This window comes from Scyliorhinus torazame, chromosome 18 (assembly GCF_047496885.1).
Source record: "Scyliorhinus torazame isolate Kashiwa2021f chromosome 18, sScyTor2.1, whole genome shotgun sequence".
Lineage (NCBI taxonomy): Eukaryota > Metazoa > Chordata > Chondrichthyes > Carcharhiniformes > Scyliorhinidae > Scyliorhinus > Scyliorhinus torazame.
The window spans coordinates 93,625,877-93,697,965 of NC_092724.1; the positions used below are offsets into that span (position 1 = coordinate 93,625,877).

Genomic DNA, 72,089 nt, shown 5'->3' on the forward strand with positions numbered 1-72,089 from the left:
CCATTGGCCAGCTGCCAGAACAGAAAATCCCGCTGCCGGCAGGGGCGTGCCGCACCAGAGAACAGGGCTGGCGGGATGTAGAATCCCGAACAGGGTCTTCTGATTTGGCCAGCAGTCATGGACAGAATTGTGTGATGACGAGTGAGGCAGGAATGGGGACCCAGAAGGTAGAAGTGGAGGAGTCTCAGCCTTTGTAATTATCCAACAAGTTCAAAGTTCTTGCAGCTGGCATGGACGAAAGAAGTGGCTGCAGGGTGGATCAATGTAGTGGTAGTTGGGGACAATAAAGTCAGGGGGATAAACACAGTTCTCTGCAACAGAGAGTGGGTATCCAGGCTATGTTGCTTGCCCTAAGCCAGGTTTTGGGAATACCTGCCCTGGGCTGGAGAGGAACTTGCAGTGAGAGGGGATCCAATGGCAGTGGTCCATGTAGGTAAAAACGACAGAGATAGAATGAGAATACAGGTTCTGCAGAGGGAGTATTAGCAGCTGGGGGATAAATTAAAAAGCAGAACCTCAAAGGTAATAATCTCTGGATTACTATCTGAGCCATGAAAAAAAACCTGTGTCGGATAAATCAGATCAGACAGTTCAATGCTTGACTCAAAGTTTGGTGGGAGATTGAAGTCGACAAGGAGGATAATCTTATCCTCTTTTAAAATGTTGGAGAGTATGGTGTTCAGAGTAGAGTAGGAGCCTTCTTTGCACTCATCATTGGCATCAAGGATCAAGGGTTGGGGCAGAGGCACTCGAGACCTTTCCCTGCTGGTTTTTGGCAAATTGTAGATGAAGAGTCATGAGGCGCTTGTTGATGCCTCGAGGGAGCTTGGAGAGTTGGTTGACTAGTTTGTTCTTGATGCGCGGCGATGACCTCAGCAGCCGCTGACGCTCCCGCGCATGCGCAGGGGGAGGTTCACCTACGCGTCGGCCATGGCAGAGGCTGATGGTCGGCGTGTCGGAAAAGAGTGCTCCCACGGCACAGGCCCACCCGCGGATCGGTGAGCCCAGATCGCGGGCCAGGCCACCGTGGAGGCACCCCCCCGGGGCCAGATCGCCCGCGCCCCCCCCCCCCCCCAGGACCCCGGAGCCCGCCCGCGCTGCCAGGTCCCGCCAGTAAGGGACCAGGTTCAATATACACCGGCGGGACTGGCAGGAGCAGCAGGACTTCAGCCCACAGCAAAACTATGTGCAGCTGTACGCCTGTTTACATTGTATGACCTTCTGACTGTTTTATACAGAACTTCTTGATTAAAAATAAGGCTAAATATCCATCATGCTTTGCCAAGTGCCTATTTCCATGAAATATAGTCAAGAAGCTGGTTAAAATGAATACAGAGTATTAAGGCAACTAATCTGCCAACTAAGTCCCTTCTACAATTTCCTCCTTGTTGATCTTATGATCAATGCATTGTTAGTACATCACAGTGTCTTCAGCAGCAACGGGTGGGTTATAATGTAAGGGAATGGACGTATGATAGGCACCTGATTGTTAAGTGGCTGGGACCACGGAGGCAAAGCTGACATACTCACTCCCATGCCCTGACAACATCCCGAGCAACATTTAAACAGTAACCATACGACAATCAGGATTACAACGATGTTCATAATCCAAATCACAATCCTCTGTCCTGATGTTCCCAACCAGCCAAAGCCAAAGTCCCATCCCCCATCCTCATGCAAACGTGCTACCTCTCTACGAATGTGATCCACCAGGTTAGCAATTTTCTCTGAGTTATCAGGGATGTATGTGCAGCAGTCACGGCCAATCAGGGCACAAGCACCTCCTTTTTCAGCAAACAAGAAATCAAGGGCCATCCTATTCTGCAGGGCAACCGCTCTTATAGCAACCATCTCAGTTTCTATCTGGTTAACAGCTTCTGCAGTATCATTAGCTACCTGCTCAAGGATGTCGCGTAATTTGCGTAGTTCGTATGCATTAGTGGCTATTCCTAATGGTGCTATCATTATTCCCAGCATTTGTAACCATGTCATAATACTTCGTGTTGTCCTGTGATGGAGATGGTCCTGCAATTGCTGAACATGATGCACATAAGGGACTACATATCCCAAATACCTGGAGCCCTCCCAATTTTCTGGTAACCACGGGTACGCCTTACGTCCGCAGATATAATATGTGCTGTAATATGCGGTCAGGTTTCCTTTACTATCAGTCATCATTACTCTAATCAGATCCCCTCCCCAGGGGCCTCCACTAGTTTGATTTTCAACCGCTGACCAGTCAAAGATGAATAGTCCTTTAGCTGTAAGGCGGAGCATCGGGGGTTACCAATTCAAGGTTTGGTCGCACTGACTCGTGCCAACTGGGTAGGTCCCATATGTTTTATGTTTCCTAAAGCATATGCTACCCTTTGGGACTCCAGTATAATTGGGAAGAATCAAACAGGGCGGTTGGCATGTCACATTAAATCCAGGCCACCACCATCCTTTAAACCTATTCATGTCGTATCCAGCTGATCTCCAATCTAACATATCCTGTGTATCTTCCCCATGCCCTGTATTATTCTGTCTTAGGGCCCACTCTGCTATCTCGTTACTGGTGAATGGGATGGGTCGCACGGGGATGCCCTCCCCCAAGCATCTGGGAATTTGTGTACAAATCCAACAACTGGATTTATTTACCCTCTCTGCATATGAGTGAGCCATGTAAATTAAGGTGTTCGTCTGCAGTTTACCCTCTACATGATGTTGGATTAATATAATATAAAAACATTCACGCCGTCATTCTCTTCAGGTCAGCGTTTCGCTAGTACTCTCAAAGTTCTGTATGATGTAGTTTACACGAGTTGCGTGGATCCCATCTGGCTTTTCTTTTACTGTAACAGCTGTTCAGGTTGTTAGCAGCACTTGGTAGGGTCCATTCCACCGAGGAGAAAAATAATCTTTGTTTAGTGCTTTCACATATACTTGATCTCCAGGTTTAAAGGGGTGAGTATTTCCCTTTTTTGGATACATCTGAGCCTGTCGTACCTTTTCATGTATTTTTCCAGCAGTCTCGCACATAGCTTGGGCATATTTGAGTGATGTCTCATCTGCCCATATTAAGGCTACTGCTGCTGGGGTCATTGGGGTTTTGTTCCAGTTGTCATGGGGCGTTCCATTAATATCTCACGGGGTTAAACACATATTACGATTTCTCTGATTTCTCAGGGCATACATTACTGTGGGTATGGCATCTGGCCGTAGCAGCCCATTATGTTGACACACTTTTACAACTGCAGTTTTAATTATTCCATCCGCCCTTTCCACCATTCCTGAGGATTGCGGCTGATATGGGATATGCAATTTCCAATCAAATCCCATGGCTTCTGTGAGGCCAATTTGCGAGTGAAATGAGTTCCCCTGTCACTGTTTCTACCCATTGGTATTCCAAACCTAGGTATTATTTCCTTCAATAGAATATTTACCACTGTTCTAGCATCATCTCTTTTGGTTGGAAAAGCCTCTACCCACCGCGAAAACATGTCCACTATCACCAGCATGTATTTGAATCCTTTGGCCATCGGCATGTGGACAAAATCTATCTGTAAATTTTCAAAAGGCATTTCGGGCTGTGGGAGATGATCAAAGACAGCGGGTGTTTTGCCCCGATTATTCCTCTGACAAATCATACATGTACGGGCTACTTTTTCAATTGTTACCGTAATACCGGGAGCATACCATTGTTGACATATGGCATGTGTCATTCCTCCTTTGCCCACATGAGCCTGCCCATGGGCAAGGCGGCATAGTGGCAAAAACAGACTTCTGGGGCATACTGCGCGTGTATCGGGGTGAACCCAGATCTGATGGCTGTCTTGGTAGCAACCGGCTTTGAGCCAAGAGCGATGCTCCTGTGGGAGGCTTGCTCCTGTGCCTGTTTTAACTTTGGTTCTGTTATGGTGGATGGAAGTTCAATGGCAGCAGCTTGCAGTTGTGGCTGCTGTTTGAGAGCCACTTCCTTTGCTATTTTATCAGCAAATCTATTACCACTGGAAACTTCATCGTCTGCGGTAGTATGCACTTCACACTTTAAAAATCTTGCTGGGCAGCTGAACAGCATCTAGTAAATTTAAAACCAATTTAGCATGTTTAATAGGTTGGTCGAAGGAAGTTATGAACCCCCTGTTTTTCCATAATTGGCCAAAATCGTGTACTACCCCAAAAGCGTATCGAGAATCAGTATAATTGTTGACTGTCTTACTTTTAGCTAGAATACATGACCTAGTAAGCGTAAATAACTCAGCCGCTTGGACAGACGTTCCCGAAGGCAGAGCAAAAGCTTCCACTATCTCGAATGGAGTTACTATTGCATAGCCGACCAGGAGGGTCATATCATTTGGTCGGTTCGCTGACCCATCAGTGAAAAAGATGATGTCTGGATTTTCTAGTGGGCGACTCAATAAATCAGGGCGAGGAGTTGTGGTGGCTTCAACCAATTGTACACAGTCATGATCATACATATGTTCTTTTTCCGAGGGCATCGGTAAGAGTGTAGCAGGGCTGATAGCTGGTGCTCGATTGTAGGTAAAGATAGTCTTAGAGAGAAGGATTACCTCGTACCCAGTGCGTCGAGCCGCAGTAAAATGCTGTGTTGCGGATGAATTAAGCAGCAGCAAAACAGAGTGAGGAACCAATACTGTACACGGGTGGTCGAGTACAAGGGGTACTGATTTTTCTACTATGGCGGCCATGGCTGCTACTGCTCTTAAGCAACTTGGCATACCCTTTACCACTGCACATAGGTCCACTGAGCAATAGGCAAGGGGTCATTTCCCTCCTCAATGCTCTTGCACCAGGACCCCTGTTGCAAATCTCCCTGCTTCATTCACATAAAGAGTAAAGGGCTTGCTGAAATTAGGAAGTCCCAAGTCAGGGGCGCTAATCATGGCTTGTTTCAAATTACGAAATGCTTGCTCCCTCTCTGGGGTCCAGGTAACAACTGAAGGGGCATCCTGTAGGGTTGGCTTGCACAGAGACTGTGTCTATCTCTCTATAGTCTGGGATCCACTGCCTTCAATAGCCCACCATGCCGTGGAAGGTGAGGGTTTCCTTTTTCGTGTGCGGAGTTGGAACCCTTGCTACAGCCTGTACGCTTTCAGACCCAAGCCTCCGCTGTCCTTGCTGCAGCTGAAATCCCAAGTACTGAACTGTCTCCTGACAGAATTGCAGCTTGTCCATTGAGGCCCTATGCCCTCTTTCTGCCAGATGTGATAATAACAAAAGGGTATTCTGTTAGCAAGTTAGACCCCCCTCTGAGGCCAATAATAAATCGTCCACATATTGTAACAGCGTTGAGCCGGACGACAACTGGCACTCATCCGAGTCTCTTAACCGCCGCAGCATATACTGCCGGGCTTTCTGTGTAGCCCTGCGGCAGGCGCGTCCAAGTGTACTGTTGATTCCGATATGTAAAAGCAAATAGATATTGACTGTCCAGGTGCTATGGTCTGGAGAAAAAGGCTGAGCATAAATCTATGACAGAGAAAGTGACTGCTGTTGGTGGTATAGAAGACAAAATGACATTTGTGTCTGGCACCAATGGAGCAATAGGGATAACAATTTTATTGACGACTCTGAGATCTTGCACAAATCGCCTCTCGTTGGGTCTTCCAACTTTTGGAATGGGGAATATAGGGGTGTTACAGAGTCTTTGTGTCCTTTTCAGCACCCCTTGCTGTAATAGTGCTTTGACCACTCCCTCTATCCCTTTCTCTGCTTCTGGTGCCAACCGGTATTGTCTCAAGTAGGGCTGGGAAACGTTCTTCTGTAACTGCACCCTATGCGCTGGGGCAGAATGTACCTTTCCAACATGATTTTTATGCTGGGCCCATAGATGTGCTGGTACCTGGGCCAGGACTGAAGGGAGTAAATGATGGCTGTTTCGGGACGGTTGTTGTCTTTCAAATGTAGCGGGCCATTGTTCCTCTTTCCAGGTCACCTGTACTGCTTGCTGTAAAACGTCATTTATTGACAGGCATCCATATCAACAAAACAACCAAATGCTGTACAGAATTTGCAGCATCTACTGTGCTTAGAATTTAACGACCGTGCTGGGCATTCTTCACCTTCCCGCTGTAACTGCGGCAGAATCTCCATTCTAGTGTGTCAAGAGAGTTTCAAAGTAACAGCAGTGGAACAGGAGAAGATTTGAAATAATTCCTAGTGCCTGGCACCTTGCTGTCCTCACATTATGTCTTCAGTCAATCCAAGTTATATGCGCTCACTGTGAAGTGCAGGAATCGATTTTAACCCTGTGTGTGCGGTGACCAGCAAAAAAGAATCCAATAAATAATTCATTCTAAACAGAAATGCTTCTTCCTTTGACACAGTTGTGTCGAAGCAGGGCTACGTTCCGAGCATCTCTTGTTGTATCAAAGACAATTCCAGCACTTGACAAGTTGTGAATCTCCCTTTGCAGCAAGTTGCGAACAAAGGCGGGTGGGATTCTGCACTCAGCTGTTAAAACCAGGCAAGTTCTCCACAAGTTTCTCTTCTCGTTGAGCAAAGTTTAGCGCATAAGAATAAAGACAAATGCTGCCGATTCCAGAATCACAAGCTATCTGCAGCAAAATGTGTGTGGCTCCCACATGTTTAGTCTGTAACTCTTCTTGCCGATCAGTCATGGCTCAATTGGTAACACACTAGTTTCAGAGGCAGAAGATCAATTTTTAAAAATATTTGTTCACGGAATGTGGGCATTGCTGACTAGGCCAGCATTTATTGCCCATCCTGAATTTCCCTTGAGAAGGTGAGCTGACTTCTTGAACCCCTGCCGTCCACGTGGTGCATCCAGTTTTATTCCTTATAGACATTTTTAGTGTTTGTGGGCCCAGAGGTGCATATAGGTCAGACCAGGTAAGGATGGCAGATTTCCTTCCCTAAAGGCCATTCCTGAACCAGTGCGACAATTCATTGTCGTCAATCGAGTTTTAATTCCAGGGTTTTTTAAAAATACAAATCCCACCACCAACCATGGTGGGATTCAAACCTGGGACCCCAGAGTATTATCCTGGGGTTTTGGACAACTTAATCAATGACAATACCACTCCACCACTGCCCCTCCCTTGTGGGAAGTCAGTCTTACTTAAGAGGGGATTGAGCCCGCAGTCGAGACTTAAGGTTTTAATACAGCATTGAAGGAGTGCTGCAGCTGTTGGAGAAGTTGTTTTTCATTTCAGAAATTTAGCAATGCCCTGTCTGCTACCTCAGGCGGATGCAAAACAACGCGTGGCATTATTTGAAGACAGGAGAGATCACTTGGTGTCTTATCCAACATTTATCCTTCAACTGGCACCTAAGAGATTTTCGGCTTATTTGTTATTATTGTTTGTGGGAGATGTCTGGATGGATATCGGCTGTCACGTTGTCTATACTGCAACAATAACCCGACACTTCCAAAGTAATTCATTGGTTGTAAAGCACTTTGTGAACCCCTGTTCTGGTGGGGCAAGGGGTCATGATTGGTGGTATAAAAATTGAGGCCTTTCTTTTCCTTTCGTGGGCATGAACCTTGTTACATCACCGATGAGGGGCGTGGAAAATCGGGAAACGGGATCTCGCTGTGTGATGGATATCACGTTCACCGCAGAATTCGGATTAAAAATAAGGCAGTAATACACAATAATTCAAGATGGAATATAACCACTTCAGCTAAAGGTCAGATAGAGGTTACCACCTGATGGGAGAGACTCCAAGCTGGTTCCAAGGACTCATTAGTATCAAACAATTAGAAGCTCTTCTTTGACAGACATAACATTCCTTGGGATCACTCCCTGCACCTTTAAGTATTCAAAATATAAGGACAGGGAATTCTCCAGATAAATAGATACACAAATCGTTCCCTAACTATACCTCTTGACACTTAGGATAACACCCTCACAAAAGTGTCTGTTTTGATATCTGGAAAGAATGTCACCCTGACAAGAGGCAGGCACCAACCAGTCCTTCTCCCATGCCAATATATCTTAGAACCCTGGACAATTACACAGACACTACAACTATTAAAAGATCTATCAGTGATAGTACATCTAATTAGCCATTTGGCTATAGGTAATTAACCAACAATAAATGCCAAGGTAACAAATGCCTTCCTGAACCGATAAGCAAGTTTAATGTATAAAAAGAGAAGGCATTTTAGCAGAAGTATCTCTCACTGATTCTGACCCCCCTCTTAGGGCGAGAGTCAGTTCTGTTCTCAGGAAGCTTGTCTCGTCGGACAAAACCTGTTGTAAGTATGGTTTCGCAATAACTTCTTAGAAATGTACTAAGAAACTGATAGAGGTGCTTTAAGGATTTTTCCATGTTTAGATATCTCATTCGATTGAGAGAAGTTAGTATGTTAGTAGATAACTAGAAGGACTGTTTAGTCCACTTATACTTTAACTCTGCAATTCAGTATGTATCTATTGGTAGTATTTTCACAATAAAGATACTTTAATTAAAATCATACTGTGTGAAAATTAATCTCGCGGTTGATCTCCTAGACACTCATTTAGGAAGCCTAAGTCGGCGATAGGACCCACGACCTCAAGAGGTATCGACTTAGTTATGAGTGACGAATCTGAACTCTCCCGATGGAAAGTAACTAAAATCCTGTTTAACTGTCTGAGACCCGGAAAAGCATTCTCCTTTCGTGAGATCTATTCTGAGTCTTGGCAGGAAAACAGGTTTCCCTCTTTTAATAGGTTAATCTAGGGCATAGGTTAGTAATAGAGTATTATCAGGTCGGAATAACCTAAATCCACGACAGCCGGCGAGAATCTCATTTCCCGATTCTTGCGGGATTTTACATCCGTGTCTCCGTTCTCACTGACGACGGCAAAGTTGCCCACATTAAGTCCACAGATGTGGGCAGACCTGTTGAATGTTTCCAACATTTTCTGATAGTGGGGGGGGGGGAAATTTGCAGGGTCAATTGACTGGTGCGTGTTCTTGTTATTTCTGGTACCTAGGTTGATGCCGGATGGTGTGTCCAGCATTTCGTGCTTTAAACATTTCTTTATCAACTTACCAGAGAATTTCAGCAGCATTTCAGATTCAGCCGCATTGTGCAGGTTTGGACTCACATGTAGGCCGGTCTACTGCTTTCCAGGTAAGGATGACAAATTTCTGACAAAGGCCCAAAACAATGACGAAGTGTGGTTGAATAGCGGTGTGTATCTCACTCACAAAACTGGCTAGAACCACCCCGCCAAACTCTGAGAAATGTTTTGGTTGAATCACACCCACTGGGCGGGTTTCTCCGTTCACCGACGCCGAAATCGGTGAAGAATACCTGCTTCTGACAAAATCGGGGGTTGTGCTGCTTTCACGATGCTCTGCCCTCTCTGTATCGGCGGCCTCAGTACGTTGCCTGAGGCCCACCCCCAATGCTCAGCCCCCGACCAGCCGAGTTCCCGATGGCGTCAGTTTCATCGGAACTCGGCGTGGCAGCTGCGGCTCAGTCCAGCGCCACCACAGTCGGGGGGGGAGCCGGTCCGCGAGCAGGGGGGACTTTGTCAGGGGCTGGGGGCACTCTTGGGGATGCCCGGGGCTCACGAGCCGGCCAAAGGAGGGCACTATTTTGCAGGGCGGGTCCACGCGCAGCCGGCGCCATGTTGCAGGTCTCGGCCGCTGCAGGCCGCCGTCATACACGGCCACAGTCCCGGGAATTCTCTGGGCCATATCAGCAGCTAGAGCCGGGCTCTCTACGCTGCCAGCATGCTGGTCCCCAGTCAAACAGAGGATCAGTGGCCGTTTAGCGCCGATTTTCAGTCGAAAACGCCACCGTTCCCACACCACAGTGCGGACATAGCCTCAGAATCAGATAATCCAGCCCACTAGCTTTTAATTCCAAGCTTATTAACTACAAGAATTCAAATTCTGCTTGCTACCACAATGGGATTTGCACTTACATCACCAGTGCATTAGCCTGGGCCTCTGGGTTATGAACCCAGGAACATAGCCACCACTCCACTCTCCCTGTTCTGCCTGTGCTCTCTCAGCTTCAAACATCAGATAAAGGTGATAAGATCATAAGAGATTGGAGCAAGAGTAGACCATTCAGTGCAGCAAGCCCATTCTGCCACTCAATAGCATTATGGCCGATCAGAAAAGGCCACAAAAGATGGATTTCTGAAGTGAAAGGGTTCTTAACTCCCATAAACTCCTTGAGAAAGTCCATTGTTGCCATTAGTGGCTGCCACTCGATTTGAGGCTGATCTCTACTCAGGGTCTCGGGTTTCTGCCATCGCTCTTCAGGTGGGCTGAACAGGTTGATTCTCAGCCTGCAGATCCTTGGGCAGGACATCCCATGAGCTCGTGGGATCGGGTGTGCAGGATTCCCTCACTTTGCTTTCCTTCTTTGCTGGCACTACCTCATCATTAAAGCACTTGAACTCAAAACATGGTGTTGTTTGATGGACATGTTGCCATCATTTTGAACAGTTGGAAGCAAGTTCCTCCCAGCCATTATTTTTTATTTTTTATTTATTAGTGGCACAAGTAGGCTTACATTAACACTGCAATGAAATTAAGTAGAGGCTGGAGCAGGGGGAAATATTTAGATACATGCAGGTTCGAGACTTTGCCAAAACGTAGATACAGAGCTTCCCAGCAGAGCCGGCTTCCACATTGCTGGAGGAGGTGTTGACGACAGGGGGACTGGAGAAGGGGGTAGTATCGGTGGTTTACAGGGCTATTTTGGAAGAGGAGAAGGTGCCGCTAGAAGGGATCAAGGCAAAGTGAGAGGAAGAGTTGGGAGAGGCTATGGAGGAGGGGTTCTGATGTGAGGTGCTCCGGAGGGTGAACGCCTCCACCACGTGTGCGAGGTTGGGGCTGATACAGCTGAAGGTGGTGTACAGAGCCCACCTCACAACGGCAAGGATGAGCCGGCTCTTTGAGGGGGTAAAAGATGTATGTGAACGTTGCGGGGAGGGGCCTGCAAACCACGTTCATATGTTTTGGTCCTGTGCAAAGCTGGAGGATTACTGGAAGGAGGTGTTTCGGTTAATCTCTAAGGTGGTGCACGTGAAACTGGACCCGGGCCCTCGGGAGGCCATATTCGGGGTGTCGGACAATCCGGGGTTGGAAACGGGCGCGGAGGCAGATGTTGCAGCCTTTGCCTCGTTGATTGCCCGAAGGCGGATCCTGTTAGGGTGGAGATCAACCTCTCCACCCAGTGCCCTGGAGTGGCGGGGGGATCTGCTGGAATTCCTAACGCTTTGTCATTTGTTTATGTTAATATGCGGGCTCATGTTTGGGGGTTTGTTGGGAGGACGGGATTGTTGTTATTGATATAGGGATTGACATTACATTACATTCGTTACTGATTATTGTTTATTATTGGGTGTAAATATGGAAGAAAATGTGAAAAAGGAAAATTAAAAAAATTTGAAAAAAACCACAACAACAAACACTGCAATGAAGTTGCTGTGAAAATCCCCTCGTCGCCACACTCTGACGCCTGTTTGGGTACACTGAGGGAATATTTGGAATGTCCACTTCACCTAATAAGCACGTCTTTCGGGACTTGTGGGAGGAAACTGGAGCACCCGGAGGGAACCCACGTGAACACGGGGAGAACGTGCAGACTCCGCACAGACAGTGACCCAAGTGGGAATCGAACCTGGGACCCTAGTGCTGTGAAGCAACAGTGCTAACCACTGTTTTACTGTGCTGCTCATGGTTAAGAAGGCGGAGCCTTCATGAATAACTTCAGCCGGTACAGGAATTGAACCGGTGCTGTTGGCCTTGCTCTGCATCACGAACTAGGGGCGGGATTCTCCAACCCCCCGCCGGGTTGGAGAATCGCCGGGGGGCAGCGTGAATCCCGCTCCCGCTGGCTGCCGAATTCTCCGGCGCCAGGGATTTGGCGGCAGCGGGAATCGCACCGCGCCGGTCGGCCGCCGCTGGCAGCGATCCGCCGGCGATTCTCCGTCCAGTCCCGCCGCCGTATATTCCACCAGGTATTCACCGGCGGGACCTGGCTGCCTCCAGGGTCCTCGGGGGGTTGCGGGGGGATCTGACCCCAGGAGGTGACCCCATGGTGGCCTGGCCTGTGATCGGAGCACACCGATCCGCGGGTGGGCCTGTGCTGTGGGGGTACTCTATTTCTCCCTGCACCGGTGGCTGTACCGGCCGCCATTGCCGGTGCGGAGACGAACGCCTCTGCGCATGGGCTGGGATGATGCCCGCACATGCTGGCGCTCCCGCGGATGCGCCAACTTGCGCCGGCCGGCGCGGCGCAAACCACTCCGGTGCTGGCCTAGCCCCTGACGGTGCGGAGGATTCCGCACCTTTGGGGCGGCCCAATGCCGGAGTGGTTCACGCCACTCCTCGGCGCCGGGACCCCCCGCCCCGCTGGGTATAGCAGAATCCCGCCCTAGCTGTCCAGCCAAGTGAGCTAAACTGGTCCCCATGAGCTAAACGGGCCCCCATTAATCTCAATGCTGCTGTGCTTCAAGACGAGTTTTGGAATAAACCCCATGAGGGCTATGGGGAAACCACTGTTGATCTCCCCGTAGGAACCATGGAGTACGAGCTTCCCAGGAGGCCAACCAAATGGAGCTTGTTACAAATGAACATAAAAGTCGGCCCAAAACAGGGTCTGGTGTAGTTAGTTCTTCCAGCAAAGACTACACTGGGAGTGAGTTGCTGCCTTGAGCAGAATATTATAAATAGTTAAATAAACCTTTCTTCACTTACTGCTGACTTCCTCAAGTTACGAAACTGGTGACAAGGGAAAAAGAAAACTCCCACATGCTTGAGGAACCATAGCTGTTCAGAAGTCTGCTGCCCCGGGACTTAACAGTTAAGGATACCACTATTCAGGACTTTTTACTCATTTTTACTTTTGTACCTTTTTCAAATTGTGCGTGTGTCGGGGGGGAAACTGAAGTGACATCACAGAAACGCTGTGACCTGAGTGGCTGGTTGGGATTCTACACTAAATTAAAAAAAATTGAGCATTGGTAACTAATTAAACATAATTACTTAATTATAATTTAGAGGGATATCTAAGCCAGAGATCGGAGAGTATTATATTTAGCTTTCGGATTTCGATTAGAAATCTAGTGCTAGGAAACAGATAGTTAACAGTAACTTTGAAATTTAAAAAAAATATTCAAAAAAAAATTAAAAAATTTTAATTTTAATTTTAATTAATTGACGCAATGTCAGTTAGAGGGGTGCTGTGCTCTGACTGTGAGATGTGGCAGGTCCGGGAGGCTTCCAGCATCCCGGATGGCTTCATCTGCAGAAAGTGCACCCAGCTGGAGCTCCTCACAGACCGCATGGTTCGGTTGGAGCAGCAATTGGATGCACTTAGGAGCATGCAGGTGGCGGAAAGCGTCATAGATCGCAGTTATGTAAATGTGGTCACACCCAAGGTGCAGGCAGAGAAATGGGTGACCACCAGAAAGGGCAGGCAGTCAGTGCAGGAATCCCCTGTGGTTGTCCCCCTCTCGAACAGATATACCCCTTTGGATACTGTCGGGGTGGATAGCCTATCAGGGGAAAACAGCAGTAGCCAGAGCAGTGGCACCACGGCTGGCTCTGATGTTCAGAAGGGAGGGTCAAAGCGCAGAAGAGTAATAGTAATAGGGGACTCTATAGTCAGGGGCACAGATAGGCACTTCTGTGGACGTGAAAGAGACTCCAGGATGGTATGTTGCCTCCCTGGTGCCAGGGTCCAGGATGTCTCCGAACGGGTAGAGGGCATCCTGAAGGGGGAGGGCAAACAGGCAGAGGTTGTTGTACATATTGGTACTAACGACACAGGCAGGAAGGGGCATGAGGTCCTGCAGCAGGAGTTCAGGGAGCTAGGCAGAAAGTTAAAAGACAGGACCTCGAGGGTTGTAATCTCGGGATTACTCCCTGTGCCACGTGCCAGTGAAGCTAGAAATAGGAAGATAGAGCAGCTAAACACGTGGCTAAACAGCTGGTGTAGGAGGGAGCGTTTCCATTATCTGGACCACTGGGAGCTCTTCCGGGGCAGGTGTGACCTGTATAAGAAGGACGGGTTGCATCTAAACCGGAGAGGCATAAATATCCTGGCCGCGAGGTTTGCTAGTGTCACACGGGAGGGTTTAAACTAGTATGGCAGGGGGGTGGGCACGGAAGCAATAGGTCAGAAGGTGAGAGCATTGAGGGAGAACTAGGGAATAGGGACAGTGTGGCTCTGAGGCAGAGCAGACAGGGAGAAGTTGCTGAACACAGCGGGTCTGGTGGCCTGAAGTGCATATGTTTTAATGCAAGAAGTATTACGGGTAAGGCAGATGAATTTAGAGCTTGGTTTAGTACTTGGAACTATGATGTTGTTGCCATTACAGAGACCTGGTTGAGGGAAGGGCAGGATTGGCAGCTAAACGTTCCAGGATTTAGATGTTTCAGGCGGGATAGAGGGGGATGTAAAAGGGGAGGCGGAGTTGCGCTACTGGTTCGGGAGAATATCACAGCTGTACTGTGAGAGGACACCTCCGAGGGCAGTGAGGCTATATGGGTAGAGATCAGGAATAAGAAGGGTGCAGTCACAATGTTGGGGGTTTACTACAGGCCTCCCAACAGCCAGCGGGAGATAGAGGAGCAGATAGGTAGACAGATTTTGGAAAAGAGTAAAAACAACAGGGTTGTGGTGATGGGAGACTTCAACTTCCCCAATATTGACTGGGACTCACTTATTGCCAGGCGCTTAGACGGGGCGGAGTTTGTAAGGAGCATCCAGGAGGGCTTCTTAAAACAATATGTAGACAGTCCAACTAGGGAAGGGGCGGTACTGGACCTGGTATTGGGGAATGAGCCCGGCCAGGTGGTAGATGTTTCAGTAGGGGAGCATTTCGGTAACAGTGACCACAATTCAGTAAGTTTTAAAGTACTGGTGGACAAGGATAAGAGTGGTCCTAGGATGAATGTGCTAAATTGGGGGAAGGCTAATTATAACAATATTAGGCAGGAACTGAAGAACATAGATTGGGGGCGGATGTTTGAGGGCAAATCAACATCTGACATGTGGGAGGCTTTCAAGTGGCAGTTGAAAGGAATTCAGGACCGGCATGTTCCTGTGAGGAAGAAGGATAAATACGGCAATTTTCTGGAACCTTGGATGACGAGAGATATTGTAGGCCTCGTCAAAAAGAAAAAGGAGGCATTTGTCAGGGCTAAAAGGCTGGGAACAGACAAAGCCTGCGAGGAATATAAGGAAAGTAGGAAGGAACTTAAGCAAGGAGTCAGGAGGACTAGAAGGGGTCACGAAAGGTCATTGGCAAATAGGGTTAAGGAAAATCCCAAGGCTTTTTACACGTACATAAAAAGCAAGAGGGTAGCCAGGGAAAGGGTTGGCCCACTGAAGGATAGGCAAGGGAATCTATGTGTGGAGCCAGAGGAAATGGGCGAGGTACTAAATGAATACTTTGCATCAGTATTCACCAAAGAGAAGGAATTGGTAGATGTTGAGTCTGGAGAAGGGTGTGTAGATAGCCTGGGTCACATTGAGATCCAAAAAGACGAGGTGTTGGGTGTCTTAAAAAATATTAAGGTAGATAAGTCGCCAGGGCCTGATGGGATCTACCCCAGAATACTGAAGGAGGCTGGAGAGGAAATTGCTGAGGCCTTGACAGAAATCTTTGGATCCTCGCTGTCTTCAGGGGATGTCCCGGAGGACTGGAGAATAGCCAATGTTGTTCCTCTGTTTAAGAAGGGTAGCAAGGATAATCCCGGGAACTACAGGCCGGTGAGCCTTACTTCAGTGGTAGGGAAATTACTGGAGAGAATTCTTCGAGACAGGATCTACTCCCATTTGGAAGCAAATGGACGTATTAGTGAGAGGCAGCACGGTTTTGTGAAGGGGAGGTCGTGTCTCACTAACTTGATAGAGTTTTTCGAGGAGGTCACTAAGATGATTGATGCAGGTAGGGCAGTGGATGTTGTCTATATGGACTTCAGTAAGGCCTTTGACAAGGTCCCTCATGGTAGAATAGTACAAAAGGTGAAGTCACACGGGATCAGGGGTGAGCTGGCAAGGTGGATACAGAACTGGCTAGGCCATAGAAGGCAGAGAGTAGCAATGGAAGGATGCTTTTCCCATTGGAGGGCTGTGACCACTGGTGTTCCACAGGGATCAGTGCTGGGACCTTTGCTCTTTGTAGTATATATAAATGATTTGGAGGAAAATGTAACTGGTCTGATTAGTAAGTTTGCAGACGACACAAAGGTTGGTGGAATTGCGGATAGCGATGAGGACTGTCGGAGGATACAGCAGGATTTAGATTGTTTGGTGACTTGGGCGGAGAGATGGCAGATGGAGTTTAATCCGGACAAATGTGAGGTAATGCATTTTGGAAGGTCTAATGCAGGTAGGGAATATACAGTGAATGGTAGAACCCTCAAGAGTATTGAAAGTGAAAGAGATCTAGGAGTACAAGTCCACAGGTCATTGAAAGGGGCAACACAGGTGGAGAAGGTAGTCAAGAAGGCATCCGGCATGCTTGCCTTCATTGGCCGGGGCATTGAGTCTAAGAATTGGCAAGTCATGTTGCAGCTGTATAGAACCTTAGTTAGGCCACACTTGGAGTATAGTGTTCAATTCTGGTCGCCACACTACCAGAAGGATGTGGAGGCTTTAGAGAGGGTGCAGAAGAGATTTACCAGAATGTTGCCTGGTATGGAGGGCATTAGCTATGAGGAGCGGTTGAATAAACTCGGTTTGTTCTCACTGGAACGAAAGAGGTTGGGGGGAGACCTGATAGAGGTATACAAAATTATGAGGGGCATAGACAGAGTGGATAGTCAGAGGCTTTTCTCCAGGGTAGAGGGGTCAATTACTAGGGGGCATAGGTTTAAGGTGAGAGGGGCAAGGTTTAGAGTAGATGTACGAGGCAAGTTTTTTACGCAGAGGGTAGTGGGTGCCTGGAACCCGCTACCGGCGGAGGTGGTGGAAGCAGGGACGATAGTGACATTTAAGGGGCATCTTGACAAATACATGAATAGGATGGGAATAGAGGGATACGGACCCAGGAAGTGTAGAAGATTGTAGTTTAGTCGGGCAGCATGGTCGGCACAGGCTTGGAGGGCCGAAGGGCCTGTTCCTGTGCTGTACATTTCTTTGTTCTTTGTTCTTTGAAATTGGAAGCTTTCGATGAAGACCTGGAAGACTGGTTCCTTTTTAACTGCAGCACAACACCGCATGTGACGACAGGAAACACCACTGTGGAATTTTTGATGGGTTGATGACCTAGAACCCGGTTGATTCTCACATTTCTCGGCAGGAAAGTGAAGGTGCAGCAGGAGATGCAAACGAGGCACCAGGATGTGAGATCACCAGGGTGGCAATTTCACTCAAGGGCTGCAGCCTATGCTCGCAATTTTGATAATAGGGGACTGTGGCGCCCTGGCATCATGCTGGTCCCAAATCCAAGTTCAGGGATGTGGTAGTATGCATTAGGGGTCATGTGGGACTGTGAAGCTGTGATGTCATTGGCTGACAGATCCCGGGTCCTGGTTGGCTGTTGATCTCTAGCTCCGCCCTGAAGGCAGAGTATAAGAACCAGGAGTTCTCCCCCGCAGGCCAGTCTGTTGCTGAACTGCGGGGAACAAGTCACGCTTAATAAAGCCTCATCGACTTCATCTCGATTCGTCTCTCGTGAATCTTTGTGCGCTACAATTTATTAAGCATGCTTAAAGGACTATGGAGCTCAGGATCATCCCGGAATGCCTGAAGATCAGCCCCCACGCAGTGAACTCAGCAGCAGTTTTTAAACACTGGCAGACTTGTTTCGAGGCCTACCTCCGAACGGCCCCCGGCCGGGTCACAGAAGACCAGAAACTACAGGTCCTGCACTCGAGGGTAAGCCCGGAAATTTTCCCTCTCATAGAAGACGCAGACGATTTCCAGACGGCGTTCGCAGCACTAAAGAGCATCTATGTTCGCCCAGTGAACCAGATCTACGCACGCTACCAACTCGCAACGAGACGGCAAAGTCCCGGAGAATCGCTAGACGAATTCTACGCCGCGCTGCTAATTTTGGGACGGGCCTGCAGCTGCCCGCCGGTAAACGCGATTGAACACACGGACATGTTAATTCGCGATGCGTTTGTGGCTGGTATGAACTCTCCCCAAATCCGCCAAAGACTTTTAGAAAAAGAGTCGCTAGGACTCTCAGAGGCACGGGCCCTTGCAGCCTCCCTAGATGTGGCCGCGCGAAACACCCGCGCCTACGGCCCCGACCGCGCGGCAGCCCCTTGGGCTCCGTGGAACCCCGTCGCGACAAACCTCCCCCGCACAGGCTTGCGCGGTTCAGACACCAAGTCGTCCCAGGGGGGCCCGCTGCTATTGCTGTGGCCAGGCAAAACACCCCCGGCATCGTTGCCCGGCCCCCGCAGCGATTTGCAAGAGCTGCGGGAAAAAGGGCCATTTCGCGGCTGTGTGGCGGTCCCGGGGGGTCGCCGCTGTCCCCGGAGAAGAAGGAGTCCTGCGTGTTCCAAACGCTCCCCAACCCCCCCAGCGCCCCATGTGCGACCCGCAGGCGCCGCCATTTTGGGTCCCGGCCACCACGAGGAGAGGAGGGGCGCCACCATCTTGGGACTCCCCAGCCCTGCGCGACGCATGGGGGCGGCCATTTTGTCCACCCCCGCCGCCATCTTGTGACCCCCCAGCCATGTGCGATGCATGGGGGTGGCCATTTTGTTCACCCCCGCCGCCATCTTGGACGGCAACAATGGACCCCAGCATTGACGGCTCCACGGGGTTCGAGGAAGACACTGAAGCACTACGACCACGTCTGGCCTCAATGACGCTGGACCAAGCACGGCCCCGGGCGCTCCAGACGACGACAACAACGGTGCTGATTAACGGGCATGAGACACCATGCCTGGTCGACTCCGAGAGCACAGAAAGCTTCATCCACCCCAACACGGTAAGACGCTGTTTTTTGACCATCCGTCCCAGTGCGCAAAAGATTTCCCTAGCTGCAGGATCCCACTCCGTACAGATCAAAGGCTTCTGCATAGTGACCCTAACGGTGCAAGGGAGGGAGTTTAAAAACTACAGGCTCTACGTCCTTCCCCAACTCTGCGCGCCCACATTACTGGGATTAGACTTCCAGTGCAATCTGCAGAGCCTAACTTTCCAATTCGGCGGCCCAATACCCCCACTCACTATCTGCTGCCTCGCAACCATCAAGGTTGAGCCTCCATCCTTGTTTGCAAACCTCACCCCGGATTGCAAACCCGTCGCCACTAGGAGCAGACGGTACAGCGCCCAGGACCGGACATTCATTCGGCCCGAAGTCCAGCGGCTACTGAAGGAGGCATAATCCAGGCCAGCAATAGTCCCTGGAGAGCACAGGTGGTAGTAGTAAAGACAGGGGAGAAGCAAAGGATGGTCATAGACTATAGCCAGACCATCAACAGGTACACACAGCTAGATGCGTACCCTCTCCCCCGCATATCCGACATGGTCAATCGGATTGCCCAATATAAGGTCTTCTCCACCGTGGACCTCAAGTCCGCCTACCATCAGCTCCCCATCCGCCTAAGTGACCGCAAGTACACAGCCTTCGAGGCAGACGGGCGTTTATACCATTTCCTAAGGGTCCCTTTTGGCGTCAAAAACGGGGTCTCGGTCTTCCAACGGAAGATGGACCGAATGGTTGATCAACACGGGTTGCAGGCCACGTTCCCGTATCTCGACAACGTAACCATCTGCGGCCACGATCAGCAGGACCACGACGCCAACCTCCAAAAATTCCTCCAGACCGCTAAAGCCTTGAACCTCACATACAACGAGGACAAGTGCGTTTTTAGCACAAACCGGCTAGCCATCTTGGGATATGTAGTGCGCAATGGGATAATAGGCCCCGACCCTGAACGTATGCGCCCCCTCATGGAATTTCCCCTCCCTCACTGCTCCAAAGCCCTAAAGCGCTGCCTGGGGTTCTTTTCATATTACGCCCAGTGGGTCCCCCAGTACGCAGACAAGGCCCGCCCCCAAATACAGACCACGACCTTCCCTCTGTCGACAGAGGCTTGCCAGGTCTTCAGCCGCATCAAAGCGGATATCGCAAAGGCCACGATGCGCGCCATCGACGAGTCCCTCCCCTTCCAGGTCGAGAGCGACGCATCCGACGTAGCTCTAGCGGCCACGCTTAACCAAGCGGGCAGACCCGTGGCCTTTTTCTCCCGAACCCTCCACGCCTCAGAAATCCGCCACTCCTCAGTGGAAAAGGAAGCCCAAGCCATAGTGGAAGCTGTGCGACATTGGAGGCATTACCTGGCCGGCAGGAGATTCACTCTCCTCACTGACCAACGGTCGGTAGCTTTCATGTTCGATAATGCACAGCGGGGCGAAATTAAAAACGACAAGATCTTAAGGTGGAGGATCGAGCTCTCCACCTTCAACTATGATATCTTGTACCGTCCCGGAAAGCTGAACGAGCCGTCCGATGCCCTATCCCGCGGCACATGTGCCAACGCACAAATTGACCGCCTCCAAACCCTCCACGAGGACCTCTGCCACCCGGGGGTCACTCGGTTCTACCACTTTATAAAGTCCCGCAACCTCCCCTACTCTGTGGAGGAGGTCCGTACAGTCACAAGGAACTGCCACATCTGCGCAGAGTGCAAACCGCATTTTTGTCAGGCCGGATGGTGCGCACCTGATCAAGGCTTCCCGTCCCTTTGAACGCCTTAGTCTGGATTTCAAAGGGCCCCTCCCCTCCACCGACCGCAACACATACTTCCTGAACGTGGTGGCGAGTACTCCCGTTTCCCCTTCGCCATCCCCTGCCCTGACATGACAGCGGCCACAGTCATTAAAGCCCTTAATACCATATTCACACTGTTCGGTTGCCCCGCATACGTCCATAGCGACAGGGGGTCCTCCTTCATGAGTGACGAACTGCGCCAGTTCCTGCTCAGCAAGGGTATAGCCTCGAGCAGGACGACCAGCTACAACCCCCGGGGGAACGGGCAAGTAGAGAGGGAGAACGGCTCGGTCTGGAAGACCGTCCTACTGGCCCTATGGTCCAGGGATCTCCCAGTTTCACGGTGGCAGGAGGTCCTCCCGGACGCTCTCCACTCCATCCGGTCGCTACTATGTACCAGCACTAACCAAACGCCTCATGAGCGTCTCCTTGTCTTCCCCAGGAAGTCCTCCTCTGGAACGTCGCTGCCGACCTGGCTGGCGGCCCCAGGACCCACCTTGCTCCGAAAACATGTGCGGGCGCACAAGTCGGACCCGTTGGTCGAGAGGGTTCACCTCCTCCACGCGAACCCGCAGTACACTTACGTGGAGTACCCCGACGGCTGACAGGACACGGTCTCCCTGTGAGATCTGGCGCCCGCCGGCAACACGCACACCCCCCCGACACCAATCACCCCCTCCCTGCCACCGGCGCACCCCGCGACCACCCCCTTCCCGGGAGGATCGGTCCTCCTCCCAGGTCCGACCAGAAGTGAAGCTGAAGCAGAAACCGTAAAGCTCCCGGAGACGACAACACTGGAACAAGCACCACCACCACCGGGGCTGAGGCGATCGACAAGGACGACCAGACCACCCGACCGACTCGTGGCATCGGTGTAACACTAGAATGTTGTGGACTTTAACGAGAATTTTTTTTCCTTTTTCCCTCTTACGAATACTGTAAATAGTTCAAAACAAAAAACCCTGTACATAGCCCAGTGTAGGGCACTGTGATGACATGCAAAAGTTTTTTTCCTCCCAGGACCAGCCTTGTAAACCCCTACCACCATGTGATGTCATTGGCTGACAGATCCCGGGTCCTGGTTGGCTGTTGATCTCTAGCTCCGCCCTGAAGGCGGAGTATAAGAACCAGGAGTTCTCCCCCGCAGGCCAGTCTGTTGCTGAACTGCGGGGAACAAGTCACGCTTAATAAAGCCTCATCGACTTCATCTCTATTTGTCTCTCGTGAGTCTTTGTGCGCTACAAGGGAAAGGTCAGCAAAAGCACTTGGATCATCTTAAGGATGGAGAGCCAGCACATCACGACGCCCAACCACAGAATTGACGTCTCACCCAAGCCAGGAACCGCCCCTCAGCCTAGAGGTCCAGCCATCTAGATCACAGCCCCCGGTCCAGCAGGAGGATGACTCTGGATTGGTGATTGACACGGACGTATCTGTCCCAGTGGACGACGTTGTGTCCAAGACTGAGGTCCCGGTGATAACACTTCGGAGGTCGGCCAGGAAATGGCAGCCGACAAATAGATAGGCCCTGCCCGATCCAGAGCCGCCACAGGCGGAAGCACAGTCTCAGGCAAAGCGGCGCTGAAGGATCCAACCATTAGCAGCTGAAAGGTAATTTTGAGATTTTGGGGTGTAGGGGTGTTATAACCCCCATGAGAACTACAGGGAAACTATTGTTGATCTCTCCATAGGACTAGCGGAGGACAAGCTTCCCAGATAGTGGCCGTGACGAATGTGATATAAAATAGTTACTTTAGAGATATTAGTTAATGTAATGTAGAAATAAGCCACTTTGATTCTGGCAGATAGAGACAAAGGGATTTGAGACCGCATGGAAAAAGCAGGAAGAGGTGTGTCTATGAGAGTGATGCTGCATTGATAGGGGCCAGAGAAAGGGATTGGAAGTGAGCCAATCAGAATAGATCAAACAGGTCAGGAGGGATATAGGCTGACCTATGGGCGTCGAGTATGTCAAACTTGATACCATTTGAATTGATTTGCAGAGATCCCTTTGTCTCTTTGTTCATTCGCTTTCTGGGATGTAGGAGACTGGATGTCTCTTATGTTTCTATGAAATGAATCAAGCTTGCAAGCTGAATAAAATAACTTCTTTTTACGTGCGAATCCATCTCGACTTTTATTGAGGCCAGACTGACGGAGAAAGAAATTTGGGAATCAACATTTGGTGCCGAAAACCGGGATTTCTCAGGGCGATCCTGATCCAACTGCGAAATCAGAATTAGACTGATTATGAACAGGAGGATGGGGAACAAAGGGCCCTCAATGTAGAACTGGAAAACGACCGCGCATTGATTGTTCCCCTCTTCTTATTGTCTGATTAGTCTGGTCACTCGCGGTTGGCACAGAAAGACCGCCTCGACGAAATCACAGGTCAGTCTGGGGATTAGCAATTTAATTGATGGGATTTCATATTGTTGTTTCGGCTTGGGTTAGGGTTTTGGGTTGATGTGACATCGCAAATGATGATTCAATTCCAAGTATAAGGGTTCAGAGGGTGATGGGACTTCAGTAATGAAGGTTCAGTCTATTATATGGGTTCAGGGGCTGATGGGACTTCAGTAATGAAGGTTCAGTCTATTATATGGGCTCAGGGTCTGATGGGACTTCAGTAATGAAGGTTCAGTCCAGTATAACTGTTTTTAAATCTGAAGATGGTTCAACTCTATGTGTGAGTGTTTTAACTGACACATTAAATTTACAGACTCTTTCCAAGAGCCGGTGCAGACTCGATGGGCCGAATGGTCTCCTTCTGCACTGTAAATTTTATGATAATCTATGATAAATATATAGTTGATTAAGCTAAAATTGTCTCCTTGGACTGTATTGGCGAAAAACGCAGTTCCGAGGGCTTGTTGAGATTGTGGGGAATGCTGCATATTGGTTGAAGCAGAAGTCTCTCAAAGGGTTAACAGCAGCAGGCAAAGTCATGCCAGACAGTGCTTCTCACTCAGGCCTTGAGATAACAGCGCCAGTCGCTAGTGTAATCGGATACCTTTCCTTTGAGTCAGTGAACTCCAGCAAAATTACGTTTTGAATTAATTAAAGGAAACTAGTGGGTTTCTCCACCTCTTTGATAAAAGTTATTATTTTCGAAAGCAATTGATTGAAATTGCCAGAATCTTAAGTTTTACTTACTTGAAATAAGGTTTATCTCATTTTATCTGGAGATTAATAGAAACTTAAAGAAGATCATGGACACCATTTTAAAAAGTGTCAATCTGGAGATGATAGTTGATTTTGCTAATACTTATGTGTATGTAAAAGAAAAAAAACTTGTTAAAAGAAAAATTGTTAAGATAAAGAAATAATTAAGTTGTAAATGTTATACAAGTTTGTGTTAAGCAAATTGTAAATTTAGTTCTGAGTTGAGATCAGAGCTAAGTTTGCAAGGTGCAGTAATTCAATTTGAATTTTCAAACATTTTTAAGTTTAAAAAAAAAAGAGCAAATAGAGAAAAGAAGACACAGATCTTCAATGCGTTGAATAGCACATTTCAAAGGCCCATAAATCTTTCTGTTATCTTAGACCTAAAACCTAGGAAGACTGAAGAGCCAGAGGAATTTATGGAGCGTTTTAATGAAATCTACCGGGGGCAGTCAGGCGATTTGCTGTATCAAAATGGTCAGAAATCCCCTCAATACTGTGCTATGTTAATGCATTGCCTACCACCTTCTGTGGTTACTGCTGTGAAATGTAATAACATGAATTGGATAGAGAACGACCCTTCCCAGATGGCAAGGGCAGTCAGATTTTACTGGAAGGAGGGTGTAGGCCAAGAAGGAGGCTCAGTTACAAAGGTTAAGACTGAGTATGTAATGAAAAAGGATGATCTGCGACCCCAACAAGCGGCAGAAATGGTAGTTTACCAGCAGGAGCTCCAATATAGTGACTTTGGGTGGGTGGATCAGCGAAGAGGAGGATGAGACAACAGTGCTATATTTCTATCACCCCCCCAGTGGTGGACGTTAGACGTTGAACAGTCACTGCATCACGTTACCCTGGCCTATGACAGAACTGGACGAAACAGGGAGTTGGAGGACAAATACCGGCCATTACTTGAGACCGAATGGCCAGTCAAGGTTACAGCCACAGTCACGGGAAAAGAAGGTACAGCCGATTTTGTTACAATATCACCACATTTATTGCCACAGTCAACTTCGGTAAGCCCTCATATTACACGTCAGGTCCATGACCAGTATCATGCCAGGGATATGGGGCGAATGGTCAGGAGGGCAGTGGATCATTCAGATCCAACAGACTACGCACTTCAAGTCATGCGGACGGCACTACCATAAAATATTTTGAGGTCCCTGAAACGATTAACACTCGACTGCAGCATCACAGGGGACATGATGTGTTGGAATATGTCAATCCACAGGTCTGGGCGGAATACCCATCACAAGTGGGAAAGACAAATGTTACACCTATTAAGGTGATTATTAAGGATCATGTAAAGCTACCTTCCATTCGACAATACCGCCTGAAATCTCAAGCTGCTCCATCAATAGATAAATTAATTCAAGAGCTGTTGAAACAGGGTATTTTGGTCCCTTGCCAATCAGAATGTAACACCCCCATACTTGCTGTGCCTAAACCAGCCAAACCAGACCAGTACCGATTAGTACAGGATTTACGTTCAATCAATGCCATCGCATAGCCATTACATGCTCTCACCCTCCAACAGGATATTACGGTGTATAGCTCCCACTCGGTCATCGCACTACTGAGGCAACTGCAGACTCAGCATCTTACCGCAGCTCGTCAGAATAGGTATGAGATATACCTTTTGAACAATCCACGTCTGACATTTAAATACTGTACCACTATCAATCCAGCCTGTTTTCTTAGCGGTCCGCCTGTCCATGAGGACGCGCCTGGTCACGACTGTTTAGCCTTGATTCAGGAAACTACCACAATAAGGGGCGATTTGAGTGACATTTCGTCAGAACAACCTGACATGATTATGTGTGGTCAAATATCCCACCGGGGTTTAGTTAATGACCTACTGCAGGCCCTCCTTATGCCAGCGCAGATTTCCGTTATTAAATGCGCTGCCCACACGAATGGTACAACCCCAGTTGACGTTGGTAATGAACGAGCAGATCGTGCAGCGCGAACAGCCGCGCAAATTCAGCAAGTGATGGTGCCTAAGATGTTCAGTCAGACTAAACGATCTACTATAAATATGTCTGCTTCTGACAAGTCAATGCCAACCATCCAAGACGTCATAAGGTTACAGGAGGACGCTCCTGAGATTGATAAACAAATGTGGAAACGGTTAGGTTGTACATATGATTCTGTTTCCTCTTTATGGACCACGCCTGCACATCAGACTTGTATGTCTGATGTGCTGGCTTTATGGGTCATTGAATGTGTACACTTTGCAACTCATTGTGGGGCTCGAGGGACTAGTGATTTGTTGCTGGACACTTGGTGGCACCCTAAAATGCAGGGGTTGGCCCAAAGTATCAGTAATCGGTGTTTGATTTGTCAGCAATATAACACCGGAAAAGGTATCCCTTGTGGGAAGGGGCAAACCCCGTTGCCCAGTGGTCCCTTTGAGACGCTCCAAATGGATTACATTGAGTTGGAAAGGTGTCAATGTTACAAATATGTTTTGGTCATTGTGGATGTGTTCAGCAGATGGGTTGAGGTGTATCCGACTATCGATAATAAAGCTGCTACTGTGGTTAAAGTCTTGATGAGGGAAATCATTCCCCGGTACGGTATACCAGCTCAGTTAAGTTCTGATAATGGGCCTCATTTTATTGGACAAATTAACAAGGAGTTTTGCTCCCAGTTGGGCATACGCCAGCAGTTACACTGTGCTTACAGACCGCAGGCGGCCGGGTTGGTTGAGAGACACAATCAGACCCTCAAAACTAAATTGGCTAAATTAAGAGCAGACACGGGACTGACATGGCTTAAGTTGCTCCCCGTTGCCCTCTTCCAGCTGCAGGTTACACCTGCGGGACCAGCCCGGCTCTCTCCCGCCGAGATTCTTTATGGCAGGCCTCTTAGAACTCCCTGGAGCCTGCAGGTTCCCAGACTGGTTCAGTTTCATCAGATGACTGAAGAAATGACCACCTATGTTCTAGCCCTCACGCAAGTGCTCAAGGAACTCCATGGCCAAGTCCGCGCGGCTCACCAGCCATTGCCCCCAGTACCTAGCTCACTTTCAGTCCAGCCCGGTAGTTATGTCATGGTCAAAAATTGGACTAGGAAGGGGTCGGAGCCGCGATGGGATGGGCCCTTCCAAGTTCTCCTTACCACCCCCACAGCAGTTAAAGTGGAGGGGCGAAGTGCTTGGGTCCACCTACATCACTGTAAATTGAGTCCATCTCCACTACTGTAAAAGGTCGGATACTAACCTGCCTCCCTTCTCCAGTGCTATTTTACAGGTGTGGAGCATGATGGAGTGGCTACGCATCGTCTGTCTGATATTTGGCCTCACTTCGCTTGGCGTGTTATTGGCGATGGACATGGAAAAGGGGAATATTATGTATCTGTGTAGCCCCAACCAATCTACAAGGATACATCACCTATGCAAAGGTGATGTTCTTCGCTGCCCCCATATACGAGGACATGGTATCGACTCATGGAAGGTCATCAAAGTTAAGAAGAATGCAGGAGTCATGAAGCAGTTGCACCGGTCCCGGCGATGGGAAGGGAACATTATATGGACATTGCCTTGTTTTTGGAATACATGTAAATTTGATTTTGGATGTGTTAAGAGTGGTACAATAAAGGTAAAATCAGGCTGTCAGAAGAGTGTAGGAAGAGGCTATGAGAAAGAGAAAGGGACTAGAGAGAGGACGGGGCGTATGAGAAGGGAAGTACAGCTAGAACGTAGGTTACCGGGAGATACACTTAAGTTAATTAAAGGCCAAACTGAGGAAAACCCGGGTAGTATGAATCTCTTCTACCAGATTTACCACCGCTTGTATGGACAGGGACGGGTTGTCTGCTACCCAAACCCCACAGCGGTGTCTAGGTTATTTTCTGTTTCACCGCTTTGGGGCACTCCCCAAACGGTGGTTCATTGTCAGCATTCCGAGCCACTGCCCGATCAGGTCACTCTTCCTTACGATCCGGGTTCAGCACCACCGGCTATTTGCCTTCCCCTTCCTCGGGATAATTCCCATTCACAGTACGATAGGCTGCGACGGTGGAGGGCGTACATACCTAGCCACTTCACTCCCAATAGGGATTCCCGGTCGTACGAGAATTGCTTCAGCAGTGAAGGATATGGCTGTTTGCTGGTAGAGGTGGACACAAATATAACATGTCTGTTTCCCACCTGTACGGACAGGAGGTGCCATATCACCCAGGCGTCTGGCCAATGCGTTTGTTACAACACCACTTGCGTTCCATTGAACGCCGGCCTCCAGCTCCTCTGTGGCTGGGCGAATGTCTCTCATATCACTGTTGGGACTAGGGCTTTCCGCATTGCTGGGCGGCCCGAATGGGCATTTCAAAGTTGGATAAACTGGGCTACTGGGGGGTCCTTACGCAACCGATATGCTGATTGTGATGCTAGCCTGCACACAGAACAAGGATACTACTTTTTATTTAATGGTACAGCGACCAACGTTTTGTCACCCCCATTTCCCCGCCGAATTGCTATAGGGACTCTAGTCCCTACCACAGTCCCCTGCCCTTCGGCGTGGAACCTGCATAATCAGTTAGCACGCCGGGCAGTCTCTGCTGAATTTTGCGAGAACTGGAAAAAACCTCAGGTTCTTGCACCCAACCGGGGCCACTCAGCTGGGTGGGGCATTCTGAGCGTATTGACACTGGGAGGTGTGGGGGGTTCCTTGGCTGTCAGTGATCGGAATTATTTTATTTGCGGCCTTACCATCTTGGGAAATGAAACCTTGGGAGCCCTCGGGGCAATAACCAAGGAGTTGTCTCAGCTACGGTTTTTTGCAATGCAGAACCGGTATGCTCTTGACTATCTTCTGGCCCGTGAGGGTGGGGTATGCGCCATAGTACAGGGCAAGTGTATCATGGGAGTTCAGGACTTGACCGCTAACATCACTAAATTTATGGGTCACATACGGGATCACTTGGACGGGATGCAGGATCCTGGCTCTTGGGGTAACTGGGGATTTGGAGGATGGAAGGACTGGTTGATAAATATGGCCATGTATCTAGTGGTAGCTATCGGCTGCATCTTTGTGGGCCTGGCCATCCTTAAATGTGTGATGGGTAGAATGCGGGGTGCACTGGATCAGATCACCGCCCCAATCACCGAAATAAAAATTTAACTGTTAAAATCCATGAGGGTGAGACAGGAATTGGAAATGCAGCGACGGATCTTTTTAGATGAGGAACCGTAGCTATGGATTGGATAGTTCGGTTATCATGGAATGATAACAGGAGGGAATGACGAATGTGATATAAAATAGTTACTTTAGAGATATTAGTTAATGTAATGTAGAAATAAGCCACTTTGATTCTGGCAGTTAGAGACAAAGGGATTTGAGACCGCATGGAAAAAGCAGGAAGAGGTGTGTCTATGAGAGTGATGCTGCATTGACAGGAGCCAGAGAAAGGGATTGGAAGTGAGCCAATCAGAATAGATCAAACAGGTCAGGAGGGATATAGGCTGACCTATGAGCGTCGAGTATGTGAAACTTGATACCATTTAAATTGATTTGCAGAGATCCCTTTGTCTCTTTGTTCATTCGCTTTCTGGGATGTAGGAGACTGGATGTCTCTTATGTTTCTATGAAATGAATCAAGCTTGCAAGCTGAATAAAATAACTTCTTTTTACGTGCGAATCCATCTCGACTTTTATTGAGGCCAGACTGACGGAGAAAGAAATTTGGGAATCAACAGCCGGAGGCCACCCAGATGGAGCTGGTTCCAAGCAAATATAAAAACCAGTCCAAAACAGGGCATGGTGTGGTTAGTTCTCCCAGGAAGGTCTGTGCTGGGAGTGAGTTGCTGCCTTGAACAGAAGATAGCTAAATAAACCTCTGGGGCAGGATTCTCTGATCCTGATAGTAAGTGTTGATGCTGGAACAGAATTTGTGGAACTCCACGACAGCAAAACTGGCACCACACCTGGACCAAGTCAGTGACCGTTGAGGGCCTAGCACCGGGTGCACCACATGGAACACAATCGATTCCAATGGGAAATGGTGCGGGGTTTGCCGGGTTCGTGATTGACACTCGGGAGGCTGACAAGCTGCAGCTCCTTATATACGCTTCATTCCCCATATGCACTACCCCAGCCAACAAGATGGCATTGGAGCGTGTCCATCCTGCTGATGGGTCGGCTGGGGCCAGAGGGCACCTAGGGGGTGGCCTGGGGGGACACCCACATGACCCATGGCCCTAAGTTCACAGAGGGCTCTCAGCGTCGGTTGCAATGGTTTTCCATGCCCATACACCCCAACACCACAACCCACCTCCTGGCAACTCTCGCTACTGCCCCGACTCTTTCAGAAGCCCCTTGGCCAGCGGCACAACTGTTAGGAAACTATGGTGATGTTGGACCCTTTCCTCATCCCCTCTCTTTCCCTCAGCAGCCATAGCACATTTTTCACTAATTTTAAAAGCACAAGTGAACCTCGCCATCGGGAATTCGCCCCAGTGGAGTCGGAGAATTGCAGAAGTCCCGGAGAATACCGGGTCAGGCCCACTAATGATATACAAAGGGTGTTTACTGTACGTGAGGAGTGGAACACATTGACGCCGCTGTCAAGGCACCAGCGAATTACGATTTGACATGAAACTGGCGCCAGCCACGATTTTGGCATCAAAACCGATTCTCCGCCCAATTGCGCCTCGCGATCCTGCCGTTGGCCGACGGAGAATCCTGCCCCTGTTCTCTTACTGCTGGCTTCCTCAAGTTACTAAACGTTTCAGTGTGTCTTTGAAGCATTTCCTTTGTCCTCCCCAAAACATTGGCCAGTTAAGAACTGACTAAACAGGACCTGGCAGAGAAACATTTTTCAGCTATACGGACACAGTGTCCACTCCATCATTTTTGGTTTTGCAGAAATTTTACCCGAATGCTTGTGGAGCTTAATGTCAAGAAGGACACAAGCATTTGTTCCATTGTCTCATTGAATCTGAAGGATAGGCGGAGGCATTGCTGATGGAATTTCTCCAGCACTCTTAGTCCAAGTCTCAGCAGTACAGGAGAGTGCTGACAACAATGGCTCTGTGCACTATGATTTCTGATGACTTGCAGAGGTCTTTATTGTCAAACACTCAGTGACGTAGCAGACTGAGCTGGCACAACTGATCATGTGTTGGATCTCCTGCTCGATGGAGGTCTTGAGACAGCCCAAAGGTTCATATGGAGGTTCACTTCACTTCAAGATGTTCCCATTGGGCAAGTGTCAATGGTCATTTCTCCTCTTCCTATCTCCAACGTTTTCTGTCTGCAGGCTATAGTGAGAGACAGTGATCATATTAAAATTGGAATTGGATTAATGTAAATCTATTAATCTTGAGGCTGGATGTGCACAATAAATGAATATGTTGATATGGTTATTTTGGATTATATCTCAAGTATTACTCATATTTTTATGCCTCTTTTGCCACTTCTTTCCTAAAAACCTGTGCAGTTTTGCCAAAAGCATGGATTTATACAGTATCTGTTTGGAGGGATTTTCTTCAAATTAAATCCTAATTTTCACCTGGAAAGTATAGATAAAATTCTGGAGCAATCTTTGCAACAGAAGATGTCATTGTCCACTTTGGTACCAATGACATAGGCAGGAAGAGGTCATAGAATCATAGAATTTACAGTGCAGAAGGAGGCAACTTGGCCCATCGAGTCTGCACTGGCTCCGGTCCTTGGAAAGAGGACCCTACTTAAGCCCACACCCCCTCCCTATCCCCGCAACCCAGTAACCCCAACTAACCTTTTTCTTTTGGGCACTAAGGGCAATTTAGTATGTCCAATCCACCTAACCTGCACTGCAGGAGGAAACCGGAGCGTCGGAGGAAACCCATGCAGACACGGAGAGAACATGCAGACTCCACACAGACAGTGACCCAAGCCAGGAATTGAACCTGGGACACTGGAGATGTGATGCAACAGTGCTAACCACTGTACTACCGTGCCGTCCTGCAAAGACAGTTCAGTGAGGTAGATCAGGAAGCATATCACAGGTGTGTTCAGGGAGGACACATTGGAGGGATCTTATAGTGAGGCATTGTGGGTGGAGCTCAGGAATAAGAAGGGTGAAATCACAATGTTGGGAGCGTACTATAGACCTCCCAACAGCCCGCAGGAGACAGAGGAGCAGTTGCATAGTCAGATGCTGAAAAGGTGTGAACAAAGCAGTTTGTTGTGATGGGTGACTTTAACTTTACTCATATTGACTGGGAATCCCTTACAGCTCAGATGGAGAGCAATTTGTTAGATGTGTCCAGGAGGGTTTTTTGATACAGTATGTTGACAATCAACCAGGGAGGGGGGGCATGCTAAACTTGGGATTGGGGAATGAGCCAGGGCAGGTGAATGATGTTTCAGTGGGGGAGAATTTTGGGCTCAGCGATCATAATTCCATAAGATTTTGGGTAGTCATGGATAAGGACAAGAGTGGCCCACGGGTGAGGGTGTTAATTGGGCGAGAGTCAATTAGATCCAAATTACACAGGAACTGGGGAATGTGGATTGGGAATGGTTATTTGAGGGCAAATCCACTTTTGATATGTGGGAGACTTTTAAAGGCCAGTTGATTGAAGTGCAGGACAGGCATGTCCCTGCAAAAATGAAGGATAGAAATGGCAGGATTCAGGAACCATGGATGACAAGGGAAATTGTAAGCTTAGTCAATAGGAAAAAGGATTCATAGGTCTAGGCATCTAAAAGCTGACTGAGCCCTTGAGGAATACAGTGAATTTAGGAAGGAACTTAAACGTGGAATTAGGAGGGCTAAAGGGGGGCCATGAAATATCTTTAGCAAACATAGTCAAGAAGAATCCCAAGGCTTTTTATGCATATATTAGGAACAAGAGGGTAGCAAGAGAAAGAGTAGGCCCACTCAAGGACACTGGAGGAAGTTATGCATGGAACCACAGGAAGTGGGTGAAATCCTTAATGAGTAGTTTGTATCGGTATTCACCAGGGAGAAGGACATGATGGATGTTGAAGTCAGGGATAGGTGTGTGAACGCTCTTGAGAATGTCAATGTATCTACATTAATGTAGACAAGTCTCCAGGGCCAGATGGGATCTATCCCAGGTTACTGCAGGAGGCAAGGGGAGAAATAGCTGAGGCCTTAACAGATATCTTCACACCCTCTTTGACCACAGGCAAGATTCCAGAAGACTGGAGGATAGCCAATGTTGTTTCCTTGTTTAAGAAAAGAAGCAGGGATAACCCAGCAAAGTATAGGCCGGTAAGCCTGACATGAAATGAAATGAACATTAGTGGTGGGGAAGCTTTTGGAAAAGATACTGAGGGACAGGATATATGCACATTCGGAGGAAAATAGACTAGTTAGTGACAGGCAGAATGGTTTTGTACAGTAAAGGTCATGTCTCACCAACTTGATTGAATTTTTTGAAGAGGTGACAAAGAAAATTGATGATGGAAGGGCTGTGGATGTAGTTTATATGGACTTTAATAAAGCGTTTGACAAGGTCCCACAAGGCAGACTGGTACAAAAACTAAAATCACAAGGGATTCGGGGTGGGCTGGCTAGATGGATTCAGAACTGGCTTTGTTACAGAAGACAGAGAGTAGCGGCAGAAGGATGTTTTTCAGAATGGAGATCTGTAGTTCGTGGTGTTCCACAGGGATCAGTGCTGAGACCTCTGTTTGTTGCATATAAAAATGATCTGGAGGAAAATGTGGGTGGTCTGATTAGTAAGTTTGCGGATGGCACAAAGATTGGCAGAGTTGCTAATGGTGCCGAGGATTGTCAGAGGATACATTAGGATATAGATAGATTGGAGACTTGGGCACAGAAATGGCAGATGGAGTTTAATCTGGACAAAACTGAGATGATGCATTTTGGAAGATCAAATCTGAGGTATAAATTATACTGTAAATGGCAAAACCCTTAGGAACATTAACATACAGAGGAATCTGGACATGCAGGTCCACAGTTCCCTAAAAGTGGCAACACAGGTGGCCAAGGTGATTAAGAAGGCATATGGCATTGAGTACAGGAGTTAGGAAATCATGTTGCAGCTCTTTATAACCTTGGGTAGGCTGCATTTGGAATATTGCGTGCAGTTCTGGTCACCATATTATCACAAGGACGGGGAAAGTTTGGAGAGAGTGCAAAGAAGGTTCACCAGGATGTTGCCTGGTCTCGAGGGTGTTGGCTATGTGGAGAGGTTGAATACACTAGGCTTGTTTTCACTGGAAAGACAGAGGATGAGGTGAGTCCTGATAGAGGTATACAAAATTATGAGAGGCATAGACTGGTGGAACATAACACATTGGAACATAGGAATTAGGAACAGAAGTAGGCAATTCAGCCCTTCGAGCTTGCTCCACCATTCAATCAGATCATGGCTGGTCCCTTCCTCGTCTCAAATCCACCTCTCCACCTGTCCCTTTAACCCGTTTTTCAAAATTAATAATATATCTATCTCTTGAAAACATTTAATGATTCAAATTCCACCGCACTATGGGGCTGTGAGATCTAAATCTACCGCCTCTCAACCTATATTTGTGACTGTCAAGCTCATTAGAACTGTCAAGACAGCTGTCAAAAGAAACAGGCAAAAGGAATTGTCAAAAGGAACAATCAAGCCATGTAAAACCTTTAAATAATTGGAAATAAACTGCAGTGATAAAAAGAATTCAGTGCTTGCCATTTCGCTCTGTTGTTGGCATAAACAGAGGGTTGTCATTCTTAGTGCTGCATGACTGATTTCACAACCCTCCATTATCACAGTGATATGCCTCTCAGTTCAGTTTGATTGGCAGCTCCAAGTGGTTGTAAGCTCTGATGTGGGATTATGAATTCCAATGCTTGTTTTTATAAGATCTTTAAAAAAGTTAAATGTAGTAAATGGGTTTGTCAATGGTGTATACTGAGTGAATTGGATAGTAGGTATAAAGAGAAATGGTGGGAGTTGGGGGGCGGGGGGGGGTTATGGGTTGACATGAGTTAGCAGAGAGGCCATAACGAGCCAGAAGGATAGGTAGAGGGGCATATGTTGGTATGGAGGGTGTGAGGGGTCACAGGGTGACGGGAGCATGTGGCAGCATGGGTTGGCACAAGATGGACATGGGGAGTATTAGAGGGTTGAGGGGTGATGGCTGGAGGGATTTCATTTGTCTTATTGTTTTTTAAAATCTTGCCCGCAGTGTTGGTGCATCAAGGCTGATCTCCCATCCAGCCTGCCACTGCACCTTCACACTCATTCCAGGGTCTGACTCCTATTCTTATCCACCCCACTCCACACTATCCGCCTGATCCCCCATCCTCAACACCCACCCACAACACCCCTGGATCGTAAACCATCCATCCAACATTCTGGTGCACTTCCCACCCATCATGTTCTCAGAGTCGGGTATTGTCCCCCAATCGGCCATCCCGACACCACTGTGAAAATTCAGGCCTTCGAGTGGGAACAGGACACTTGGACATTGGGACAAGATGGAACTCGTGAAGAAGGGAATCCAGCAAGGAGAACATTAAATAGAGTTATCACGTCCTCACTTTATAACGAGATATGTTTTTTCAATTGCTCTGCATTTGATTATGTGAGTCTGTTTACAATTGATGTTCACTATACTTGATTGGTTAACTTGGGGTAGTCAGGGAAAAGTAAACGTAGGTGGGATTCTCCATTGCGGGTCCGCCCCACTACTGCTGTTCACGAGGATGGTGAATTCGGTGCTCAGCCAAATCTCCCTTTTACTGCAGCGGGCCTGGTGAATCCCACTGCCGTGAATAGACGGAGAATCCCGCTGCCGTGAACAGACGGAGAATCCTACTGTCGTGAACGGACGGAGAATCTCGCTGCCGTGAACGGACGGAGAATCCCGCTGCCGTGAACGGACGGAGAATCCTACTGTCGTGAACGGACGGAGAATCTCGCTGCCGTGAACGGACGGAGAATCTCGCTGCCGTGAACGGACGGAGAATCCCGCTGCCGTGAACGGACGGAGAATCTCGCTGCCATGAACGGACGGAGAATCTCGCTGCCGTGAACGGACGGAGAATCCCGCTGCCGTGAACGGACGGAGAATCTCGCTGCCGTGAACGGACGTAGAATCCCGCTGCCGTGAACGGACGGAGAATCCCGCTGCCGTGAACGGACGGAGAATCTCGCTGCCGTGAACGGACGGAGACTCCCGCTGCCGTGAACGGACAGAGAATCTTGCTGCCGTGAACAGACGGAGAATCACGCTGCCGTGAACGGACGGAGAATCTCGCTGCCGTGAACGGACGGAAAATCCCGCTGCCGTGAACGGACGGAGAATCCCGCTGCCGTGAACGGACAGAGAATCTCGCTGCCGTGAACGGACGGAGAATCTCGCTGCCGTGAACGGACGGAGAATCCCGCTGCCGTGAACGGACGGAGAATCCCGCTGCCGTGAACGGACGGAGAATCCCGCTGCCGTGAACGGACGGAGAATCCCGCTGCCGTGAACGGACGGAGAATCTGGCTGCCGTGAACGGACGGAGAATCTCGCTGCCGTGAACGGACGGAGAATCCCGCTGCCGTGAACGGACGGAGAACCTCAACCAAGTAGTAGAAAGAGCGAGAAACCAGAGCAGAAACATACGGCAAATACCCCAACACTGTAAATAAAGCCTGTTTCGCACATGTCAGCTCTGCACTGCTCTGAGATATTACTGTAGTCAATGAGGAGACACGAAAACGTAAGTCAAAATGATTAATTTCCAATTCATAGTTATTAACTACAACCACTACGCAACACTCCAAGTCCCAACTGGGACCATCCTGAGATATTGGCTCCTTCCTGGGCTGGCATTTATATTAGGGTACACTTGGATGACATCCTGGTCACCGGAGTCACCGAAAATGAGCACCTGAGCAACTTGGAGGAAATCCTCTCCAGTTTTCCGAGACAGGCATCTATCTTAAGAGAGGAAAATGCATTTTTTATGCAAAAGATGTCATGTACTTAGGAGACCGTGTCGAACAGGATGCTTGCATCCAGGAGAAGAGAAGGTGCGAGTAATCAAACAAGCCCCCATGCCTGAGAATGTGGCCGAATTGCAGTCGTTCTGAGGGATCTTGAACTTTTGCGGGAAATTTATCCCTAACTTGCTGACCATCCTCGCACCGCTGCATGCGCTATTGAAGAAACAAGGGCTTGGAGAGCGCTGCACGAAGAAACGTTCGCCAAAGTGAAGCAGCGAATGTCATCATCAGGCTTGTTGACCCACTATGACCCCTCAAAGCACCTTTGGATCATCTGTGATTCCTCCCCATAAAGAATCGGGTGGTGTTATCCCAGCGTATGGATGATGGAACAGAGAGACCGATTAAGGAACAATTTAGTGTGGCCAATGTACCTACTCTGCACATCTTTGGGTTGTGGGGGTGAGATCCACACAGATGCAGGGAGAATGTGCAAACTCCACAAAGACAGTGACTGTTCACTGTTAGCTTGTAATCCTCACACAGGCAGATGGTTTTGTCTGGTTTCAGTACCGGGACTACAGGTGCTGCCCAATCTGCAAATTGTACCGGCTGGATGATTCCAAGCCTTTCCAAACAGTTAAGCTCATCCTCTAGCTTTGTCAGTCATACATAGGGAACTGGGCGGGCCCTGAAGTACTTCTGTTAGACCTCAGGGTCGATGTGACTCTTGGCCATGGCACCTTTGATTTTACCCAGGCTCTCCTGGAAAATCTCCAGGTACTTCCTCAGGACTTTGTATAATCCCCCAGTGCCCATCCTGAAAATCCACTGCCAGTCCAAATGGAGCCTCTGCCGCCAATCACTGTCCAGCAGACTCGGGCCGGGGCACTGTGCTATTATCAAGGGAAACCTTACAGATGACTGTCCATAGGCAACTGGGGTCATTGTTGTACCCACGATTGCTATTGGTTCACCCCCATGTATGTTGCCAACCTCCTCTCGGTGTCCTCAATGCTGGATTCCTGACATGGCAACTCAGATGGCTGGGCCCTCCACCCAAGGGGTGGCGCATGCTGCGGCAACAACGGTACAACCATTGGTGGGACATCTCGACAGGTGGGCTGATGTCTAGTTAAGGGGTCCAATTGTTTTTTAAGGGTCCTTCCTTGCTCTCAGACCCTATACAAGACTGGGCCAGTTCGGTTCAGTACCACTCGTGGGAGCCACAACGCGCCATCACCACAATTCCGTGCATAAATGGTGTCCCCGACGTGAAACGCTCACTTTGGTGCCCTTAAACCACTGTGCCTCTTCTGCAGTCCTGATGCCGCTCGTCCTTGGAACCGAGGTTTGGAAGATTAAGACTCAGTTGAGCCCTGAGTTGTTGACTCATCAAAAGTTGAGCCGGTGCAATCCCGGTGGTTACATGGGGCGGTAAACGGTAATTGTTTAGGAAGTGCGCCAAACCACGTGCCCATAGACCCCATCGACTGATTTTTCAATCCCCGTTTAAAAGTCTGGACCACTTGCTCTGCTAGCCTGTTGGAGGAAGGATGATATGGCACAGTCTGGATGTGGCGAATACCATTCTGCTGCATAAAAACGGCACACTCTTCACTGGTGAAAGGAGTGCTATTGTCCCTCACTTCCGGGAATTCATGGAGACGGGAAGATCCCCTGAGCTTCTCGACTGTGATCTTGGACGTCATGGACAACATCCTACAGACCTCCAGACACTTGGGAGTGGGTGTCCACGATTACTAGGAACATGGACCCAAGGGTGAAATCTGCGTGGAGATGACGCTATGGATGACCCAGCCACTCACAAGGATGTAGAGGAGCAGCTGACGGAAGTTACTGAAATTCCCGGCAAGCCGGGCAGTTCTTTTTACCACTCTCTCGATGTCCCCATTGATTCCCGTCCACCAAACATAGCTCCAGGCCAACATTTTCAACTTTGATGCCCCCAGATGGCCAGCGTGCAGATCCTGGAGCAGGGCTTCCTGTCGCTGTGGGAGCACCCCACAATATCACGGCATCCTCCAAACTAAGTTCGGAGAACTTTTGGGCGAAGGGCCACAGAGACACTGGAAGTTCTTCCTTTGTACCGCCATCGGGTAACATAAGGAATGTTTCACCAACACCAGGCCCCACTGTAGCCACGCACTCGAGCAGCCATCACCGGTAAGGTGTCCATAAAGTTCAAGATTGCAATCACCTCATCTGCAACAGGTGGAGATGGGGCACTCGCAGGCAATGGCAGACGGCTTAGGGCTTCTGCATGGATGATCCTGCTGTCCTGACGGTGTTGAAAGGTGTACTCATAAGTGGCAAGCAGGAGCGCCCACCGCTGGATCCTGGCCGATGCAATTGGCGGGATGCTCTTGCCCTCCCGGAATAGTCCAACCAACGGTTTGGGGTCCGTCACAATAGCAAAATGCGTTCCATACACGTACAGGTGGAATTTCTTAATTCTGAAGACAACGGCCAGACCTTCCTTCTTGATCTGTGCATAACGGCACTCGGCGTTCGCCAGGGTCCTTGAGGCGAACGCAATGGGGTATTCCGTGCTGTCATCCCACTCATGGGCCAGCACCGCTCCGATGTCATAAGGAGAAGCATCACACATTAAAATCAGGGACCTGGTGGGGTCATAGTGCACGCCTCATCACGGCTCCGAATGCTTGTTCTGAGAAGTGCCCCAGCACCATTTCTGATCCTTCCGCAGCAACGCATGCACTGGGGCCAATGGTGAGGCCAGGTTGGTGATAAAATTGCCATGATAATTAACGTGGCCCAAAAATGGCCGGATCTCCGTGTCTTCCGTGGAGGCCTCCTTAATAGCCCAAATTTTATGCTCGACTGGGTGTAGTCAATCACTGTCCGCATGAGGTAGGTCACCTCTTCGGCACGGAATACACACTATTCACACTTACTGCTTCAATCGGGTGTCCACATGGGCAAAATGGCGGAGTACTTCTTGGAGGTTCGTCATGTTGCTCCGTGAAACTGGTGATAAAAACATTGTTCAAATAGGCGGCCACTTCTGACAGGCTGGGTAAGATGTTTCCCATCACACGCTGAAATATCGCGGGGGCTGATGAAACCCGAAATAGAAGGCGGGCGTATTCAAACAATCCCCGATTGTTCATAGGGGCACATTTTCTATGTTCTGTGTCGAGCTCCACCTGCAGGTATGTGTGGCTCATGTCTAGCTTTGTAAATAAACGTAGAGATCCTCGACCCATGGCATCGGGTCGCGGTCCAGCCATGAAGCCCTGTTTACGGTAAGCTTGAAGTCCCCACACAGCCGGTTGGATTTATCAGGTTTCATCACTGATACCACAGGCACAGCCCATTCTGCAAACTGAACGGGTCATATGACCCCAAGATCTTCCAACCATTGCAGTTCTGCGTATACTTATGGAAGTAGAGCATAGAGGAGAGGCCATGCCCGGATGTACCGTGGCTGAGCAGAAGGATAATCTACATAGATATGAGGCAGGGTTCTTCGAACCCCGTCGGGCTGGAGAATTGTGGGAGGGGGCGGCGTGAATCCCGCCCCGCCGCTCCAACGCCGGCTGCCAAATTCTCCGGCGCAGTTTTTGGGTGCGGGCGGGGATCGCGTTTTTGGCCAGTCCCGCCGGCATGGATTAGACAAGGTCCATACCGGCGGGACCTGGCTTGGAGGCGGCTTGCAGAGTCCTCAGGGGGGTGCGGGGGGGGACCCGGCCACGGGGTGGGGGGGGGGGACGCCGCGGTGGCTTGGCCTGCGATCGGGGCCCACCGATTGGCGTGGAGAGGAAACCCCCCTGCTCATGCGCAGGAAACACGCCAGCGGTTCTGCGCATGTGCCAGAACACGCTGGTGGTCCTGCGCATGCGCCAACTCGTGCCAGCCGGCGGAGGCCCTTCGGTGCCGGTTGGCATGGAGCCAACCCCTCCAGCGCTGGCCTAGCCCCCGGAAGTGCAGAGGATTCCACACCTTCCGGGTGGCCCGCCCCGCCAATTGCAGGAGAATCCCGGCCATGAGCTCTGGCACCCTTTATCCTGCCTAGACGCTCCAGGAACACCTCCGGATACTTATTCAACACATCATAAAGGTTTCTGGAGCCCATTTGGAAGATCTGTTGCCAATTGATTCTAAGGACTCTCAACCAGTCTCTTCCTAGTAAGTTGGGTCCCGGATCATGTACTACCACCAAGGGAAGGTGGGCCAATTGTTGCCCATACGCCACCAGTGTCACAGTGGTCCCCAAGATTTCCCCCGTAAAGGTGGCCAACCTTGCCTTGGTATCCCGCAAGATCAGCAGCATGATCCCTGTTTGCAGCCGTCGAAACATACAGAGGTCTGCAATGTAGACGGCAGCCCCAGTGTCCATTTGCATTGGTACTGGGTGACCATTAACCTGCAAAGTAATCCGAATTGGCTCGACTCTTGGAACCGAGACACAGTTCAACTGTATCAAGCAGTCATCGTCATCCGGGGTGTTCCCATGCAAGGCCCTGATCTGGGGCGATCTCTCGACTGTTGTTGCGGTTGGCATGCCCTACGCCGCACGGGGCGGCCCTGACCCTCTTGAAAACCTCTGACCATAATGGCGGCATGGTGGGTGGCTCTCGCTGTCATCCTTGGGCAAAGTATCCCATCGGGGCACGGTAGCACCCGAAAACTGAACTCTGCTTCGAACATGCCTCGGGGGTTGCTCTGTTGGAGGAATTGTGGCCGGATTTGCATCGCCCCGTGACCCAGAAGGAGTCCGAACAGGAGGATGGCCCAAAAATGTGCACCATAATCAACAGATCCCTGCAGTTCCTGCACACCCTTTCCCGTGTGTTCGTGGGATAGGGGAAGTTCAATTGGCTGCTTTAAATCCAGCGCAGTTTCTACTAACACCTTCCTTTGTGTGGCCGAGTTATTGATATCACACACGAGCAGATCCCCTAACATCATAGAATCATAGAATCCCTGGACTGCCGAAGGAGGCCATTTGGCCCATCGAGTCTGCACCGGCCTTCTGAATGAGCACCCTACCTAGCCCACTCCCCCGGCCTATCCCTGTAGCCCCACCTAACCTTTGGACAAAGGGGTAATTCAGCATGGCCAATCCACTTAACCTGCATATCTTTGGACTGTGGGACAGACAGTCACCTAAACCCGGAATTGAACCTGGGTCCCTGGCACTGTGAGGCAGCAGTGCTAAACAATGTGCCACATGCCGCAATGGTTTGACCTCGCAGTGCTCAACCAAGCACTATAGCCGAGTTAAAAAGACCATAACTGACTCACCAGGAGAGCGTATTAGTCTGTTAAACCGGTATCTTTGCATAATCACAGACAGTTTGGGGTAGTAATAGTCCAAAACCATTGCTACCAGTTCATCGAAGGTCCTGGAATCCGGTGCAGCTGCATAGGTCAAACGTTTGATAATTCCAAATGTCTGAGCCCCGCAGGCAGTCAGAAGGAGACCGGTCTTCCCCCAATATTCCGTCCACTTGGAAGAAGTATCACATGCGTTCCACATATTGATCCCAATCCTCCAGACCTGCATCAAAGGTATCCAATTTACCAAACAACAGCATTTTAAACAATACGAAGTAACGTACCCGAGAAAGGAACTGCCGGTGGCTCGGCGAATCGACAGGCGAGTCCGGAGTTTCCGTAAATCCTCGTTGTCAATATAGTTACTCAGAAGGAAGCTATCGGTAATGAGATGAATTTATTTACATATTTGCAATAGCCTGCGTAATGCAGCGTCACCCCCCCCCCCCCCCCCCCAGTGTAATCCTCCTTTGTCTTTATTCTCTAGTCAGATGTTGGTGTATTCTAGGAGCATTTCCAGCTAAAAATCTATTTCTGTCTCTTTGTGCCAGCTAAAGATTAGGCAGGACTCCTTACAAAGGGACTCTGGGGAAACTGAAGCAGATTGTCCAAAGGGGATCGCTGCCTGAGACTGCCTCAGTTTGTCAGGGGTAAAGAAGGTGACATGTGTTTGGCCAGTGTACTAGCTGCAGGGAAGATTAATGAGAAAGTGAATAGTTTTGGAAAAATCACAGCACGTGCTTCATGTTCTCTCTCATTCACACTCTCGCACACGCGATTATGAGCTGCCAAAGAAACTTGGCTTTCATTAGCAGGAGCAATGTCTCTTTAGCTCCAGATTGAATGGGCATAATAGAATTGTGCATAGCTATTCACAAGTGAAATTTTGGGGCTGGGTACACTTTGGGGTCTTGTGGAGAACTCACCGTCAAACCCTTGCCCCTCTAGGGTGACGAGATCCATCAGCTGGCAAGTTGAGTATGAGTCCCTTGTCTCTGGGAAAGGAAAGCGAGTCAAACTTTTGTTCAGCGCAAATGGAGTTGTTAACGAATTCTGCAGGTCACACTGTCCTATTTTCCTGAATAAAGAAGGCATGATGAAAGGAGTGGGAAAGATATCTGGCAATAATGGTAATGGAGAAAATCGCAGTGCAAGCACTCCCATTTGACTTGCCTGCCAAATCTCTAATCCTAGGGGACCTGGCTTTTCATTTGGCTTACGGCCTTTTGCCAAATGGAGCTCATTTGTAGTTGTTGGTTTTTTGTTCCGACACAGTGTACATTCTTTGGGGATCTGTTCCTCCATACGAAATTAATTACTTGTGGTTCTGGTTCAGCATGAATGCTGCAATGTTGCAATAAGCGAGGTTTCACTAATTACAAGATATGTTCTAGCTCAGGTGCGTGCAGCCCAGCAAACCTGATGCAACTGTTAGCCGAGTGTATCATGCAGAGATGGACATGGAACTGTGCTCGAGGAATTGTCATCTTTGTTGAGGCTGTTATATTGCAATATTTATACAATACAACATCTGGGGGAATTTCTTTTTGTATATATTTTGAAAATTTTCCAATTAAGGGGCAATTTAGCGTGGCCAATCCACCTACCCTGCACATCTTTGGGTTGTGGGGGTGAGACCCACGCAGACACGGGAGAATGTGCAAACTCCACATGGACAGTGACCAGAGGGCGGGATCGAATCCGGGTCCTCGGTGCCATGAGGCACCAGTGCTAACCACTGCGCCACCGTGCCGCCCTTACATCTGGGGCTGAACAGAATGATAAACTGAATTTGAATGATTTTTTTCTTATTAAGAGGGACTTGCAGGTGCGGAGGCAGACTTCGACCTTTCCGCATCTACCGTCCCAGGGGCTACAGGTCGAAAACGGGAGCGGGGGAGGGGAAGGTATCCGAAATTTATAAAGAGCTCATGGAGTGGGAGGGAGCCCCGATAGGGGAAGTGAAGCGAAAGTGGGAGGAAGAGCTGGGTGGGGAGCTGGAGGCTGGGCTGTGGGAAGATGCCCTGAGGCGAGTTAATATTTCCTCGTTGTGCGCCAGGCTTAGCCTGATACAATTCAAGGTGGTCCACCAGGCTCACATGACTGTAGCCCGGATGAGCAGGTTCTTCAAAGGGGTGGAAGATAGGTATGGGCACATACCTGGGTGGGCCTGCGAATCATGTCCATATGTTTTGGGCATGTCTGAGGTTTAGGGGATTTTGGCTGGGGTTTGCCAACGTCATGTCGGAAGGTAAGAGTTGTTCTGAGTCCAGAGGTGACGATTTCTGGTGTGTCGGTGTCTGGTGTGTCGGAAGACCCGGGAGTCCAGGGGGCGAGAGAGGCCGATGTTTTGGCCTTTGTCTCCCTGGTAGCCGGGAGACGGATCTTGTTGGCTTGGAGGGGCTCGGAGCCCCCGAATTCTGGGGTAAGGTTTGTGACATGGCTGGGTTTCTCTTGAGAAGATTAAGTTCGCCATGAGGGGATCGGTGTTAGGGTTTGCCCGGAGGTGGCAGCTGTTTGTCAACTTCTTCGGGAAAAATTAAGCTGTCAGCAGTGCAGGAAGGCATAAAAGAAGAGGCAGGGGGGTTGGGTGAGCTGGGAAATGGTTAGTGGGAAATTGGGATTGGAGAATTATGTATGTAAGCCAGGTTGGCTGGGTTTGGTTGTTGGTTGGGTGGATGTTTGTTCACTTTGTATTTTTTGATACCTGTGGCTAAAATTGTTAAAATTATAAATGCCTCAATAAAAACATTTTTTTTAAAAAGACCGGTTTGGACAAGTTGTATTGGCACCCTTCGTTTCCGAGTTTTACTGGTTTCCAGGCCCTGCTGTATGCATTGCACATTAAAGTAAAACACGCTCAACCTGACTGAATTAAATTTAATCCTTCAACCCTCTTAGTCATTGTGGAACTCCCAGATGGAAGCTGTGAGCATTTAACTGACACCTTCAGTCAGACAGCAGCAATTATTTTCATCTCAGCCCATCTTAAGTGGAGACGCTGGGATAATACTTGTCAAAATCAAGTTAGCTTTGGTATAGAACAAAGAACAAAGAAAATTACAGCACAGGAACAGGCCCTTCGGCCCTCCCAGCCTGCGCCGATCCAGATCCTTTATCTAAACCTGTCTTCTATTTTCCAAGGATCTACTTCATGAGTATGTCATGCCTAAACATCGTGAGGGGGTGGGGTTGACTAAAGTGAAGCGGTTTAAATGGGATATACCAAAGAAGTTACTCAAATCTCTGACCATCCTACAGAGTCCCGTGGTTCCATTAAGGTTCTGTTTCGATTGGAAAATAGCCAATGTGACTCCCTTATTAAAAAAGGGGGAAACGACATGCCAGTTAGCATAACATCTGTTAGAAGCTATTATTAAAGACGTTATAGCAGGGCACTTACATGAATTCAAGGTAATCAGGTAGAGTCAACATGGTTTTGTGAAAGGCAAATCATGGGCTGGTGCCCCGTCGCCCGCTGCCGGTAGTGGAGGTCCTGATGCAGTAAAGAATCAAGCATCTGCAAAAAAATGGAATTGGCAGCCGGTGCCCACAAAACCTCATTAGAAGACCCTTCCAAGATATCGTCCCTCCTGACTTCAGTAACAGACTCCTTAATTAATAATGCAATGCCAGCTCCTCTTTTACACCCTCCCTGTCTTGCCTGAAGATCCTATACCCTAGAATGTTGAGTTGTCAGTCCTGCACCTCCCTCAACCATGTCTCTGTGATGGCAACAACATCTCAACTCCAGGTGTCAATACACATTCTTAACTCAACTGTCTTACCTCTGATGCTCCAAGGATTAAAGTAGAGACCATCTAGCCTCGCCTTACTCTCTTGAAACTCAACAAGCTATTCCACCTATTGCATTAGCGCCCCCCCCCCCCCCCCCCAGTTAAATCACTCCCAACAGCGCTAGGAATCCTGCCCGCAAGGATGTTCGCCCCATCCTCTTTTTCACTGCAGGAAATAGTTAGCTCCTTTTGATGTGGTGAGGAGCTGTCAATCATAGCAAAGGTGTTTATAAACGTGGTGGTTGGCATCAAAGCAGGGTACTTGTGATGCATTCTGTGTTTGCCCCACAAAATTGCCAGTCACAGGCTAGTGAAAATATTTCTCAGTGAAATTAAATGGGTATTTTGCATTTCAAAAGCTGTCAGGGATTTGAAGCCCTTTCAAGTGTTCTGGGCTTTCGAGGAAGCCTCTGACACTTGTAACAGCTGGTCACCCTCATGCGTGCATGCTGTGGGGAGGTGAACTGTTATTACCTTGGTGGGAAGAGGGAGGACGCCCCTCCTTGTTGGCGTGGGGCAGGGAGCAGGATTAGCATTCTGGGAGTGAGGGGGTATGTCGCCAGAAGTCAGGATTGGACTGCCAGCTTAAAATGGTGGCCATATGCAGGATTCCGACAGAATCCGGCAAGCTCCTTCACCCCCCCCCCCCCCCCCCCCCACCCCCATGCATATATTTGCATGGTTAAGGAGCTCCCAGCGTCAACGGAGTCTAGTCCCAATTCTCCGTTAGCGGAGAATCCCGGCTACTATCTTTTCGAAAGTCCAAGCTCGACCCTTCAACATGCTGTACAGATAATTTTAGACAGGTTTTTGCTGGGATTTTAGAAACAAGAGGCCATTCAGTCCATTTAGTTTGTTCACCATTCCATGAGATCATGGCTGACATTTATCATAACTCCATCTGTCATAATATACACCAGTATACCATGGTGCAGACACACACTGATGGACATACAGTGGGACCAATCAACACACACAACACCGCAGCCAATCACCAGTGAGAGCACACGCACTATAAAGACAGGGGTCATCAGAGTTCCTGCTCATTCGAGTTGCAGCTAGCTAGGAGTACAGAACTCACAGACTGCAGCACAGACATTCACCATGTGCTGAGTGCATCAACTGGTTAGAACAAGGCAAAGGTCTTTAGTTAAAGCTCGTATCGTATTAACACACAGTCTAAGTATGTTTAAACAGTTAATGCTTCAATAAAATAGTGTTGCACTATTTCAAGTGTTGGTGACCTGTATGTGATCCAGAACACCCAACACATCATGATACCAGGAGCGTTGGGATACTAGCACTTCTTAGACCTACCTGCAAGTGATCTGCCTGCCGCCAGCATTCCGTCATCCTGCAGCATGGACAACATCAGCCCGCCGCTGCCGCTCCGCATCGCCGGCAACCTCGGGGCCAACTGGAAGATTTTCAAACAGCGCTTCCAGCTCTATCTCGAAGCCACGGACAGGGAGGGCGCCTCGGACACCAGAAAGATTGCTTTTCTCCTCTCCACGGCCGGGGACAATGCCATCCACATTTTCAACTCTCTCACCTTTGCAGATGATGAAGGCAAGACAAAGTTCAAGACGGTCCTCCTCCAGTTTGACACTCACTGTAGCGTAGAGGTGAATGAAAGTTTTGAACGCTACGTGTTCCAGCACCGTTTGCAGGGTAAGGATGAACCTTTCCAATCCTTTCTCACGCACCTCCGCATCCTTGCGCAATCTTGCAGCTACGGGCCCACCTCCGACTCCATGATATGTGACCAGATCGTTTTCAGTGTTCAGTCGGACCCCCTACGTCAGCAGCTCCTCAAAGTAAAGCAACTCACCCTAGCGACCGCCATTGAGACCTGTGTCTTACATGAAAACGCCACGAGTCGGTATTCCCGTATACAAGCGGCTGAAACGGCGCAGCAAGGTCCCCACGAGGCGGAACGGGTCCAAGCGATTGAGCACCTCCAGGGCCTCAGCCTGGATGAGGGCGGCCATTTCGCTCGCTTTTCGTGGACTCCCGCGCTTGTACGCAACAAACGAGGGAACGGCGACGTTGAGGAACGTAATGCGCAGGCGCGCACCATGCACGACCGCACCGCGCATGCGCTGTGGCGCAGCGAACGCGCTGACGTCACGACGTGCGGCAACTGTGGCTCCGCCCATTTAAAGTGGCAATGCCCCGCAAAATCTCGACAATGTCTACGATGTGGAAGACTTGGCCACTATGCTGCCTTCTGTCGAGCAGCTCAGCCTGCCAACTCCCATCGCTTCAGTCAGCCTCGCAGGAATGTTCGGGCAATTCAACCCACAGTCACCGAGTCCGATTCCGACCTTCCACACAGCAGTGACACCGAGGACCCGAAGGCGCCTTTTCGAGTCAGTGTCGTAACGGAAAACAGGCTGTCCCCGAAACAAAGACACCAGCCGCTGTCGGTATACAGCATCGATCCAGACGATGAGTGGTATGCCACCCTGACTGTCAACCGGTCCCAAATACGATTCCGCCTGGACACTGGTGCCTCCGCCAACCTCATGGCGTGGTCTGCTTTCCAAAGCCTTCATGTCAAACCAGCCATCCTTCCATCGGCCTGCCAGCTATTGGACTACAATGGCAACGTCATTCCTGCTACCGGCTCGTGCCAACTTGAAGTGACGCACAAGTCACGGAAAGCCATCCTTCCTTTCGAGATCGTGGGCTCCTCGAAGGACTCTCTGCTTGGCGCACAGGCGTGCAAGCTGTTGAACCTCGTTCAAAGAGTTCACTCTCTCTCTCCTGATGACACGCCTGCCTTCCAGGACGCTGACTTCAGGGCGCAACTCTACGCCATCATCGACCAGCACCGCGACGTCGTCAAAGGCATGGGCACGCTCCCATAAACTTACAAGGTTCTACTCAAACAGAACGCCACGCCTGTAGTGCATGCACCTCGCAGAGTCCCAGCACCCCTCAAGGACCACCTCAAGCAGCATCTACAGGACCTCCAAGATCAAGGAGTGATCTCAAGAGTTACGGAACCAACCGACTGGGTCAGTTCCATGGTGTGCATAAAAAAGCCTTCCGGCGAGCTGAGAATTTGCATTGATCCCAAGGATCTGAATCGCAATATCATGAGGGAGCATTATCCAATTCCCAAGCGTGAAGAGATCACATGCGAGATGGCTCGGGCCAAGCTCTTCGCTAAACTTGACGCCTCAAAAGGATTCTGGGCAAATCCAGCTCGACAAATCCAGCAGGAAACTGTGTACCTTTAACACCCCCTTTGGCAGATATTGTTACAACAGGCTGCCGTTTGGGATCATATCGGCTTCAGAAGTGTTCCACAGGATCATGGAACAAATGATGGAAGGCATTGAAGGTGTTCGCGCCTATGTCGACGACATAATCATTTGGTCCACCACCCCGCAGGAGCATGTCAGCCGCCTCCAGCGTGTGTTCAGAACACATACGGGAGCAGGGCCTACGCCTCAACAGAGCCAAATGCTCCTTTGGTCAGACGGAACTCAAGTTCCTAGGGGACCACATCTCCCAGTTGGGTGTGCGGCCGGATGCGGACAAGGTGGCTGCTATCACAGCCATGAAAACGCCAGAGGACAAGAAGGCAGTCCTCCGATTTCTGGGCATGGTTAACTTCCGAGGGAAGTTCATCCCTAACCTCGCCTCTCATACCACGGCTCTCAGGAACCTGGTCAGGAAGACGACAGACTTCCAATCGCTTCCTGCCCACGAGCGCGAATGGAGAGAACTCAAAACCAAACTCACCACGGCCCCGGTCTTAGCCTTTTTTGATCCAGCGAAAGAGACAAAAATTTTGACGGATGCCAGCCAATCTGGCATTGGGGCAGTGCTCCTGCAACACGATGAGGCCTCATGATGGGCCCCCGTTGCATATGCGCCATGACCCCCACGGAACAGCGCCACGTGCAGATAGAAAAGGAGTGCCTGGGCCTGTTGACCGGTGTTGTCAAGTTCCATTATTATGTGTACGGCCTTCCCCAATTCATCGTTGAGACCGACCATCGGCCGCTGGTCAATATAATACAGAAAGACTTGAACGACATGTCGCCTCGCCTCCAGCGTATTCTGCTCGAGCTCCGGCGATACGACTTCCAGCTGGTATACACCCCAGGCAAAGACCTAATAATTGCCATGCTCTCTCCAGGGCAGTCAACATGCCATGTGACCCAGTGGGGTTCGTCTGCCAGGTTAACGCCCATGTGGCCTTCGTGGCCTCCAATCTACCTGCCACGGATGAACGCCTCGTCCAAATTCGCCGCGAGACTGCGGCTGACCCCCTGCTACAGCATGTCATGCGCCACCTAACAGACGGGTGGCTCAAGGGCCAATGCCCGCAGTTCTACAACATCAGAGATGACCTGGCGGTAGTCGATTGTGTTCTCCTGAAACTGGACCGCATTGTCATCCCACACAGCATGCGCCAGTTCGTCTTGGAACAGCTACTTGAGGGCCAACTTGGCGTGGAGCAGTCCCGCCGACGAGCCCGAGAGGCAGTGTACTGGCCCGGCATCAATGCCGACATCGCCAACACATTGCTCAACTGCCCCACTTGTCAGCGCTTCCAGCCGGCTCAACCACGTCAGACCCTACAGCCCCATGAGTTGGTCACGTCCCCTTGGTCCAAGGTCGGCATTGACCTGTTCCACGTGCTGGGCAGGGACTATGTCCTGATTGTAGTCTACTTTTCAAACTACCCGGAGGTGGAACGTTTAGACGACATCACATCGTCTGCAGTCATCCGTGCCTGTAAGGACACCTTTGCTCGACACGGCATCCCACTCACTGTGATGTCGGACAATGTCCCCTGCTTCGCAAACCAGGAATGGTCCAACTTTGCCAGGAGGTACAACTTTGTGCATGTGACATCCAGTCCCCTGTACCCCCAATCCAACGGCAAAGCGGAGAAGGGCGTCCACATAGTCAAATGGCTCCTCTGCAAGGCTGCTGATGCTGGGTCCGATTTCTACCTCGCCCTGCTGGCCTATCGCTCGGTCCAACTGTCCACTGGCCTGTCACCAGCCCAGCTGCTCATGGGTCGCACCCTGAGGACGCAGACCTCGACCACGTTCCGGTACTTCAATGAATGCAACTGTCTTGTGCACAGCACAAGGCGGCTCATGACCCCCGTGCAGCTGATCTCCCTGCTCTGGCTCCAGATGACAACGTCCGCATCCATCTTCTGGATGGTGGCTGATTTGTTATGTTGTAGGTGTAACATAAGCGGCTTCCTTGTGGTGCACTTGACAAAGGAAGGTTCAGACGTGGAGATGACTTCAACAAGTTTATTAAACTATTTACACTTCTATTACTCGGGTTCGACACTACTGCTAATCCTATTATAGCTACCCAGACTGACTAACCAGCTGCTGCAATCCGGTGGTGGGTGTAATATTGAATCAACCCTGTGTCTCTACTCACTGACTGGCTCCACTGGAAAGAGGCAGATCATGTGTATGGTGTCCTTTATATATGGGTTGGTGTAATGCCCCCCTGTGGTCGTATCACCTCCTTGTGTATCGTGAATTTCCATTGGTCGTCTCCGATCTAACTGATCTATTGGCTAAGTGTGTGTGTGCGATGTTTCTAGTGCTCCCTCTAGTTTCTAGCTAGCCTACATGTACATATATTGATGCACATCACCACATCCCCCCTTTTTTATATGTTCATATTTTCTGCACACTTTGAGAAAATTGAACAAAGAACAGGTAGATAGGTTAAGGTATATGTAAGTCATGGGAACAGTAATTAAACAATAAGTCCAAATCATTTGTGTGAGTCCCAAAAACCATCAAGCATCATGGTCAAATGTCTCTCTTGGTTATGAATGCCATCAACGTCCCTGTGCCACAGGAACCAAGAAGTGGCCAAGTCACTTCGCTGTCTGATTTGGAGTCCCTTTCTTTTTTCGATGTTTGTGATGGTGCTGTCGGATGGCATCTTGTAGCTGATCAGGTGTTGACGTTGAAGAGGTACCATCAACAGTATAATTTGAGGTCATAGATGTGCCATATGTTGAAGTTGGACAAGACTGTACATACTGGTTCTGGCCGCGTGCTGTGCTGGAAGGGTGATCCTGCTGAGAACCGTTGAAGCTTGTCGAATTGGAAACAGAATTGCTGCTCTCATAAATACCTGGTGATGGTGTGAAACTAGAACATTGCATCTGATAGGAATATGCCGTCTGGCCAGTCTGGGGTGCAGTAAATCCTGGGCTGTAACTAAGGCATCCAGTCTGTAGTGCAGATTGCACTTGCGGTAGTCCTCCTTCGGTCTTGATTCCATTAGTGGGCAATCCGTAGTGCTGGCCTGTTTGAGAATATGCTGCATAGACTGCTGGCTGCTGCATGCCTGAATACTGGGTTTGTCCAGCATGAGCTGTCATTGGCTGCACTGCTGGTGTGGAAAAAATGTGTGGACATAGCTGTGGTGAATATTGGTGTATTCCTCTTGGACTGTAGCCGCTGCTTGTTATTACTGACCCAGTGTAATTGTTAAGTGATCCATCTCCTGCCGTTGTGGCACCTGCTGTCACCCTGAGCGTGCCATCACGGAAGTTGTGGCACTCCCTGTCTGGAGTAAAGTCCGGCTTATGTGAATCAGAGTCGGCGTTTGGTTGCTCCCCATCTGGAGTCTGGTCTGTTTTAACTGAGTCAGTATCGGTTTGTTGATGCTCCCCGTCTGGAGTCTTAGCAGGTTCACTGGAGTCAGCTGAGATTTCTTGAAGCTGCACGCCTGGAGTCGGAACATGCAGGAATGTATTGACTTGTGGAGAGGTTCAAGCGAATGAGGGTGGAAGTATCGTGGTGTCACCAGAGTCACCAGTGGTCTCACAGTGATCGTCGAGTGCCTCTGCACACACTAGCTGAGGTCTGTCACTTTGCACATCTTGCATGGGAAGTGGGATGCTGTTGTCACTCGTACATACCGTGGTAGATCCTCAGTAGCTGCTTGTTGTTCACTTGGGTTGGGTAAATTGTCAGAGTCCTCATCTGCTGGCGCAAACAATGTGGGCTCTGACTGTCATTGTCTTGCTGTTGTCCTTCATTTGGGCTTGGACTGTCATCGTCGCTTTGTTCTTCACTGTAGCATGATAGACCGTCATGGTCGTTCTGCTGTGCACTGGAGTGTGGTAGACTGTCATAGTCTTCTTGCTGTTTACTTGAGCATGGCAGACTTGCATCGTCTGCCGCTAGTTGGTCAGACGAGGTTGCTAGACCCTCATGGTCTTGTTCCTGCAAGGACTGCGCGTCGGAGTCTTGCGTTGCTTCTATCGTGGAGACTGTCCACGATAAGAGGCAGATCATGTGTGTGGTGTCCTTTATATATGGGTTGGTGTAATGCCCCCCTGTGGTCGTGTCACCTCCTTGTGTATCGTGAATGTCCATTGGTCGTCTCCTATATAACTGATCTATTGGCTGAGTGTGTGTGTGTGTGATGTTTCTAATGCTCCCTCTTGTGTCTAGCTAGCCTACATGTATTTATATTGATGCACATCACCACAGTGGCTGGTCTGCAACCGCTGTGGTTCTTCGGCAGGTGGCTCCCCGCTCGTTCCTGGTTCGTCTACCGGATGGCTCCATTCTGTGCTGCAATCGACATGTCCTTCGTCTCGTTCCATGCTCACTACGTGATCCTCCACCATTGCCATGCCCTCCTGTTGACCCTGACCTGGACTATGCAGAGATTCCAGTCACTCTGCATCCTCCTCATTCTGACGCAGTCCAGCCCGCTCCTCAGCCGGTGGCTCCCGACCCACCCTTGAGGCGGTCAACCAGAATTCGCCGCCCACCTCAGAGACTTAATTTGTGAACTTTGTGGACTTATGGACTTTCTAATTTGTTCTGTTCTTCCACTCGTTCAAGTGGTTTGTATATAGTGTTCATCTCGTTATTTTTGTGACACATTGGTTTTTTTTGCACCAGGCACCTTCCCATGTAAATAGCATAGTTTTTATGTACACAGTCCTGTAAACATTTTGCACACACGTAGTCAGGAACACTCACTATACACTATTTATTGCCACGCAGGTACATTTTCTATAAAAGGGGGATGTCATAATATGCACCAGTATATCATGGTGCAGACACACACTGATGGACACACAGTGGGACCAATCAACATCCACAATACCGCAGCCAATCACCAGTGAGGGCACACAGAGAGCATCAGAGTTCCCGCTCATTCAAGTTGCAGCTAGCTAAGAGGACAGAGCTCACAGCCTGCAACACAGACATTCACCATGTGCTGAGAGCATCGACTGGTTAGGACAAGGCAGAGGTCTTTAGTTAAAGCTAGTATCGTATTAACCCACAATCTAAGTATGTTTAAACAGTTAATGATTCAATAAAATAGTGTTGCACTATTTCAAGTGTTGGTGACCTGTATGTGATCCAGAACACCCAACACATCACCATCTACCCAAAATGAGTCTGTAACCCTAAATGTTGCTGTGTGATAAAAATCTATAAATAACAGTTTGGAAATTTTCCATTCAGCCCCAGCCTCAAAATTTCCATTACTCTTTGTCTGAAGAATTGTTTCCTGAAATCATTACTGAACAGCCTCTTATTTTAAGGATACGCCCCTTTTATTCTGAACAGCCTTATGGAAGAAACAGTTTCTCTCTGGAGAACCGTTTAATCGTCCTGAACACCTCAATCAAATCACCCATTCATCTTTTATTCTCAGGGGAGTAAAGCTCGTCCATGCAGCGATTCTTCATAATTTAACCCATTTAGCCCTAGGTATTATTCTGATGAAATTGTGCGACATCCACTCCAAGGTGCTGTTCTCAGAACTGAACGCTGTACTTATTAAGGTCCAACCAGACCTTTATATAGGTGCACTGTGACACAGTGGTTAGCACTGCTGCCAGGGACCCAGGATCAATTTCGGCCTTGACTGACTGTGTGGATTTTGTACGTTCTCCCCGTGTCTGCGTGGGTTTCCTCTGGGTGCTCCGGTTATCTCCCACAGACCAAAGATGTGCACGTTGGGTGGATTGGCCATGATCAATGGTCAGGGTTACGGAGATAGGGTAGAGTGGCACAGTAGCACAGTGGCTAGCACTGTTGCTTCACAGCTCCAGGGTCCCACGTTCGATTCCCGGCTTGGGATTCCCTGTCTGTGCGAAGTCTGCATTTCTCTCTGTGTCTGCGTGGGTTTCCTCTGAGTGCTCCGGTTTCCTCCCATACGTCCCGAAAGACGTTTTTTAGATAATTTGGACATCCTGAATTCTCCCTCTGTGTACCCGAACAAGCGCCGGAATATGGCGACTCGGAATGGGCCGAGGTAAGGTGCTCGTTCGGAGGGTCGGTGCAGACTCGATGGGCCAAATGGCCTCCTTCTGCACTGCCGGGATTGCAGATGTGTAGATGTTTTCTCAAGGCCCTATGAGGTTGAACTCTGATGACCCATCAACCTGGCAACACTTGCTGTCTAGATCACATATTCTTAAAAAAATGTTTTTTTGGACACGGCTGATGCTGATTAAGCAGTATTAATTGCCTGCTGAGGGCCCCTTGAGGTCATTAAGAGTCAACGTGTCAGCCAAACCTAGCTGGGCTCGTAAGTTCTCACCCCCGATTGATACTATTGAACCCTGGCTTGAGGCCTAGACAGCTGGAAATACAGCTGCCTGTGGCGGTGTGAAGAAAATCAGGGATACGCAAGAGGCCAGAATCGGAGGAATGCAGAGACCTCGGAGGGTTAGGTAACAGAAGAATGAAAGAAATAGAAGCAGGAGTAGGTTGTTCAGCTGGCTCAGAATGCTCTGCCATTCATTGCCGTCACAGCTGATCTGATTGTTGCCTTAACATTCCTGCCTCTTCCCGCATAATCTTTAACTGCCTCGTCAATCACAAATCTGTTGAGCTCAGCTCTGAACATATCCAACGATGCATCCTCCACTGCTCACTGATGAAGAGAATTCCTAACACTAACTGTAGGATAAGGGTGTTCAGCCGAGCAAAGTTTAATGTGGGACTGGAGGTATCGCCCTCGGTCTGACGTAGAAAACCACATGATAGTAGACCATGTGTGATAGAGTCTGGGAGGAGCCTGCATGAAGACAGTATCCATGCACCTAGCACGATGTTGGCTATGTACATAGTTAAAGGTTACCAATAAACGGTTTATGTTTCACCTTACAAACTTCCAGATTTTTCCGCGAAATACCAAACAACTTTTCAACACTAGCAACCCACTGAGAGTAGAAATTCCTCCTCATCCCTGTCAATCAACCCTCTTTTGGACTGATCTGATTAATACTACGCTCCTGTATGCTTCACCCGATGCAGATGTCTATGTATTTACATTGTGTACCTTGTGTTGCCCTATGACATGTTTTCTTTCATGTACTAAATGATCTGTTTGAGCTGCATGCAGAAAAATACTTTTCACTGTACCTCGGTACACGTGACAATAAACAAACCCAATCCAATCCAATAATGGGAAATCTCTTATTTCAAAACAGATAGATTGGCTATGCTAAATTGCCAATTAGTGTTCAGGGGCATGCAGGGTAAGTGGGGTTACAGGGATAGGGTGGGGTGGATGGGGGAGTGAACATGGGCAGAGTGCTCTTTCGGAGGGTCAGTGCAAACTTGATGGGCCTTCTGCACTGTAGGGATTCTCTGATACAGAAACTGCTTCTCAGCACCCTAGGCAAAGTAATCTTAAGATCTACCCTGAAAATGAAATGCTCTTTTTGTTTTTGCATCCCCATTCCCTCCTCAGATAAGCAGAACGCTTTTATCCCCTCATCTAACTGAGTAGATTTTGTAAATGTTTTTGTTTTCTTGTAATATAATCTCCCATGGGTCAGAGTGTTGTTACCCATGACTGGCTCTCACTCACTTAATTCTCCAGTAAGTGGGGTCACTGCCTTTTCAATTAGATAAAAACCTTAGACAGCAAGGGGAGGGATCTGAACTTGAGTTCTGACTTTTATTTGATACCAATGAAAATTAATTAAAAACCTTAATTACCAACTCCCCCACATCATAAAACACAGAGGTGTTTGGGGAAGAAGTGGAAGTGGGGGAGGGGAGTTATGTTTTACAGTCAGCCTTTTGTTGCTCTCTGGTTTGCATTCAGTGTTTCTCACTCAGTCTGATCTAACAAGGGCACAGAATGTGCTCTGGGTGGGGGCTTCAATGTCCATCATCGGGAGTGGCTCGGTAGCACCACCACAGTCCGAGCTGGCCGGGTCCTAAACTGTTAAACAGTCGAACTGTTAGACTAAGACTGAGGCAATCAGTGAGGTAACCAACAAGAGGGAAAAACATGCTTGACCTCATCCTCACCAATCTGTCTGCCGCTTATGCATCTGTCCAGGACAGTATTGGCAGGAGTGACCGCTGCACAACCCTTGTGGACACAAAGTGCCGTCTTCACACTGAGGATGCCCTCCATCATGTGTGGCACTAACACCGTGCTAAATGGGATAGACTTCGAACAAATCTAGCAACTCAAGACTTGACATCCATGAGACGCTGTCAGCCATCAGCAACAGCAGAATTTTATTCAACCACAATCTGCAACTCATGGCCCAGCATATACCCCAATCTACCATTGCCACCAAGCCAGGGGATCGACCCTGGTTCAATGGAGAGTGCAGGAGAGCATGCCAGAGGCAACATCAGGCATACCGAAAAATGAGGTGTCAACCTGGTGAAGCTACAACACAGGACTACTTGCACACCAAACAGCATAAGCAGCAAGCAATACTCTGAGCTAAGCGATGCCAAAACCAATGGATCAAATCTAAACTCTGCAGAACTGCCACATTCAGTCATGAATGATGGTGGACAATTAAACAACTAATTGGAAGAGGAGGAGGTGCCACAAATATTTCCATCCTCAATGATGGAGGATATCAGCACATCAGTACAAAATATAAGGCTGAAGCATTCGCAACAATTATCAGCCTGAAGTACCGAGTGGGTGATCCATCTCGGCCTTCTCTAGAGGTCCCCAGCATTACATGCCAGTTTTCAGTTAATTCGATTGAGTCCACATGATAACAAGAAATGGCTGAAGGCACTGGGTATTGCAAGGGTGCGATTCCCCAGCCTTGTTACGCTCTTGCTCAAACAAAACAAAACCGGTGAATAGCAGGAGAGGCCAAAAACGGGAACTGCGCCAGGCGGCAAACAGTTTGCGATGCAACCGGCCCGCTCCCATAATCAAAATCAGGATCTCACCGTAGCGTGGTGAGAAACCAATTATCACTACTTAAGCCCTATTTCCGAGAGCTACGCCATATCCAACGGCCTCCTGTCTTTCAGCGGCCTTCTCAGCAAGTGGTCACGCTAGCACCGATTTTCCTTTATAAAAACGTGAACCTGACAAGGGATTCTGTGGAGAGCCAAGGAGATGAGTAGCTATCTTTGCTCACAGACAAAGAGTCCGGGGGCGCCGGGATTGCCACCCCAGTAGTCAGAGGAGGTGGAGATGTTTGGCTGGGGGTGGGGGACCTTCCACATGGGTGGGCCGCCATAGGAGGATGGGGGAGGAGGTGCTGGGGGGGGCACCGGGGGGGCAACAGCTTTCAGCACCACCATGCCAACACCTGGTTCATGTGCACCCATTCTGGGGGCAACACTTGTCTCTGCCCATCTGCCCCACCGACCACCCATAACTCCCACCGACTGCCGAGGCCTCTGGCCGTGCATCTGAAGGCTATTACTAACAGGGAATTGGTAATCGTGGTTAGGTGAGCACTTCACAAATTGTAAGTGGATTCCCGTGGGTGGGTGGACCATATAGCATGTGTGAGTCATTGACTAGCATCCCAATCACACTTTGATGCCTGGCACTGTGTCTGAATACTGCGGGAAGCAACACCACACACACAGCAGCCAACATCCGAACACCCAGGGGCTGGGACACAGCACGGGGAAATGTCCAAGGTTTGAGGGTGGGTGGGTGCCACGGGGAGGGGGAGATGCCTGGAACATTGGCCAAGGGTTCGGAGGTTGGCCCGCATTGCGGAAGTAAGTGACAGAGGCATCATACTGGTTGTACACAAGGGTGTTTAATGTGTAATACAAGTCGCCACTCTCCCCATGATGCCGCCCCTCACCACCTAACCCACCCCCCTCCTCACACCCCTACCTACCACCTGTCATAATATACACCAGTATATTATGGTGCAGACACACACACTGATGGACATGCAGTGGGACCAATCAGCATACACAACACCGCAGCCAATCACCAGTGAGAGCACACGCACCATAAAGACAGGGGACAGGAGAGTTCCTGCTCATTCTAGTAGCTGCCAGCTCGGAGCACAGAGCTCACAGCCTGCAACACAGACATTCACCATGTACTGAGTTGATCACCTGGTTAGGACTAGGCAAGGGTCAACAGTTAAAGCTGGAATTGCATTTACCCACAGTTCAAGTATGTTAATATAGTTAACCTTATAATAAAATAGAGTTGCACCACTTCCAGTGTTGGTGACCTGTTTGTGATCCAGAACACCCAACACATCATGGTACAAGGAGTGGTTGCATACTCGCACTTCTGAGACCCACCTGCAACTAATCAGCATTCTGGCATTCTGAAATATGGAGAACATCGACCCGCCGCAGCCGCTCCGCATCGCCGGCAATCTCAGGGTCAATTATGCGCTTCCAGCTCTTCCTTGAAGCCACGGACAGGGAGAACACCTCGGACACCAGGAAGATTGCTCTGCTCTTCTCCACGGCCGGGCAACACGCCATCCACATCTTCAACTCCCTCACATTCGCAGACGACGAGGACAAGACAAAGTACAATATGGTTCTCCTCAAATTCGATACCCACTTCAGCACAGAGGTCAATGAAAGCTTCGAAAGATACCTGTTCCAGCAGCATTTGCAGGGTACATAGAAAACATAGAAAATACAGCACAGAACAGGCCCTTCGGCCCACGATGTTGTGCCGAACCTTTGTCCTAGATTAATCATAGATTATCATTGAATTCACAGTGCAGAATTCACAGGGTAAGGACCAGCCTTTCCAATCCTCCACATCCTTGCGCAGTCCTGCGGCTACGGGCCCACCTCCGACTCCATGATACGTAACCAGATCGTATTTGGTGTTCTGTCAGACCCCCTGCGTCAGCAGCTCCTCAAAATTAAGCAACTCCTTCCAGCTGCACAGGGGCACCAGACAAGGATGCCCACTGTCCCTGCTGCTGTTCGCTCTAGCGATCGAACCACTGGCAATCGCGGTCAGACCAGCAAAATGCTGGAGGGGTTCTGAAGGGGAGGCAGAGAGCACAGAGTCTCACTCTATGCAGATGACCTGCTCCTCTACATTTCGGACCCACAAAGCAGCATGGACGGAATCATCGCGCTCCTGAAAGAGTTTGGCGCCTTCTCAGGCTACAAACTCAACATGAGCAAAAGCGAGATCTTTCCGGTACACGCACAAGTAGGTGGGGCAGCACTAATGGGACTGCCGCTTAAACAAGCCTGACACAAATTCCGCTACCTGGGGATCCAAATAGGCCATGACTGGAAAGGGATCCACAAATGGAACCTCACCAGTCTGACAGAGGAAGTAAAAAAGGACCTGCAAAGATGGAACACACTCACACTCTCCCTCGCGGGGAGAGTCCAGACGATCAAAATGAACGTGCTGCCCAGGTACCTCTTCCTATTCAGATCCATCCCGATCTACATCCCCAAGGCCTTTTTCAAAGCACTAGACAAACTAATCATGGCGTTCGTATGGCGGGGGGGGGGGGGGGGGGGGGGAAGAATGCTAGGATCCCAAAGAAGGTCTTACAAAAAACAAAATCCAGGGGGGGTGGGGCTTGCCCTCCCAAACCTACAACTTTACGACTGGGCGGCGACGGCCGAGCGAATAAGGGGATGGATCAAGGAGCCAGAAGCCGAGTGGGTGCGCGCGGAAGAGGCCTCCTGCATGGGGACCTCCCTCCAGGCCCTCGCCACGGTGGCACTCCCATCCCCACCCGAAAAACACTCCAGCAGCCCGGTGGTGATAGCCACCCTCCAGTCCTGGAACCAACTACGGCAACAATTTGGCCTGACCAGAATGTCGGGTAAAGCTCCCATCTGCAACAACCATAGGTTCATGCCAGCGCTGACTGACGCCACCTTCAAAAGGTGGGGACAGGACAGAAGGACACTGACAGTCAGGGACCGATACACGGACGGCAGGAGCGCAACACTGGGCGAACTGACAGAGAAATTCCAGCTAGCCAGGGGGAACGAGCGAAGGTACCTCAACTAAAACACTTCCTACGAAAGGACACAGGGACATACCTACAACCACCACGACAGACACTACTGGAAGTGTTACTGGACGCAAGCATACTAGATAAAGGAAACTGTAGTGACATGTATGACCGACTGGTAGAAGGGGCCGACACCGTATTGGACGCAACAAGAATGAAGTGGGAGGAGGACCTGGGGATTGAGATAGGGTGGGGACTCTGGAGCGAAGCACTGCATAGGGTCAACTCCACCTCCACGTGCACAAGGCTCAGCCTGTTGCAACTAAAAGTGGTACATAGAGCCCACTGAACAAGAACCCATGTGGTTAGCTCCAGGGTCCCAGGTTTGATTCCCGGCTTGGGTCACTGTCTGTGCGGAGTCTGCACATCCTCCCCGTGTGTGCGTGGGTTTCCTCCGGGTGCTCCGGTTTCTTCCCACAGTCCAAAGATGTGCAGGTTAGGTAGATTGGCTATGCTAAATTGCCCTTAGTGTCCAAAATTGCCCTTAGTGTTGGGTGGGGTTACTGGATTATGGGGATAGGGTGGAGGTGTGGGCTTGAGTAGGGTGCTCTTTCCAAGAGCCGGTGCAGACTCGATGGGCCGAATCGCCTCCTTCTGCACTGTAAATTCTATGAAAGTAGGTTCTTCCCAGAGGTGGAGGACAGATGTGAGCGGTGCCAAAGAGGCCCAGCCAACCACGCCCACATGTTCTGGTCCTGCCCCAGACTTGTGGAGTACTGGACAGCCTTCTTCGAGGCAATGTCCAAGGTGGTGGGAGTGAGGGTGGAGCCATGCCCGAAAGTGGCGGTGTTCGGGGTTTCAGACCAGCCAGATCTATTCCTGGGGAGGAGGGCGGACGCCCTTGCCTTTGCCTCCCTGATCGCCCGCAGTAGAATCCTGTTCGGCTGGCAATCAGCAGCACCACCCAAAGCTGCAGACTGGCTGTCCGACCTCTCGGAATCTCTCCAAATTGAGAAAATCAATTTCGCCATCAAAGGGCCAGACGATGGCTTCCACAGAACGTGGGAGCCATTCACCCAATTGTCCGAGACCTGTTTGTGGCCAACAAACAAGCAGAAGAATAGCCAGGTAGCCAAGAAATAGGGGAGAGTAGCCAGAGCATGAGAGGGAGAGATAGACCGGGGGAGGGGGCGGGGGACAGCTAAATCTAAGAGGAAGGAAAGGCGAACTGGGGGGGGGGTCCTGAAGCAGGGAGAGGGGGGGTAGAGGGAAGAGACGGAACAATAGAGGAGAACCAGGGAGGGGGAGGGGGAGGCAGGGAAACGTTAACAAACTTAACGTCCACAGGAACAGAGAAAACGGGGAAGACGGGAGGGCCACAGAAGCGGAAGTGCGCAGAAGCGGAACGAGACAATGGCAGCGAACTCCGTCTGGGTGAAGCAAGGGACGACAACACCATGAACAGATGCCTACTTATGTGTGTAAATAATTTTGCCAAGTGTACAGAGCTGCTGCTGCTGAGCGGGGGCATAATACCGTCCGATGGCTTCTCAGGGAAAATTAAAATGTCAGCAGCAGCGGCGACCCGTAGGGGAGTGGAGGTGAGTGCTCCGTTGGGAGGGTGAGAGAAGACTGAGGCACGTGGGGTCACGTCTAGACAATTGCTATTTTATATTCTCTTTCTGCACTATGTTAATGTTCACTCTATTTTGCTGTGTTAGGATTATTACTATTTATTATGAAAAACTTTGCAAAACTTCAATTTTAAAAATATTTTAAAAAAAAAATTAAGCAACTCACCCTAGCGACTGCCATTGAGACCTGTGTCCTGCATGAAAATGCCACCAGCCGGTACTCCCACATACAGGCGGCTGAAACGGCGCGGAAAGGTCCCCACGAGGCGTAACGGGTCCAAACAACTGAACACCTCCAAGGCTGCAGCCTGGTTGAGGGCGGCCATTTCGCGCGCTTTTCACGGCCTCCCGCACTTGTACGCGCCAAACGAGGGGACGGTGATGTGGAGGAACGTGATGCGCAGGTGCGCAACATGCAGGACCGCATCGCGCATGTGCGGTGGTGCAACGAGCGTACTGACGTCACGACTTGCGGCAACTGTGGCTCCGCCCATTTAAAGCAGCAATGTCCTGCAAAATCGCGACAATGCCTACGATGTGGCAGACTTGGCCACTATGCTGCCTGCTGTCGAGCAGCTCAGCCTGCCAATTCGCATCGCTTCAGCCAGCCTCGCAGGAACGTTCAGGCAATTCAACCCACGTCCACCGAGTCCGATTCCGACTTCCCGCAGATCAGTGACACCGAGGACCCGAGGGAGCCTTTTCGAATCCTTGTTATAACAAAGAACAGGCTGTCCCCGAATCAACACCACCAGCTGCTGTCGGTGCACAGCATTGATCCAGACGACGAGTGGTGTGCCACCCTGACGGTCAACCGATCCCAGATACGATTCCGCCTGGACACTGGTGCTTCCGCTAATCTCCTAGCGTGGTCAGACTTTCAGACCCTTGGGGTTAAACCAACCATTCTTCCGTCGACCTGCCAACTAGTGGACTACAATGGCAACATCATTCCTGCTACCAGTTCATGCCAACTTGAAGTGACGCACAACTCGCGAAAAGCCATCCTTCCCTTCGAGATCATGGGCTTCTCGAAGGACTCTATGCTCGGCACACACGCGTGCAAACTCCTGAAACTCGGCCAACGAGTACACTCTCTCTCTCCAGAGGACACGTCTGCCTTCCAGGATGCTGACTTAGGGCGCAACTCAATGCCATCATCGACCTGCACCACAACGTTTTTGAAGGCATGGGCACGCTTCCATACACTTACAAAAATCCTGCTCAAACAAGACGCCACGCCTGTGGTTCATGCACCTCGCAGAGTCCCAGCACCCCTCAAGGACCGTCTCAAGCAGCAGCTACAGGACCTCCAGGACCAAGGAGTGCTCTCCAGAGTGACGGAACCAACCGACTGGGTTAGTTCCATGGTGCGCGTAAAGAAGCCCTCCGGCGAGCTCCGGATCTGCATTGACCCAAAGGATCTGAATCGCAACATAATGAGGGAGCATTACCCTATCCCCAAGCGCGAGGAGATCATGTGCGAGATGGCTCGGGCCAACATCTTCACCAAACTTGACGCCTCGAAAGGATTCTGGCAAATTCAACTAGACAGGTCCAGCAGAAAGCTGTGTACCTTTAATACCCCGTTTGGCAGATACTGCTACAACAGGATGCCGTTTGGGATTATATCGGCATCAGAAGTATTCCATCGGATCATGGAGCAAATGATGGAGGGCATTGAGGGTGTGCGCGTCTATGTTGACGACATCATGATTTGGTCCACCACCCCATATCAGTGGCCTCCAGCGCGTTTTCAAACGAATACGGGACCAAGGCCTTCGCCTAACAGAGCCAAATGTTCCTTCGGCCAGACGGAACTCAAGTTCCTCGGGGACCACATCTCCCGGTTGGGTGTGCGGCCGGATGCGGACAAGGTGGCAGCCATCACGCCCATGCAGAATCCAGCGGATAAGAAGGCGCTCCTCCGATTTATGGGCATGGCCAACTTCCTGGGGAAGTTCATCCCAACCTCGCCTCCCATACCACAGCTCTCCGGAACCTGGTCAGGAAGACGACAGACTTCCAATGGCTTCCCGCCCACGAGCGTGAATGGGAGGAGCTTAAGACCAAGCTTACCACGGCCTCGGTATTGGCATTTGTTGATCCCACGAAGGAAACAAAAGTTTCAACAGATGCCAGCCAATCCGGCATTGGGACGGTGCTCCTGCAACGTGATGAGGCCTCATCATGGGCTCCCATTGCATATGTGTCACCTGCCATGACCCCCTTGGAACAGTGCTGCGCGCAGATCAAAAAGGAGTGCCTGGGCCTGTTGACTGGGGTCGACAAATTTCATGATTACGTGTACGGCCTTCCCCAATTCACTGTTGTGACTGACCATCGCCCGCTGGTCAACATTATATAAAAATACCTGAATGATATGACCCCTCGCCTCCAGCGCATTCTGCTTAAACTCCGGCGGTACGATTTCCAGCTCCTATACACCCCGGGCAAGGACCTGATCATAACCGACGCTCTGTCCAGGGCAGTCAACACCCCGTGTGACCCAGAGGGGTTCGCCTGCCAGGTTGACGCCCATGTGGCCTTCACGGCCTCCAATCTGCCGGCCACGGATGAACGCCTTATCCACATTCGCCAGGAGACTGCGGCTGACCCCTTACTACAGCGTGTCATGTGCCACATGACGGACGGGTGGCTCAAGGGCCAATGCCCGCAGTTCTACAATAACAGAGACGAACTGGCAGTAGTCGATGGTGTCCTCCTGAAGCTGGACCGCATCGTGATCCCGCACAGCATGCGTCAGCCCTTTTTGGAACAGCTACACGAGGGCCATCTTGGCGTGAAGAAGTGCCGACAGAGGGCTCAAGAGGCTGTGTACTGGCCCGGCATCAATGAGAACATCGCCAACATAATGCTCAACTGCCCCACCTGTCAGCGGTTCCAGCCGGCCCAACCACGTGAGACCCTACAGCCCCGTGAGTTGGTCACGTCCCCTTGGTCTAAGGTAGGCGTTGACCTGTTCCATGCGCTCGGCAGGGACTATGTTCTGATTGTAGACTATTTTTCAAACTACCCGGAGGCCGTACGCCTGCACGACATCACATCATCGACGGTCATCCGTGCCTGCAAGGAGACCTTTGCTCGTCACGGCATCCCACTCACTGTGATGTCGGACAATGGCCCCTGCTTCGCGAGCCAGGAATGGTCCAACTTTACCAGCAGGTACAACTTTGTGCATGTGACATCCAGTCCCCTGCACCCCCAATCCAATGGCAAAGCGGAAAAGGGCGTCCACATCGTCAAACGGCTCCTCTGCAAGGCTGCCGATGCAGGATCCGACTTCTACCTTGCCTTGCTGGCCTATCGTTCGGCCCCACTCTCCACGGGCCTGTCGCCAGCCTAGCTGCTCATGGGTCGCACACTCAGGACCACGGTGCCGTCCATTCACATCCCAGACCTCGACCACGTTCCGGTCCTTCAGCGGATGCAACAGTCTTGTGCACAACACAAGGCGGCGCATGACGCTCGGGCGACTGATCTCCCTGCTCTGGCGCCGGATGACAACGTTCACATCCATCTTCCGGAGGGTGACTGGCCTACAACTGCTGTGGTTCTTCGGCAGGTGTCTCCCCGCTCTTCCTGATTCGTCTGCCAGATGGTTCCGTTCACCGCCGCAATCGTCGTGCCCTTTGTCTCGTTCCACGCTCGCTACGTGATCCTCCACCGGTGCCACGCCCTCCTGTTGTCCCCAACCTGGACTATGTGGAGATTCCGAATACTCTGCATCCTCCTCACTCTGCCGTGGCCCAGCCCGTTCCTCAGCCGGTGGCTCCTGACGCACCCTTGAGACGGTCAACCAGAATTCGTCGCCCACCTCCGAGACTTGACTTATGAGTTTTACAATGTTGGACTCTTTGATCTGTTCTGTTATCCTGTTTCATCGTTCCAGTAGTTTGTACATAATGTTCATTTTGTTGTTGGTGTGACACCCTATTTCTCTGCACCAGGCACTTTCCCGTGTAAATAGATTAGCCTCATGTACATAGTCATGTAAATAATACGCACACACATAGTCAGGTACATTCACTACACGATATTTATTGTCACGCAGGCACATGTTCTTTATATAAAAGGGGGGATGTCATAATATACACCAGTATATTATGGTGCAGACACACACACACACACACTGATCGACATGCAGTGGGACCAATCAGCATACACAACACCGCAGCCAATCACCAGTGAGAGCACACGCACTATAAAGACAGGGGACAGGAGAGTTCCCGCTCATTCTAGTAGCAGCCAGCTTGGAGCACAGAGCTCACAGCCTGCAACACAGACATTCACCATGTGCTGAGTGCATCACCTGGTTAGGACTAGGCAAGGGTCAACAGTTAAAGCTGGTATTGCATTTACCCACAGTTCAAGTATGTTAATATAGTTAACCTTATAATAAAATAGAGTTGCCCCACTTCCAGTGTTGGTGACCTGTTTGTGATCCAGAACACCCAACACATCACCACCCTCATCCCCTACCCCAGTGTCGTCAGTGATCCTCAACATAGTGTGCCTTCCTAGCTATGTTTAGGTTTCTCCCCAGGATGCACACCTTTTTTTTTTAAATTTAGAGTACTCAATTCATTTTTTCCAATTTAGCGTGTTGAATCCACCTGCCCTGCACATCTTTGGGTTGTGGGGGCGAGACCCTCGTAAACACGGGGGGAATGTGCAAACTCCACATGGACAGTGACCCAGAGCCGGGATCGAACCTAGGACCTCGGCGCCGTGAGGCAGCAGGGCTAATCCATTACGCTGTGCTGCCCCCCCAGGATGTACATCTGAGGTGGAGGCAGCCAGCTGCTTACCACATCCCAATGCCTTTGATGCCCCTGGTGTGTGTCCTCTGGGGGCTCTGTGGCCGAAGGCCCAGGCTCACTTGACAGCAGCATATGCACAGCCGGGCCTCCCTGTCCCGTGTGCTGACTTCGAGAAGCGGCCTCATCAGGGCTGTGGAACTCGGGGGAGCTGGTGGCCACCGTCCCCATTTCATGGGACAGGTCCGGGTTGGTACTCAGTGCCCCCTTCTCCCAGTTAATGCCCATAAGGCCCAGGGGTTCACCTTGCGATGGAGGGGCAGCTGGTTCGAGCCCCTGATGCCCTTGCACATCTGGCTCTGCCAGCCCTACCAGTTCCCCATGGTCCACACCATCGTGTCGATGCCCTCGACGATGCTCCTCAGTGACTGGGACATTCTCTGCAGAGCCTCGGCTATTCCCATCTGAGAGCGGGACGTGTCCCGCAGAATATCATCAAGGTCAACCTGGCACTGGATGACATCCCCCATCGAGGCAGAAATTCCGTTGAGACCCTCAGCCATGGCTGTCATCGACTGTGCGACGTCTTGGACACCTTCACTAATGTTGATGACGTCATGGGTCAGGGTTTCAGGAAACCCAAAGTGTATCATGGAGTTCACCTGACCCACAACTTTTAATAGCTTGTGGTATGGGGAGCACACGGCTCACTCTACAGGTATGGGATAGCAGAAAGTGGACCAGTGGTTTTTAAAACAAAACAATGTTTATTCTATGAACTCAAGTTAATCTTTATAAAACAAACAGTGAATATCTTAGCAACCAGTAAATCAAATACACCCCCAAAGAATACAACACTAAGTAATCTGTATGCTGTTCTTTTAACATCCAAAAGACTTAACAAACCTCCAAACAGGAGCACATCAGGGTTTACATTCAAGACTGAAAACATTTATAATTCTTCTGAATTCACCAACTGATTAAGAGATAGTCCTTCATGGCAGAGATCAACAGCAATGCAGCTCACAGACTCACCCAAGCTTTTCTCAAACTGAAACTAAAAAAGCAGAAGTAGAGTTCAGCTCCACCCACACTCTGACATCACTCCAGTAACATGAGCAGCTCCATTTCTTAAAGGTATATTTCTTAAGCACCCATTTCTTAAAGGGTACTCTCACAAGACAATGCACCAGGCTCTTCACTGCTATCGCTAGTGTTAGCCTCGGTGCCACGCATTTCAGGCGGCATCTCCTGCATCTGTAGCCTCTGGGACTCCTCCAACCATCTATGGATCTGCTGGAGTGATGCTGACATCTCTCTCTGAACGTCCCAAGCGCACCCTAACGTCTCCATCAGCTCCGGGTACCTCTGATCCAGAGGCTCAGCATCAGGCTGGGTCCTGGGATCCAGTGGCCCTCTGACTGCTGTCTCGCCTGGGGGTTCCTGCCTCCACCTGATGTACATCAGCAACAGTGTGGTGCTCACCAGATTGTGCCCCCGAAGCTGTCCACTAACATGTCCCATCAAGATGTGTGTACCTGCGCTGGTGGGGGATGGGGGTGACAGCTGTGCCACGACTATAATCCTCGGAGCTCTCCTCCTGGTGGTGAAGGAGGGAGGGTTTCAGATTTCTGGACCATTGGTATTTCCTCCGGGCAGGTGGGAGATGTACAAGAAGGACGGACTGCTCGAAACTGGAGGGGCACCAATATCCTGGCTGGAAGGTTTGCTAAAGTCATTCGGGAGAATTTAAACTAGTTTGGGAGGGGAGTGGGAATCAGAGCGTTAGCTTAGAAGGTGTAAAAGCTGAACGGGAAATAGAGAACAAAAATAAGAGAACATCATCATCCTCAGGCAGAGCAAAAAAGGTGACAAGTATGAAGGGAGATGGTCAATGCAGTACTGAGGGTGTTGTACCTAAATACGCGCAGTATACGGAACAAGATAAATGAGCTTGTTGCACACATTGAAATTGAACGATACGATGTTGTGGACGTCACAGAGACGTGGCTGCAAGAGGATCAGGGCTGAGATCTAAATAGCCAAGGATATGTGTCCTATTGAAAGGACAGGCAGGTGGGCAAAGCGGGTGGGGTTGCAATAACCATGGGGGACTTCAATATGCAGGTGGACTGGGAAAATCAGGTTGGTAGTGGACCCCAAGAAAAGGAATTTGTGGAATGTCTAAGAGATGTTTTTTTGGAACAGCTTGTGACAGAGCCTACTAGGGTTCAGGTAATTCTGGATTTGATGTGTAATGAGGCAGACTTGATTATGGAACTTAAGGTGAAGGAACCCTTTGGGAGCAGTGACCACAATATGATAGAATATGCAGTTTGAGAGGGAGAAGCTGCAATCAGATGTAACGGCATTACAATTAAATAAGGGTAACTACAAAGACATGAGGGAGGAGCTGGCCAGAGTTGATTGGAAAGGGAGCCCAGCAGGGAGGACAGTGGAACAGCAATGGCAGGAATTTTGGGAGGTTATTCGGGGGACACAACAGATATTCATCCCAAGGAGGAGGAAACATGTTAAAGGGAGGACAAGGCATCCATGGCTGACGAGGGAAGTCAAGGACAGCATAAACGCAAAAGAAAAAACATACAAAGTGGTGAGATTTAGTGGGAGACTAGAGGATTGGGAAGCCTTTAAAAGTGAACAGAGGACAACTGAAAAAGCAATAAGTGGAGAAAAGATGAAATTTGAGTGTAAGCTAGCTCGTAATATAAAAGAAGATGGGAAGAGATTTTTCAATATATGAAAGGTAGGAGAGAGGCAAAAATAAATATTGGACCACTGGAAAATGAGGCCGGAGAAGTAATAATCGGAAACAAAGAAATGGCAGAGGAACTGAATAGTTACTTTGCACCAATCTTTATGGTGGAAGATGCCAGTGGGATGCCAGAGGTCCAGGAGAATCAGGGGGCACAGGTGAATGTAGTGACCATCACTAAGGAGAAGGTTCTAAACTGAAAGGTCTGAAGGTAGATAAATCGCCTGGACCGGATGGACTACACCCCAGGGTTCTAAAAGAGATAGCTGAGGAGATTGTGGAGGCATTAGTGACGATCTATCAGGAATCACTAGAGGTAGGGAGGGTCCCAGAGGACTGGAAAGTGGATAAAATGTAACACTGCTGTTCAAGGAGGGGGGAAGGCAGAAGATGGGAAATTATAGGCCGGTTAGCCTGACTTTGGTCATTGGTAAGATTTTAGAGTCCGTTATTAAAGATGAGATTGCGGAGTACTTAGAAGTGCATAATAAAATAGGACTGAGTCAACATTTTCGTCAAGGGGAGGTCAGGTCTGGCAAATATGTTAGAGTTCTTTGAGGAGGCAACAAGGAAGTTAGACAAAGGAGAACCAGTGGACGTGATTTATTTAGATTTCCAGAAGGCCTTTGACAAGGTACCGCACAGGAGACTGTTAAATAAGTTAAGAGCTCATGATGTTAAAGGATAAGATTCTGGCATGGGTAGAGGATTGGCTGACTAGCAGAATCATGGAATTTACAGTGCAGAAGGAGGCCATTCGGCCCATCGAGTCTGCACCGGCCCCTGGAAGAGTACTTAAGCCCACACCTCCACCCTACACCTCCACCCTATCCCGGTAACCCCACTTAACCTTTTTGTGCAATTTAGCATTGCCAACCCACTTAACCTGCACATCTTTGGACTGAAGGCAGAGAGTGGGGATAAAGGGGTCTTTTTCAGGATGGCAGCCGGTGACTAGTGGTGTGCCTCAGGGGTCTGGGCTGGGACCTCAACTTTTCACAATATACATTAATGATCTGGAAGAAGGAACTGAAGGCACTGTTGCTAAGTTTGCAGATGATACAAAGATCTGTAGAAGGACAGGCAGTATCGAGGAAGCAGGTGAGCTGCAAAAGGACTTGGACAGGCTAGGAGAGTGGGCAATGAAATGGCAGATGGAATACAATGTGGAAAAATGTGAGGTTATGCACTTTTGAAGGAGGAATGAAGGCATAGACTATTTTCTGAATGAGGAAATGCTTAGGAAATCAGAAGCACAAAGGGACTTGTGAGTCCTTATTCAAGATTCTCTTAAGGTTAACATGCAGGTGCAGTCGGCAGTTAGGAAGGCAAATGCAATGTTAGCATTCATGTCGAGAGGGCTCGAATACAAGACCAGGAATGTACTTCTGAAGCTGTATAAGGCTCTGGTCAGACCCCATTTGGAATATTGTGAGCAGTTTTGGGTCCCACATCTACGGAAGGATGTGCTGGACTAGGAAAGGGACCAGAGGAGGTTCACAAGAAAGATCCCTGGAATGAAGAGCTTGTCATATGAGGAATGATTGAGGACTCTAGGTCTGTACTCGTTTGAGTTTAGAAGGATGAGGGGGTATCTTATTGAAATTTACAAGATATTGCGAGGCCTGGATCATGTGGACATGGAGAGGATGTTTCCACTTGCAGGAAAAACTAGAACCAGAGGATACCATCTCAGACTTAAGGGATGATCATTTAAAACAGAGATGAGGAGGAATTTCTTCTGCTAGAGGGTGGTGAATCTGTGGGACTCTTTGCAGCAGAAGACTGTGGAGGCCAAATCACTGAGTGTCTTTAAGGCAG

General features: G+C 49.6%; 1 long non-coding RNA gene across 1 annotated transcript; it reads left to right on the forward strand.

Annotated features, from left to right (window-relative positions):
• The first annotated feature begins 8,001 nt into the window (after positions 1 to 8,001).
• Positions 8,002 to 29,475, forward strand: LOC140395373 (uncharacterized). The gene is made up of 3 exons (XR_011936168.1): positions 8,002 to 8,227; positions 8,952 to 9,091; positions 27,085 to 29,475. It is a non-coding gene; the product is annotated as an uncharacterized lncRNA (long non-coding RNA).
• Positions 29,476 to 72,089: the final 42,614 nt, after the last annotated feature.